The sequence below is a fragment of the Tyto alba genome, unplaced genomic scaffold, assembly GCF_018691265.1.
Source record: "Tyto alba isolate M040663 unplaced genomic scaffold, T.alba_DEE_v4.0 Super-Scaffold_40, whole genome shotgun sequence".
NCBI classification, from domain to species: domain Eukaryota; kingdom Metazoa; phylum Chordata; class Aves; order Strigiformes; family Tytonidae; genus Tyto; species Tyto alba.
Window position 1 is genome coordinate 22,046,571 of NW_024881316.1, and position 72,089 is coordinate 22,118,659.

Sequence of the window (72,089 nt, forward strand, 5' to 3'; positions counted from 1 at the left end):
TTCCATACATGCTAAAGCTTTGTGACGAATATACATTTCATCCCTCAAATTCACAAATCTGTAGAATTTAAAGATGGTATCTCAGAGATATCTGTGTTCCCAGCTCATCTCAGAAGAGCAGAGTATCTGCTGTACATCTCACATTCCTTGGCTGCTTCTCTTTAGAAAGAGCAGATACAGATTTCCCATTATTACAAGACACTGCCTTAGCCAGCATGCAGAGAGGACGTTGGGTAATGTTAGGTCAGATCCTAGGGCAATTAAGAAAAACATTTTTATTTTAAATTCAGTGCCAGGAATTCTTACTACTAGAAACTGCTTGATGGCAAAGAAATAAAGCAATAATTATGTGGGTTGAATTTTATACTGAGCTGAAACAGTATTCCAGAAATACTACTGGAGACAAACAGCCAAAGGGGATTTCTGATAATTGGGTGTGATTTCCAAATGAAGAATTAAACCAAAATGATGCAGATGCATTTTGCTGACTTTTGTTAACACACAGTATGACTTCCTTAGTCTTTCTTTTTCCATTTTTTTTCCTACTACTTATTATATTTATTGTAATGCCTTCAGCTAAGATTACTGTGGGCAGAAACTAACTTCTGTTGGGATAGAAACTGGTTTTCTATTTTAGACTTGTACAGTGCCCACAACATCGAGCTTAACAGAAACACCTACAAGGGATAAATAATAATAGTTTAATACATGGCAAGATAAGAAATTATGTTGGAATATGTCTAGTATTAAGATATATAATAGTGTTTTAGAAGGTTTTCAAGATAGATAAAAGAAACATAACATTAGATAAAACTTTCTACTGTCATACTTGTCCAAAATTTTTTTGATACCACTGATACTGGTATAGCCCTTGGACTGAATTTTTTTTTTCTTGTGGGAAAGCTGCAATAGTGAAGAACTTATAATATGCATTACAGCTGCTTCATGGTGAGAGGTATCAGGGCCCTGCGAGCACCAACTGGCCTTAATGACCTTGACCTGTCCCAGTGCTCCCTGTTCTTTGTTTCTGTCCTGAACCCTCAGTTGTGGTGTAGGTGTGCCTGGGTCCTAGATGGACCTCAAGACCTATGCTGTAGGTGGCTGGTCTTCTGGATGGACCTCTCAGATGTAGGTCTGAGCATGTCTCCAGCACTGTCTCCTTTGCTCCTGACCAGGCTCCCTAGATGGACTCTGGATCTGGTTCATCTTTTCCTGTGTCTGTGCCTGTTGAGGGATCCTGTTACCAACCCTGGTGGGACTGTGCCTTGTTGATGAGGTACTATCTATGCTGGGGTCACCCTTGGCTCCCGGTTCACCTTCCCATCATGTCTGCCTCTCACTGTGCCCAAGCATGAGTTTCATCTCTGCTTGTAGCTAGAACTAGTAACCTCAAGGGGAAATTTTTGCCAAAATTGCAAAACAAAAAAAGCAGCTTTGCAGAGAGATAATAGTCTTCTGTTGGTTAGGAAAAATTTAAAAAAAAAAAAAAAGTAAAAAAAAATAGGGTTAGAAAAAAAATAAAAGACCTTTTTTTACTCACAGAATGCTTAAGTGCAAATTTTTATTAACTAATTGTTTGCTTAGCATAACTTAATACTGCCATGTTGAAACATTAGACCAAAAATCCTACGTTTCCAGCTGAAAAGATAATAGAGATAGTAATAAAATGAGCTAAGAGCAGCGTTCACTGCAGTGTTCAGTATATGCTGTCCAAGGATGTGGCTATAACAGAAGCATTTATGAACAATTCAATATTTGGGTCTGGAAGATGAGGAAAGATCTTTCTAATGTAATTGCTTTGACCTCCAGAATCAGTGGTGTTTCTTTAGCATTTTGTTTTTATTTTTGCTAATCAGTGTCTGCACCAATAACACTGGCTGTTTTGTTCTATTATGAACCCTGGAGTTTTTGGAGTGCACTGTGTCTTTGTGCCTGGATGTGGGCATGTGTGTGAAGCGGACTTAGAAAATGATACCTCAGCTTTGCACCACTGTTTAATTCCTGGAAGGGAAGCTTCTTCTACCACATCCTGTCACAGTGCATGAATATAACCACATGTGCTCCTATTTGTCTTAATAAAACAGGGAAAAAAGTCTTTAGCAAGCTTACAGCAAAGAGAGATGATTGTTTAGCAAAAAAATATTTTCTTTACTGACCTCAGAAAGGTACTCAAACACATTCCAATACAAATCTTTTGCCTGCAGAAAACTGAGGCTCTTTGGATGAGGAATGTGAATTAAATAAAAGACATCAATCAGGCTATAGGCAAACATTCCTTCTGAATCTACCTGTCTCAGCTGAAGCCATTAATAGCCCTAAATGTACTGCCTGGTTGATTATAACTTGGCTGTCAAAAGGTTTGTGCATTTGTTTTCTAATCTACTTTCAGGCAAGATCTATTAGATAGTCAGTGATAGTGGTGATACAAGAGTGTGTACCAGCCCAGACACATTTTACCTGAAGTAAATTGGGGATTGCTCCCAGGATTCCTCCCACAGCAGGGCTGTGGGGTCAGCAACCTCCAACAGACAGATGGGAACAACCAACCTGGGATTGCCAATGTTTACAATCACCTAAATTAAAGTTCACCACTACTTACTTTGCTAGTTCTGTAATGCTACCTTTTCACTGTTGTGAGCTAAGCTATGTTATGTTTGTTTCAGATGCAGTGAAAATGTAGTGAAATACAAATGTACTTGATTGAGGGCATTAGCAAATTAGATGGTGATGAGTAATCTGTGCTTTCAGGTTCTCACTGAGAACAGTTCTGACACACTTACAGCTTAACAGATGTGTCAAGCAGAAAATAACCTATATCAAAGTGTAATATGCAACAATAATTATCTTGCAATTTGATTAAAATAAATTTCAACTGCCAATTGCTCCTCCTCCAGATTTCTCAATATTATCTCTGAGGTGAAATCTGTAAGCCTGTCTTCTAATTTAAGATGACTAGATTGGGAGAACGGAAATTTTTTTACCTTCTTTTTCCTTATGTGTATCTGAATATATATATATACACATAAATATACAGATCAGATACACACTTTTATACACAAAAGTAGACTGTTTGCTTGTCTCTTGTGTGCTACTCATGTTTATAGAGGATGAAATATCAGGACAGATATCAAATCTTCCATACATTTCACTGAAATACCAAAAAAATTTAATCTGTTTTATCATGTCTTAAATTTTTTTACTTCAGTTAAGTTGTGTTAACATTTTCTTTTCACAGAAGATATCATACAACAAGTTAGTGTGCGATTCTACAGATGTCAAAGATGTCATGTACTCCTATGGGTAGATAGTATTTATGATGATGCAGTTTTATTACTTTTAGTGACTTTAGAAGCTCCAAGAGAATTACACAAAGAATTTCAGATGTTACCTAAATGCAGTGAACTAGCAAAAATATCAAATGTAAGAGTCTATCTTTGACTCAGTTATTGGTTTTTCTTGACATTTCACATAGAAAGATCACATCAGAGCTAAGTAAGTCAGATGGCATTCTTACAAGATGCCATGTATTCCTGCCAAGGTCAGTAACGTACACAAACTAAGCCCTCAAAACAAGATACAAAACTCTAATCAATGTCAAATGAACCTAACAAAGTAGACAAATGTTTTTTAAGTTTTTTTTTTTTTTTTTTTTTTTTTTTTTTTTTCCTGTAGTCTAATTGAGGATTGATTTGTGTTATAGAATATTTTCCAATGGACAGAAAAGAACCCACTCCATTGATTTGTTACCACAACTTACTCTTTCTAAATATCTTAGATGGGTGGTTGTTACTTTGCCATTATAGAAGGCTTGTCACTGAGGAGCTGATCTCTGGCAATTTTCCACTGTGTTATGTGAGCTGGAGTTGGTTTTGACCTCTGAAGAAAAGGTAGAGGTTTTCAAAGATTTAGAAAAGTATTTTTAGCAAGATGGACACTAGGTACAGCCTGGTGACCAACAAGCAAGAACATCCCCTTGGGGTTTCCCAGTACTAAATTCCCTTTGAAGAAATATCTACCTTTGCTCAGCAGCCTGGAAATTAGAGCATTTGCCCAGGAAATGAAAGACCTTGGTCATCACCCTCGTTCTGGGAGATGCTGAAACCACACTTTCCTTGTCTCAGAGTCTGGGGAGCACCTGGCTGCTGGATAATCGACAGATGAAGCCTGACCACTGTGCAGAAAAGACTGCAAAAAAACCATGGAGCCAGAAAAAGAAAAACTCATGAGTAATAGGGAAATGTCTATTGCCAATGCTGTTTGTCCTTTTTATTCCACATCTCTCAAAGGGGTGTTGCACAGGCAGAGCTCAGAGCAGGAACCAGAAGAAGAAATACTGTCTCAGAAAGGCTGTAAACATATATGCCCTTTTGTTTGCTCCCTTGGGCTAGTGCATGATATAAGGCACCAAATGTAGACAAACTGGATATAGACAAGGGCCTGAGGGTGTTCCAGCCCAGCAAACAGTGGTTGCAGATGAGGGAATCTCAACAGCATGAGAAGTCACCTCTGGTCCAGGCACATTCAGCCCCAAAATCCAAACTATAGGTAGGTGGGATTGATTTAATCTACTGTGACTCTAGCCCACTTGAATTTGTCCATGAACTGTTGTATTTCACAAACTATGTGTAATATTGTTGGACTTCACTGATGCCCATGGGAAAAATGTGAAAAGAGATGTTAAAAATGCAGTTTATTACAGATATGTGCCTATTAAATTGAAGGACATTGAGTGGTGAAATAAATTAAAAAAAATCAAAACTAACAGACAATTGCAGACATTCTCTTGGGGAGAAATCTATTTTCTGTTCAACCACAAGCTCAGTAACGGTGAGATATGTTCCATTTGATTCAGTTTGAAATGTAAAAGTACTGGATCACATTATAGGAACTGTATGCTCTAACACTGCATTCAAAAATAAATATTGCAGTGTTGTACAAGAACCACATACACAAACTCTGGGAAAGTTCAGAGCCCCTTTGTATAAAGAACTGATTTTATTACCTCAGAAAATTCTTCTAAAGCTAGTCACAGTTGTCAGGATCTTGCAAAAATACTTATGTTGTGTTTGTCCTCATTAGCAAGCTAAGAGGTGCTCCTCCTTAGCATTCAGAACCAACTCTAACACTTCAGTGAATAGATTAATAATGAAGAGAAAATGGGAGAAAAAAGCTTTTTGTCCTTTAAGAGATTGTTTAGATATGAAGAGATTAATGGCAGTCACTGGGGGATCTGAACCAAAAACCTGTCTTCAAAAACTTCCCAGGTGATAGTGGCACAAAAAGGTCAAAGCCAGATTTAAATAAAAATGTTGTAGTGTCCTATGGGCAGCTCCAAGTCGTAAGATCCAAGAACCCTCACATTTTAAACTAGATCTGAATCTTTTACAGTGCAAACCCAGGCTAATGTAGCAACCTTCAGTTTAATGCAGTTAAACCAATCTTGGAATCCAAGATTTCAATTTTTTTTTTAGATTTTTTTGGTGTTTTTTTTTGTCAAACAGTAATGAGGTTTATACAACTGTATGTGCTGAGTTACTCTGTATATATGGTGATTTTCTTAATCCTCCCTGAAAAAAATGGAAAGTCCTGATTTCTATTACATTTGGCAAAAGAGTAGAGATCTCAAAAATAATTAAGGTCCAAGTTTTATGCAAATAGATGAACAATTAGAGGAGAAGAAGTCTTTTAATTAAAGTCTGCAGTAGAAATTTATACTCTGTTAGAATGTGCATGAGAAAGAAGCCTGGAGCCTGGAATGAGAAACTTCATTCGGACAACACAGTTTGTGAAAAGCAGTGCTTCAAATGCTCACATCTGGCCAAAGTCAATCGAGTCCAAGGCACAAATTTATATGAAAACAAGCTTTATTAGTTTAAATGTTCAGGAAGAGATTTGGTTTACTTAGTAAATAATTTATTCCTTCATTTTTTTGCAGTCTGATCTGCCTCTGCTTTTGGCTGGGTTTGGGAGCAGAAATGCAGTAACACTGTGAGAAAGGCCAAGGCATTTCTGAGCCAGTCTAAAGCAGAAAGTCTGGGCAGTCATGTGAAAATAAACTTGTTACGAGATTTGCAGCCCAGATTCTAAATCAAATAGGTATGATCATAAGCATCCATTATAGTATGTCTCGTTCCCATATTTCTTTGGGTTGTCTCTAGATGGCTGTCACCTTAGTCTGAGATATATTAATTCTAATTATCAGTCCAAGACTTCTCTCTTTCCATGATACACCATTTACAAAGAAACTCCTCACTGCTAGGGCTTAAACCACTTTGTGCCTTCTCCACATCTCTGATTGATAAAAAGCTTTTTCCTGATTGTTATATCAGAATCTCTGCTAACTGTGTAACTGTGTAAGAATGTCTGCAAGGAAACTGTATAGATGTGCATATACATTTAGGCTTCATGAAGCAAAATCTATAAAACTATGGAGCTCTTTCCAAATGCTTATGTGCAAGGAAGCCAACATCACTGAAGCTCAACCACAAGATTGATCAAGTGTAGTTTATGACTCTGTCAGTATTGCAAACATACAATTCAGACAATTTTTTTTCTCCTTTCTCCTCTGTTTTTCTGCAATGCACAGTAAATCAACTTTGTTTCTAGCATGCAAATGGTAACCTCAGTAGCTACCGTTTAAACTGAAGAATATTTGCAGTGGGATTTCCTAAAAGGCTTCATATTAGAAAAGGCTCATTGTTTGAAGCCCAATTCAACTTTTGGTTAAGACTGATCAAAATAGTTTATACAGATTTTCATAAGCTTTTTGCTCACACTGTGTATTATTTGGCTTAGTGATCACAGCTGAAATGCATGATTTTAATAAAGAAGTTGAATAAGTAGCTTAAATTAAGTTGCAGGAGATACCTCATTTCAATGGTAAACAAAGTAAACTAGTTTAATCAAAGCAAGATAGGTTATATATAACATGTGTATTATCATTACTTTGTTTGCTGATTGCTTAACATTCATATTTAAAGTAGCCAACATATCAGAGATTATAAGAAAGATTACAATTTAATTACCAGCTGAGGACCTTGATATGTTTTTACAATTTCTTCTGATGAAGTAAGGAGAGCTGTTGCTGTAAACTCTAAGTAGCATCCCCCAAACACCCAAGAATCAATAACTTGTTTACAAGCCCCTATAAGGAATGACTGAACTAATCACTTTGAGTAGACCCCTTGTGCAAGGACAAAACCATGCCTCTGCTAACTACAGACTGATTTTATTGACTCAACTCTTTAGCATTAGGTAAACAAAGTGATATGAAAGAGACAGGTAATACAAATATCTCAGGTGTTGTGTGCAACGAGACAGGTTGAAGGGGTTCCCAGGATTGAAATTGGGAGGGATTTTTCTTTGGGGGTGTAGTGGCCACAGACTGACAAGGATTTTGGATGTTTTCTGTCTTTGTTAAAATCATGCGGGTGCGTTCGACACAATCGCATTCCTGCAAGTGGTGGAGGGAAGTTTCTGGTGACCCTAGCTGCTCTTTGTCCCTGCTGCTGTGGCTTGATTCAGGCCTCTGGGATGCTGCGCTCTCTGAGCTGCCTTTGCTCCTTGGAAATCTCCAGCACATAAGATGACAAGTGTGAGAGCATTAATGTGGGCACATGATTACTGGCTGCTTTGATATTAATCAACAAACAATGATATGTACCAGCTGAACACCAATGTCATCTTTCTGGGGAAGGAACAGTCAATCTCACTGGGTAATTTATTATTTAAAGGAACTCTACTGCTTTTCCTGTAGCATTTAAAGCTTCTCCAGGGTATTTCCCTAATGAATAGTTTAAAAACTTTTGACCCCTGGCCAGAGATCTGGTGGTGTCACTAATGCTGCAGCCCCCAGTGTTTGAAAGTGAGAAACCTAGAGCTCTCTGAGTCTGAGGCAGAGCAAGCAAGTCCCAGTAAAGTAAGATTTATTTAATTGCCTCTCATCATTACAACAATATTTATGCAGAGACGGTGTTGTATTGTGATACATCCATTTCTTTTTTTTTTTTTTTGTAAGTGTTTTTCCAGATAAATGACTAATCTCGGAAACCCACGGGTTGCTTGGGATGCAGGTAACCATGGTTACTTTTGTTGCTAAGCAATACCTGCTTTAGACTGCTGAGCATGCTCCTGCTCATGCCACTTCTGCACAGCACAGCCCCATTCAGCTGCCACCCCTGACCACCTCCCTTGACATAGGACAAGTAGTTTTGGACTTATTCTGCAGTCCAGGAGATTAGAATGGAGTTTGTGTGTTTCTCTGAAAAAAAAAAAAAAAAAAAAGAGGAAGGGGGCCAAACTATATTGGGTTGCTAATATAGCAACATGAACCCACTTCCAGCTTAAGGCAAGATCTGATTCAGTGTGTTGATATAAATCCTCAGTTGTGCTGTAAGACACAAGTTTGCACAAAAGTTCATCTGGGGCAGGATTTAAGGGTACTGATTAATTTCTCAGCCCAGACACAGAATAAGTTCTAAAAAACTAAGGTCTGTCTCCTACTGGGTGAAATGCAACATTACTTTATTTAGAAACAAGTAATGCTCATTTTTGTAATTTCAGAAATAGGAAATGCATTTATTTTATAAATAAGATTTTAAAATGCACTTATAAAAATGTTACTAGTCAGATCCTCCCAATTATGTCAATTTAATCAAAGTTAATTGCAAATTAAAACCAATAAATTTTACTGGACTTGGTTATGAAGGGCTTTTCAAACGCTGCTGGTTTATGCATGCCATGACTCACCAGCATCTAGTCTTGGCATGCAGAGGTCTGTGGTTGATGTCACAGCCTTGGGCTCTTCATTTCAGAGTGTTTTCTCAGAACAACGACTTGCAACCACTTTTCACCTGAGCACTCAAGAAGGTATTTGTGGTTTAACTGGATTGCTTACACAAACAGGAGGACAAATTGCTTATGTAAGTCAGGTACTTTTGGTGCAATCTTGTTTCTCTGTAAATAGGGATGCCCTTGTCTTCCTCTTCAGCCTTCCCCTCTGCAGCACTCAACAAACCCATTGCCTTGCAGTAGGAACAAACAAAAACAAAGTTTCTATGCTTAGAGTCCTGAATTTGCCCTTCCAAGCAATGTTCTGCTGAACAATAGCTCCTTTAGGATCTTCCTTTCTGGAGTATTGATTTGTTTTCTGCCCCTGGTACATACAGACGTGCAGTCCAATTAATGTGCTTTTTTTCAGTAAGTTCTTGAAAGCACCATTGTTCTCTCTCGGTTAATTCTTGCTCGTGACTTTCTTGAAGTTATTGCCACAGGTGCTGTCTCTTATGCTAAATCTTCTGGAGAATTAAACTCAGTCATCTGTAGTGCTAGATCATTAAGCTGGTCCCTCATTTGGGCTGGATCAGCTCAGACTCTTCGCAGCAGTTCTTGGACACTATGTAGGAGTTAGTACAGAATAGAGGTTATTCTCTCTAGGCAGCTTGGAACAAGCTACCGTGCTTTGGGGAGAAAGAGTGGTCAGTAGTGCAGACATAGGACATTCTGGTCTGGTCAGTTTCAGTGTCAGAGAGAAGTTCTGGGTGTGTTTAATCTTCTGTAAAATACTGTAGTGTTTTAACTGGTTTATTCCAGGAAGTGTCTTGCCTGCCACCTCTTGAGCAGGTTCAGCCTGATCACTTTTTGCAGAGATAGACATAAGTATGGGACTCTCATTCTGCTACATTTCCTGAGATCAGTTCAGAAAATCAGAAACTTGCAAAAATTATTTCAGCAGTTAGGGTGCAGATGTTCTTCAACTGATGTCTCTTATGGTGAACAATGTTTCAGGGTGCTTTCCCATTTCTGTGGGGATACTAGACTAGAAAGGACCACCTAGATCCACTGAAAGATGTTCATCTGCATTTATCTGTTAATTCTTGTGTTGTAATTAGATTGTTAGCAGTAGGGAGCTGTACACAGTAAAGTGTATGGCAAATAGTTATAATTCAATACTGTGAATAATCTCTACAATTCAGTAAGTAAGGAAATACCAATGACCATACCGAAACAAGGGGCCCATGTTGCCCAGTGTGGTGCTGGTGTCCTTGTGCAGTGAGAAGAGAAGGGACTTCTTGCTTACTTCGAATCTTGTCCAGAATTTTTTGTAAGAAGTGGATTTCTCCTTTACTTCGGTGCCTTTTTAAGAGCCTATTGAAATTTTTTATAGTTTTACATTTTCTCCTTCTTTTCCATTGTAATTTCATGTCAGGACTATTCTCAAATTACACCCTTCCTCTCTGTCTGTATATCCTATGCTTAGTTGTATTTTTTTTTCTTCCTACATGCTGTTCCTTGTAAAAGGCTTCCTGGTTGAATATAATTTGTTTTTCTGTGTTAATTTAGGATAATAGTTCCTCTTGCCCCATTTGCAGCCCACATACAGATGCAACTTCCCCTTGTTTTGTTCCCAGATAAGTATTGCCACAGTATGTTAATAAAATGATGTAGGACTCTGTTTACAAAAGAGTGCTTCTGTGGTATCTTACTGCTTTCACAGGAAGCTTAACAGCTTGCAGAACAGTAAGTGGCAAATGTTTAGTGCAACATTATGCCAACTTGAGGACAAACTGTTCCTCTCAGGAATGTTTTTAAGCTTAAATGAGAGGAAAATCCCCCTTGCAGAATGTGAATTCTTGGAGGGGGCAGGGAGTGACTGCCACTTCTTTTCTTTGCCATCAGCTCCAGTTCTAAAGCACCTTCCAAGGCTTTTTTAGATCATCTGTAGTGTAAGCTCAGCAACAAGGAGTAATAAAGTTGTAACTGGCTTTTCCAGAACAAGGATTCCTCTTTTGTGGATGAAACAGTAAATCTTCCAGCCTTTCTCAGACCACAAATGTTGGCTTGTGCCCACAGATGCTGGGAGGGTACTGGTGAGGGAGACATGAGGCCATGGCAAAGCTATTAATATGAGTAAGCAAAGACTAGCAGCATAGCTGAAAATAATTGGAGACGGAACAGTTCTGAACTTAAACAGTGATGAGTCAGACTGAAACATGTGGCACTTCAGCCACAGATGGGAATTACCCATCAAGAAGATAAGTGGACATTAATGAATTTATGAATAGTTTGACTAAACAATGAAAGTAGTTGAATTTAATACCAGTCTCTGTTAAACCTTCTAAGTAGTAAAAAGTCTTTGGCAAGTGGGCTCTGCCCATCAGCAGTATTTTTCATTGCTGTACATCAATCACAGGTTAAAATATTCTGCTGACTTTCTGTGGCTGTTGGATCCTGGATTCATTAACGGGGAACTGCGTGGCCATTATCTGTAAGTGTCTCCAGCACTTCCAGATGAGTGGCTGAGTTATACAGTGTGTTGGAGCCTGAAGGCACAAGAAAACCCGTTGTGTGCTTTTTAGTTTATATCCAATCTTCAGGGCAAGGCAGCACTCGTGCTGACAGGGTTCTCAGCTGATGCTGTGAATTTTCCATAGGGAAAGTACAGTGAGCTGCAACTCATGGCTTTTGAAGTCTCAACAGTGTCAAGGCTTTTTAAAGTCTGGATGAATTTCAGTCTTGGATGCCCCAGTCCTCCACCTCAGGAATATGGTCTAATAAGGCTGGGGGGGGTGAGAGAGGAACAGAATGAAAAACTCAGATGAAACCTGTGCTATGATAAATAAATACCATTCTTTACTCTAGTAAGGGGTATCTCCAGTAAATCATGGGAAATATAGTCTGGACAGGAAGTTTCATAGGAGACAAAGGAGGTTAACAGCTTCTAGATCACAAGAAATCTGAAGCCATGGTTAGAGTTCAGTATGTAGCAAAGAACACTTTTATGTTCGTGATAAAACAAATTATCATATTTCAGTGTTTTTCATTAAAAAAAAAAATTCTGTGAAACATCCAGATTTTGCAGAAAATGTGTTTGCCATGGAAAGCTGTTTTAACAAAATTCCTCCTTTATACATAAGAATAGGCTTCAGCTATGTCTGATCAAGGGGGCAGGAATGTTCCCTGGGAGGACCCATGACCCAGTTTGGGGCACTGCTGGTGTGCACAGGGACAGTGTGCTGGCCCGGGTGCCCAGGTTGTTTTCAGGTGGAGGCTAGGGAGGAGCTGAGGCATTCCCGGGTTTCAGATGGGTAAGAATTTAGGTAGGGTCAGCATGTGCTTTCAGACCTGCTTGCTGGAAAGAGTCCCACAGCTTAAAAAGCCAGAAAGCACCACTTGGTGACTTGGCCGTGAATTGCAGACTTGGGAGGTAAATTACCTTTGTAAACCAGCAACAGCAGAAGATTTTCTAGAGAAGGTACATTGACCAGATATATGCTGAGAAGATTAATTTACATGACAATTAAAAAGTTCAGAAACAAACATTTCAGTGCTCCAAAATTTTTACCTTCATGTAGAACTAAATATGTTTATGTTTTTCCATGAAAAAGAGCCATTTTTCTGCAGAATACATTGGCCATTTTATCTTCTATGCTTCAAAACCGACAAGTAAAGTTGTTACGCAGGTAAATTTCAGAGGGTCAGTACATGAAGAAGTAGTAGGTTTATACAGAAAGGATTTTAATTTTTCAAGCATGGAGAAGCATTTTGGGGAAGGAAGAACTAACTAGAAATCCTCCTTTATACCTTTATACATCTGGAACTAGACTGTAGACATGGAGTTTGACAAGCTTTTGAGAGATTATTTGAAAAGTCCAAAAGATCCTTTAAATCATGTGGAAATCCTTCTTCAAATGGAAATCCTGATGTAGTAAAGAAAAAAAAAAGAGCATGGATGATGAAATGTTTGCTTTATATGTAAGAGGATGTACTGAGAAATGTAAAGAAAACATTACATTATGACGTATGACATATTTTTCATGTGGATTTCTGTCACCAATAACTGTTTAAATGGGTTTTTTGTTTGTTTTGTTTGTTTGTTTGTTTATTTGTTTGTTTTTTTCCAAGTGATTGATTAAATTATGCCTGTGTTGAGCGATAGGAAACTTCATAATGAGGTTATACAGTATGGCCTGTACTTTCCCCTTACATCCTTAGCAGCAGTTAGTCTGCATTCATTAGAAGACTGGACTTGAAAATTATGCCCCTGTAAATGACTGTTAAGCGTCTGAAGCTTCATTAGGCACAAAAATGTCAAAGATGGAGGCATTTTATAATGTTATTTTTCTCATTAAAAACTTATAATATTTATTCTCATAGAAGATTAATTTCTAACAATGCTTCTTTCTTTGTGGCAGTTTTGCAATGGCTGCACCAATTCATGTAATAAAATGAGAACAAGTATGTTAGTAAAATAAAATTTATTGGATTGTTTTTTTTCTTTATATCTTCTACAAGCAGTATCCATATTCCTGTGTCCTAGATTCACTGACACATGAAATTAAGTCTCCAAAGCAGGACTGCAGGAAGCAACAGTAGTCTGAAAGCAGCAAAGATTAGTAAGTTTTTATGCTGTGCTGTTTTTTCCTCATTTTTATTAGAAACAGTTGTGTGAAAGCTCTACTACTGGTAGTCATTTATCTCCCATGTAAAATTATCACAAACACATGTGTGATAATAATATTTTTCATAACAGTCTATGGCAATGTCACATATACCTTTATGAAGTTAATGGAAAAAGAATTCATGTATGCTGTAGTATTATAGTAGATAATAACCAGTTAGTAGCAAGTAAAAGTTGTTTTATTGCTCTTCAAAAATGAAAATCATTAAATGAATGCCAAAAAAGTGGTGATATTATGAATAATTCTCAAAGAATAAAAATCCTGTTTTCATGCAAATGTTTATTTTCATAATAATAAAAATGAGAGCCATAACAAAAAAAAACCCTTGTAACTATGCCATAAAAAAAGATTGCTTTACTCAAGAAATGTTTCCACAAAGCAACAGGGCTTCTCTGAAAGAACCATATTCAGTACACAGACGTGAATTTGATTTAGATAAGAGAACCCAATTACTAATTGTCATTTAGTGATAGGTTTAGTTAGAGGTGCCTTTTGTGTGCAGTGGATTCTCTGTCCCATAAACTAATACAGCAGTGAGATAGTATAGGCAATCCATCAAGCTGCTTCTGATAAAACTCCTGATTTTAGTGGGGTAAAGGCATTTCAGTTGCATGAAGAGTTTTTGGAAGAGAGGACTCCCATAGGAATCCACAGTATTGCTTTTTAAATTTGGATATTGCAGCTATTTATTAGCTCCAGGCACAGGATGTCTGGTGCAAGACATAAAAAAGTCTTGGGGCTGTACAGTGAAAAATCTGTTTTCTTAAATATTCATAGAAGAATTTAATACAACAGCCAAAAGTTTTTATCATAATAAAACTTTGTAAGTCTCAAATATTTCCCGTGTTGCATGGCAGCATCAAATCTCCTTGACTGATTAAATAGGTCCACAGGTTAACGACTTCTAAGAAAGCTTTGTTTTTCATCATGTTCCTGGAGTATTTGGTTTCTTTTATGTTCTCACTTTAGGCTTAGTTATGAGTCTGAAAAGAGAAGCTGAAATGAAGAACATCTGCCTGAAGGCAGCCAAGAACATACTGCAGGCAAACCCAGAAAAACAGGCTGAAGTAACGGACAGACCGGTGTTAGAAGCAACCATGACAGATGAGTCACCTGGTTCAATAAGGAGCAAACCTGAGATCAAGGCCATATTAGTTATCCACAGATTAAACCAGAATAAATAAATCCCTTCAGTGGTGTGTTGGAAAAGATGCTTTTAAACAGGATAAAGCATAAACAGAAAATATCAAGGCTTCTTAAATTGCCAAAAAGAAAACATAATGTTGTGTTTTCAATCCTTGGAGCAATTGACTGTCAGGGACAGAAACACAGTGTTCTTTGAAGGGGTACATCCTGCCCCTAGAACTTCATTATATCTATAAACAAAAGAGCTGAAACAGGCTAAGTAAACAAAACTAGAAACAGTCTCTTCTCTTAAAATCCAAATGCAAGTTAAAGTACATTGAGGAAAGAATTCTGTTTCATTTGTTCTCTGCTGTCCTGACATTGCCTAGTAACATTTTCAAACAGTGCTGGCTACCACTTGGAATCAGAATTAGTAGGAGGATTGACTTTCTTCCCTCAAAGGAAATATTGGCTTTTTGGTGAAAAATTGGATGCTGAATGTCTGAGCCTGACCTCATTAATTTTCAACCTCAAACTTTTATGTTTAAAACTATGGGGTTTTATGTGGAATGCTACTTTCATGCCTTGTGGGAACTGCAGCTCAATTGCTCGTATCCCATTTTCTGTCATGATTTTCAGTGAAAATGCAACATCTCATGTGAAAAATGATCACATTTTAGTGTTTAGAAGAAACAATTTTCTTCTAGAAACAAGTCAATCAAACACTGAAACTTTTCACAAGGCAATACATGTTGGGGTTCAAGCTTGTGATGCATGAAAAACAAAGACTATCTCTGCTAGCCACTTGTAGAGCTGTGGTAAAGGACACGCAATGCTCACCTGACTTTGCCAAAAATATAACTTAAGAAGAAGGGTCAACCTGCACAGAAGCTATGGATCACTACACCTATAGTTGCCTCTGAAACCTTAATTTAGCTACCATTTTCAGCATTAAATGTAAGAGGAAAAAAAGGGGAAGGATAAGATGTGATTACATAATTAAAGACTGTATCGAAACGTAATTGCATGAGGGAACAAAACAAAGGTTGCCAGGAAATCATTTATCTGATGTTTCCTAACTTCCAGTGTCAGACCTCAGTTCCTCAGCTTACATTCCCCACTGGATGGTCACACACCAGCTGTGGTCACACAGTTGTATGGCTGTGTTAAGGTAGTGTGGTGCCAAGCTAACATATTCAATCACACATCTGTGCTTTTTAAGTCAAACAGACTAAAGCGACTAAAGTGGCTGCTAGAGCGACTACTAAAGTGACTCTCCAGCATCTGGACTGAAGCTGCCCAGTGTCTTCTTAGGTAACAGCACAAGCAGGTCTTGCTTAGGAGGACCAGCACCTAAAAAAGTAAATGACAGCAAAAGAGCTTGCAACCTAAGCAATATTCTTTTTGCATATTACTTTTGAAGTTAATTCCTTAGCTGTTTGAAAAGCTGACTGAAACAACTTCTGTTATGTGACAGTGTAAGAATCTCCATCATCAGATTTGAACCCTCAGTTGTTTTCCACATCACTGATGTCAAAACTTGACAGATCTGACTTGTGGACAGTAAGAATCTGTTACTCTTTGTGGGTATATAAATCCATGTGCTAGTGCTTAGATGTTCTCATGAAGGAGAAACATACTGATTCTTTTGTGGCATTAATTTGTGCTCTACCTGGGACTTCTTGATTGAGGATGGGTAGCTGTGGCCTCTTTTGAAAGCATAGGGGAAAGGATCTTGCTCATTTTAGCATGTTTTCCATTTCTACTCCTCACCCAGATTTAGAAGTCCTCGAGGTTGCTGTGTGGTTGTGCTAGGAAGTGTGGGGTTTGTTGCATGCTGAAGGCAGTCTGTTCACTGAGTGAACTGTGATCTGCTTCTCACTCTTAGGCAAGAAAAATGCCCAAGCCTGTAAGATGTGGCTCAGCTCCTTTTCACCAGAACTTAGTGATGACTCCTACTTTACAATATTTGTGTGGTTATTTAACTTAGTATTGCCAAATATCAAAAATTTGGTGGAAAAGATGGTGTGATAAGAACTTCCCAGAGAAGGAGATGCAATACTGTTTTGTAAGAGTTGTGGAGCCACAACCAGCCCTGTGCAGCAGTATCTCATTGTTGAAACAATCACAGGAAGACTACCGCAATAATTAAAAAAGTTATAAAAAAAAATGAGGCCTTGAAAACTACTGTTAATTCTCCTAAATTCCTTTAAAGATGCTCCGGTGCATCTGTGCAAAGGACTTCTCGATTCTTTGTATGGATGCTGAGTCATTCTGATGTCAAATGCCGAAGCCTGCAGGAAATTGCAGGTTTGTTGTTGCTGAGTCATAGTGGCATGTACATTTTATTAAGTTTAGCTGGTGTACAGGAAAGACTGGTACACATCTCACTCCTCACATGACTCCTTGTTTCTCATGGACTGGGAGGACTGCGGTCTGCTTTGGAGATGTCTTAGAGAATAAAGCTAGGTATACCCTCAGGTGATGTTTATTTCCTGGTTTCTTCTTGAGCTCTTAATTAAAATGAAATGCTAGGTGGAGAATAAATGAATATTATACAGAATGGATCATTAATTTAACTTTTAAGCTATTCTGGTATTTCTTTTAAAAGATCCTTTTCCTTGCTGCAATAATGGAAAGAAAAGAAGCAGGGTCAGAACTCTGTGTCTGTTGCACATGGTGAAAGCAGTGCCACTTATTATGCACCACTGAAAACTCTGGTGAAGACAGCCTCCATTCCCATTATACAATACTGGTTTAAGTTGTTTTTATCTTTTTGAAGCACTGAGTTTAAGCCAAAACTTTTCATACCCTGCCTGTGCCCCTGGCTGAATTCCATAATATTTCAGCCAAATAATTCAGCTACTTCAGTGAATGAGCCTGGAAACAAAGTGCCACTTTGCTCATGTCAGTACTTCAAGATCTTTTCTGTAAAATTCTCCAGCACCACACTGCTTTGAAACAGGAATTTTAAGTTTGGCAGAGGGATAGCTCTCATGACAAAAATAAGCCTTCTATCACGCCTCTGAAAATCCTCCCAAATTTTTTTAAAGTCTTAGTAATTATGTCAATTATAATTCACACAGGATCAGGAAAGTTGTGTGAAAAAGCTGCTACTTTAGGCTTTGCAGATATGTCCTACAGAAACTAAGAATCACTTCAAACTTCAGTTTTACTTTAAGGTGTTACTTTACTGTTAGCTGCCTGGATATGTTATTTGTACTTTCCCCACAGAGTAAATATGCTTCGGTTGATGACTTTGGGGGAACTAAGAAAAATTTTTCATGTTCTGGGCCACCTCTAACTCTATACTGGCTTTTGGAAAAAGAAAGGGAAGCAACATAGAATAGTGCTTGGATGAGAAAAGAAAGAATTGCAGAAAAAAAGATTGGTGAGATGGAGTTTGTGAGGAAGAAAAGAGAAGAATAAGGCACAGTTGTGTAATGAAACCTAAAGATTTCCTGGAGACTGACTGTGGAAAGGGTAGGACCCTGTGTTTTAGGGTCAGAAATGAGCCTGGGAGAACAGGGATAACTGGATAAAGAAATTAGAACAAACATGCTGGGAATAGGAAAACAAGCAAAAGGAGTGTAGTACCTTGAATTATTAAAGGAGAGACAAATGATTGAAAGAGAGAGGTTACAGGAATAAAAGCTGAGAATTTTTAAAGAAGAAATAGCAGAAAGTTGTCAAACAATATTTGTCATTGGAGGTCTTGCACCTCTCCTTATTCATCTAAGTAGATAGGGAGTCTTTCCTCATACCTTCTCTAGATCCTATTTGGAAAGACAGTCAGGTACTTGCTAAAAATGCAAGCAGGTGTCTACAAAAAGCATTCATTATCAAAAGTAGCAGGGTAGAGGGAGTTATTTGTGTGTGGGAGTTTGAACCTCTGGAAAAAGAACCTATGGGAAAGAAGAGCTTGCCTATGATACTGTAACTAATCAGGTTGGAGAAGGCAGAAACATGATTGGTGTGAACTGGTCTGATAAGGCAGTGAGGAAGATCAGTCAAAAATCACATCTACACAATGCCTTTATTTACCAATCTATGCCAATGTTCAACTTGTTAAAAAAGTTTAGAGGCTCAAGATTTGCTAAATAATGACCTCTGGACTATGGCGCTGGGATGTGAGTCCCTCACCATTATTAGATGTGCAGGAAACAATCTGGCAACTTCATTCTTTCAAAGGCTCATGGCACAGATCATAGGTATTTCATACCTTAGAGGCTGAAGAGCCACAGGAGGCTAGCTTCCTATGTGCTATACCATCTCTACCTTCTATTCCCCCATTGTATTGTCAGCCTAAATGTAAACCAGTGTATGAATGTGGCCGAGAACAGCTCATGGATCCTGAAGTCAACTGAAATTGCATGACTCATGACCTTGTGTCTAATCTCTTGTGCCTTACAAAAATGGGTTTGGCATATCTAAGCCACTTATTAGGAATGGTCCCTGGCCTGTGCTAAGCCCTGAGCTGTGTCAAGGCATTGCTCAGTGGAATGTCACTTGGCATGTAGTCATGTACCAAACCCATGTCAGGCTCACCAGTGCAGGTAAGTGTTGTAATGGTCCACTGTTGGCAAGGAAGAATGATAGGCTCTGAGTATACTATTAGAGGGCTTCCCAAACTGATTTCATTATGTGCCTTCAGTCCATTTATCTGTTGTGCACATGAATGTTTCCATAACATTGTTTCGAGGTCTAACAGGGTATAAATCATCCTCATAGGCTTGATTAAAAGAACAGTAATCATAATATATAAATCTGTTTGTGTTGTCTTGACCCAGTGGTATTTCAGTGGATAGAGTAGAAAAGCTAAGTATGTGTGTTATAAGGCATCACAGGCAGCACACTTAACTTCACTCTGTCCAGTTCCTTTCCTATGATAGATAATGAGTATTTAATTCAGTGGTTCAGCCTCGAGGATATTTACTTCGAGTGTGAAAAATGATAAATTACATTTGTGGAATCCACTGATACTACCTGGATCAAGTAAATGTTCAAAATTGCAGCACAATGATGATAAACATTCACTATATTCTCTGCTGCAGTATGTGCTGCTGTAGAGTTTATCTACTTCTAAATCATATTGTTGTTTTTATAGCCAAATCTCTTTTCTACAGTTGCAGATACAGTCTCAGTAGCAGTACACTACAGAAAAAGTCTCTGATCCATTCCTCTTCCTTCTAGATATAGACAGAACTATTACCTCAGTGTGTGTCCTGGTTTGAACCCTGAGGGCAACTGAGCACCACACAGCCTCTCACTCACTGACCTCCCGCCCCCAGCACTGGGAAGGAGAGAATTAAGCAAAAGGCTCAGGAATTCAGATACAGACAGGGAGGGGTGCTCACCCTCAACCCTTTCCCAGGTCCCCCTTCTTAAATACATTATTGCAGAGGCACAGTCACCGTCATCGATTGGCTCGGCATTGGTGCAGAGGATGGTTTGACTTGGAGCCAAGGGAGCTTCGAGAAGCTTCTCACGGGGGACCACCACTATAGACCCCTCCCCCACTACCAAAAACTCTGTCACAAAAACCCAACACCGTGTGTAAGGTATGCACAGGTGTATGGGAGTAAATCTGCTTTCCAGGACTACTGTGGTTTGCTTTAATGAAAATTTATCCAGATTACTTGTAACTTTTATAAATGCTATATATTAAGCAGCTACATGTTTCCATTCTCCAACTGACTAATTAGGTGCTGCAAAACCCATGACATCTGCTCCATAAAGATGCTTACAGATGGTAGGAAGGAACTCAGAAAGACACTTTAGAGAGACCTGGTAAACCTCACTGTCTATTTTCAGCAAAGTTTTGCTTCAGTTCTTTGAAAACTCTTTAACATTGATACCAATGCAGTTTCCTTAAGAACAACAGAAAAAGTATATTTGGTTTCTTTGAAATACTTTCTAACTTTTGTTGCTGTTATCTGAGACAAGTTTTTTAAAATAAATAGATTGATCTTCCTTGATTTAGCTCTGAAGTAGCAATATGAACAAGACAATAGAGTGAATATGTTTTGTAATCAGTCCAGTCCTACCTGGGACTGAAAACCTTTGGTGCATTTAATAACAATAGCATGGCCATTGCTTGATGTCATCCCAAGACACAGTTAAGGCTAGGTATTTACCTTAACATGTTTTTTTACCTAAATCACCTACCGTGAATCATAACTTCCAGTTATCATAGCTTTTTTATTTAATTATAAATGGAGTGGAAGGACATTTAATATTACCAGATCAAATCTTAAAGCTTATGAAAAGTCATTCCACTAGAAACTGTTGTAATAGGATTCAGAGACTGACTTTACCTGGTATCTGAAATTGCATATTGGATCCTCAAGAGGTTTAAAAAAACCTTTATTATCTACCTTCCATTTGAGTCACAGGCTGTTTGGGTCACCTGTCTCTGTGAGCACTGATAAATGGTGTGAGCTTTCCATGAAGTGAAATTTGGTATCAGAGGATCATCAGTAATAAGAGCAATAAGACAGGTAAGTGAAAATTACAAAAAGCATTTATTTGTCTTTATGAATATGACCCTAACTCCTTATGCCATGAAAGAGAATTTACTTAAACTGATTGCATGAGCTCCTAGGGTGTTAAACTAGAGATGGGTTAATTAAATAGAAAGTCACATCCTTTATGATTTCCTGAAATAGTTAAACAGTTCCCATCCATTTGTTCCTATCTGTTTTGTTGGGTTGTTTTTTGTTTGCTTTTGTTTGTTTGTTTGTTTGTTTGTTTGTTTGTTTGTTTGTTTGTTTAATTTTGGCAAAACTCAACCCCACTCCTTCAAGTATAGCTCTTCCAAGAGTTTTCCTTGAGTCCAGGAACACTAGTGTTATGAATCTTGTGAGAATTTCTTTATAATATATATATAATATATATATAATATATATGATATATAATATATATATTATTTATAAATAATCTCTATAATAACAATTTCTTTATAATGAGATCTACAGCTGTGATGACAGACTAATGGCATGGAAATAGGAATATAGCCAGCTGTAGAATGATTGAAATACATCGGAGTGAAAATAATTTGCAGAAATCTGTTTAACAACATATGAACTTTTATTGTCTTCAGAGGTAGGGAACATTCTTACATAATACCATTGGTTTTGGGGTACCATCTAGAGACACTGGATATCCATGCCTAAGTCCATGCCTGACATGTACATGATTTGAGAAGAGGCTGATCTTAATTTAGATGTTGATCTCTGTCACCACTTACCCTCTCCTTCATTCCTTTTCTAAAAATGTTCAAAAAGTTCTGACTTCGTTTTAACTTGGGGAGGACCATACTCTGAAACAGTGACAAATGTTATAAAATGGAATTGGCAACCTCGTCAACTTTTTTGAGAAATTCCTCCATTAATAACTGAAGAATATAAGGGTCCTGGCAAATTATCACAACCCAGCTAAATAAGTTGAACTATAAGTGGGTTTTAGTTATCATTTTTCAGTTTATTATTTTAAAACCTGTTTAGAGATGGAGAGTGCATTGTGGGTTTAATAAGCCTATTACAGAGCAAGCTTTACTAGCAAATGCCTTGGCTTTTATACTTTCCTCCTTGCTATTTCTTGTAGTTTTTCTTCAGTAATGGAGATTTATTTAATGCTGAAATGAAGTACTATTTCTTGTCTAAATAATGTAAGATGTTCTTATTGGTTGCAAATCAAGTGCCTACTGTATCAAGGTGTTTCATACTCGATTTCAAAATGAATGTTTTACAGTTTTTTGACGGAAAACATAAATCTGTGAGGATGGTGCCACCTAATGTAGATAGAGAACATGACAACTACGTTCCATTTATTTGACATTATCAGTTGGGATTGAAAGGTTAAGAATTTAGTATTCTTTTATCCCTTCTCCCTAATTATCTGGAAAACTATTCTGACAGAAATTTCTGTAGGATGACTGAGAAGGTGTCATTCCTACAAGATTAATTTCTATTCTGGTCTTTTTTCATCAATATATTTTGAACTATATCAAGATTTAGAAACAAAAAATACAGAAAATGTTTGACAGTCTCTTAGGTTTAGGTACATGCAGCTCTTCTGGCTTCAGTCAGATTCATCTATCACTTGAGAATGTTTCAAACATCACTAGAGGAAGAGACAGCAGAATTTAATAGATACTCTGCCTGCCGAGGAGAAACAAAGGGAAATGACTCAGAGAAAGCCTAATAGAGTGGTAGCTCCCTTGTGTCCTCATTAACTATACTTGTTCTACCTGCATTGCTGCAGACTTAGCCATGATCATGCCCAATCAGTGGTGAACACCTTTCTGTGTGCTTTGTGCTGCTGTCATTTGTACCAATGGAGTCAACTCAGATTTTGAGAGTGTGTATTGTGGTTTGCAACATTTTACCTCTTCTGCATTGCTGTAACTCCATGTATTGAGTTTCAGCTCTGGCTGAACATGGTCAGAAATGTGTTTTAAAGAATCTTTTTTTGTAAAGGGAAAAACAATTTTAGAGTTGTATAAAGGCAAGGAGAGATCAATTACCTACCTTGAAAAAAGACATTATGGAGACCTACTTTCAGGTGTTCTATTTCTTAGGCCATATTTGGATAATTGGTATAGAAACTGTGAACCTCATATAAACTGAGGTGTTTGATATAGTGCTTTGCAAGACATAATGCCCTTGTCTTTTAACTTGTGTAAATGGGCTATATAATTCTTCACCTTTTTCCATATAATCAACCAAGATCATTCAGTCATAGCTGTTTGGGTGAGGTTGAGTGTCTATATCACTTAGGGTGTTTTTTGGAACTTGTTTCTAAAATTACTATAAGGATTACTGATTAAAAAACATCCCAAGCATAGTTATGAACAAGAAAAGGATAAACACTGTGACTGTGGATGCACATTTTAATTAACTGTAAAGTCACATCTTCTTTTAACTAATCCTCTTGCTCTTTCTCTCCCCAGGCTCATGTGTGGTGACTGTAGAGAGCCGAAAGTTTTAGTCACACAACTTTCATTAAAGCCATCAAAAACATGCAGTTGATTTCCTGAGCTCAACCTTGAAAACATAAAGGTTACTGTTTATCCCTGTACCTATGAGGATGAGCACTTTTAACCAGCTTATTGCTTCATGTGGTAAAATGCCTCTTTATATGAGTAAAATTATATTAAATGTTCAACATTACTGTGATATTTTGGGGGTCTTTTGAGAGCCTCTTTATGGAAATATGAAGACAGGTGAAAAAGCACAATATTTGGTTGATTGCAGACAGGACTTACAAGAATCAAAAATTCAGTCATTACACAGCTAGCAGATAAAAGGGGTACAGTCTCATCTATACATACAAGTCGTTAGATGAAAGGAGTTTTGAGTCAGCTATGACGTTTTTATTTTATCTTTTGCTAACCCCACTAATATGCACTGTAAGTAGCTTTTTCCTTCACACGGAAAGAATTAGTATTTTTATTACAAAACCAGCCAACTTGACTAAGGTTTATATTTCATTTAACATACTCATATCATTCTATAGTTTAGCTGACCATGGTACAGCAGAGATGGCTGTTGTGCCAGACTATAAAATCTAAGAGAAGGGTTTCTTTCCACATACAACACAGAGCATGTCTTCTCAGTCTCTGTCACATTGATTGGTTTGGGACAGAAAACCTCAGTTGCAGTTGAAGAGTGTAACACCCCATAGAGTCCCAATTCAGTATAGTTTTATTTTTCCCCTCTTCTGTGTAAATCTTCTTTTTAGATGGATTAATACTCCACCCTCCTTATCTATTCTTTAAGAGGCTAAAAGTGCTCCTTTTGGGGTATATCTAACTGTGGGAAAAGAATGTCTGGCAGACTGCTCATAGTCCTCATTCCTGGGTGTGTTCCTGGCTGTGTCCTGACTCCATGTCAGGACAAGAAGTGGGTGTATGTCATCCTCCATTTGACCTTGCTTCTTTTGAAGTGAAACTCAGGTGTGTGGGTAGCAAAAGAGTGAAAGCAATAGTGCATTAAGTAGTCAGGTCTGCACTGCCTAGGCCAGATCGGTGCCGATCAAGTCAGAGTGGACTAAAAAGTGTCTACTGAGCTACTGAAATCACTGAGACAGACCCATTAATATCAGTGGCAAGCTGCACACAGCAGTTGTTGGCCTGATTTAGACTAGACTAGACAAGGCTAGACTGGAATAGTTGGAAGGGACCTTCAACGATCATCTAGTCCAACTGCCTGACCACTTTAGTGCTGACCAAAAGCTGAAGAATGTTATTAAGGGCATTGACCAAATGCCTCTTAAACATGGACAGGTTTGGGGCATCAACCACCTCTCTAGGAAGCCTCTTCCAGTGTTTGACCACCCCCTCAAGATGTGTCAGGGGAGGTTCAGATCATTTGAGCATGATTTTTAAGAGAATAGGTATGAAGGGTAGAACTGCATATTTAAATTCATTCAGGCATAAGTTGAATCAAAACCAGATCTACTGTACCCTAGATGAGTATACTTTATTGAACAAATGAAAAGTCCATGCTCCTTTTGGTCTGAACAACACAATCTACTAGGGAAAATGGAATAAGTACATATGAATACAAGAAATAAACCAGAGTGTTCTGTGCATGAAAATAGTGCAAAAGAGAATTTTCATAGTGACAGATTTACTGAGGAGATAAAAAATAAAGAATACTGGAGTTACTATGCAATAGCACAAACATATCAAAAGATCTAGGTACTTAGGCTGATAAAGCTGGGGTCAAGTTTTAATCATCAGAACTACAGAAGTTTAAAGTAAGCATAATCACCCAGTACAGAATTTATTTTCATATATAAAACATTAAAAATTGTTCCAGAATTAATCTTGAAGGTTATTTCCCTCAGGTTTGTTTTAAGATCCAAGATGTTTTTTCCAGAGAAAGACCCTAAAGTCAGCAAGTATAAAGATTTTTTTAAAAAACAAGTGCATAACACGGACAAATATGTACTTTTTTTTTGTTTGATTTCTTTGACTTTTGCCAATTTATACAAATAGAAGTAGCAGACACAATTAATTTATCCCTAATGATCATATATATAAATGTACTCTTTGGACAGGAAATTAGAAAATTCAGAACTGGAGAGTGACTTGCATGAATATTGTTAATAATCTCAGACTACGTAGTAAATATCCTAATTTTCCTATGGTATACATAAATCAATGATTTGCATAATTGTGTACTATGAAACTGCTGCTGGTTCCTCAGCAAAAATACTTCACAAGCCATCTACCAGACAGGCTGAAATATTTGCACACTGCAAGGAGATTGGATCAGTCTGCTCCTGTTGTACTTGAAAGATGTTTCTCCTTTTACCACTGTATTGTCATGGAGCCCCTCTCATTGTAATGTTAATACATTTCAATGGCAGTTTGAAGTCTGCTGTTTGATTTAACCATGGAGAATTTAGAAACTGTGTCTAAACTCCCTTCCTAAATCTAAGTGAAAGGCCAAGGGTGTTTCCTCTTTCTCCAGCAGGCAGGGGTAACCCTGGAATAAATGGAATTATTGAGGCATGATGGGCAGTTTGCTGTGTTTACCTGGAGGGCATGGAAAACATGTGAACAAAGGCAAGGGCCAGAAGAGGTTGGAGGCCACAGAGGCCATAAGAGGACAATGAATTTTTTTCATCATTCTGCTAAAATAGGGTTGGTAGGCAACACGTGAAAAGACTTTTGAAGACTGACTGGATATGGAAAAGAAAAAACTATGGAAGGTGGTGGCAGGTAACAAGAGATAACAAGAATCAAATCATGATGCAATGGTCATGGTCCATGCTGACAGCCAAGGGTAACCATCTAGCCTTTTTCCAGCATGGGTTGGTTCATGGCCTCCTGGATTAGCATGGTTCTGGAATGAGTTATCAAGACTTTATGCAGGATGCAGAGATCTGTAGTTACAGCACCTCAGTCTGTGACACTGTTGTGTTGATGAGTCAAGTAAGATCTGTTACATCTGCCAGGAATTTGCATGGTAAATTAATGTGGGAAATCCCAGCTGCTGCAGAAGATGGTGTTGCTGCTTCTGTTGTGCATTTCTGTTGTGCAGCTTCTGTCAGTTCACCTCAGAGACTGCGTCATAGCTAGACAGCATTACAGAGAACACTCTAAAACTGGAATACTGGTACTAATACTTACATGACACATTTTGCAGGATTAGCAATTCAAGAATTATCTCAGTTTAATTTAATCCAGATGAATTGCTAATTATAGTCTGCAGGGCCAGGTGCAGCCTTAAGGTCCACTGGGAGGTGCCTTGCTTGTTGGTCTCCCTCCCCAGACCTCATCCCAGGTTATGCCTCAGCACGGGGTAGGTGTGATGAGCTGCACGCAGGGTCAGGCTGCGAGGCAGCCTTCACACCTGGTGCCATGCTGGGAGTGGCATAGGGAACCATGGACACAAATTTCTAGCTGCTGCACAGCTCTGCAGCTGCTCACCCACTCAGCACCTGCCTTGTGGCAGCGTGTGACTGCCAGGGTAGTCAGTGTTTATTGCCAACGTGGTGGCAAAGCAGGAGGAGAAGGGGGGAAGGTGTATTGGGCAGAGCTAGGGGCACAGGAACTCTTGTTCTAGATATGGTCTTATTTTGATTCAAATTTAATATTCTTTGTCTGCTGTCTAAAACCCTTAACATTATTCTGTAAATTGTTTTTTTAAATTCTATTACAGTGACAGCTGTATGCAGGAGCAAGTAAAGTAGCATATGTCTTGCACATAAAAGCTGGCCTATGGGGAAAGACTCTCGGTGCAAGGCTTTATTTAATATATGAAGAATGTACTGTCTTCCAGACTGGAAGAGAGATTCTATTTTTGGCAGACAATGAAAGCAAAAAATAAAGCATCAGACAGAAGAAACGGAATAATTTCCAGTCACTTAATAAGATAGAAGAAGCAATGGAAAGGATAAAAATCCATTTGATTCCTCTTATTAGGAATGATACAAACTCACAAGGGCTTGGCTATTTGTGTAAAAGTATCGCTTTGACTCATAGAATGACAGACTCTTCATGATCTCCTAATCAGTGGTTCCTTATAATTTGAAACATTCAATATAGAAAATGAATTAAATATGTTGTCAAGAGTAAAATAAATAAAAGATCTCTTCATTTTGTTTGCACATTTGATATATAAAAGACCAAGAACTGGTAAAGGTATAATAATATCTGTTATTTTAATGCTGAAATTATAGAGAGCATATACTAAGGCATCATCTGAAGCACAAATAGTGCTACAGTTTCCAACAACCTACATTTTTGACAACTGTAGTTCTTACAAGTACAAAATAATTGCCTATTACCTGTTGATAAGATTTCTTATACATGCCACTGACGTAAAACTTAACTTCATTAACTTCTAATACATCTGAGGCCAATTTTTCAGTCCTATCCTTGTCTGTGAGTACTATTTCTGCCTACCTTTCGGCACCTGCAAATAAAGGAGTGAGCAGCACTTTTCTGTGGCATGCCTAGCTACTTAACTGGAGTACAAATCAAGAAAGAAGCCCTGGGCAACAAATGGGGGATGCTGGATAAATGCAGTCATGCGTAGTGAAGGCATACGTGCAAGATTGCGGGAAGAGAAAACCCTGTGAAGAAATCATAAAAGAGCACCTAGAAGAGACATGGCTACAATGATTGAGTAATGATCAGTACAGCTCCAATCTCTAATAATTTTTCTGGTTTTATATTTTACTAGGTGTCAATGGAAACTGAGATTTAACTAGATAAAGTCTCTTGCAAATCTCGATACTGAATAATATTTTATGACAGCTGTGAAGAAATGGTGAAGAAAAAGACAATTTTTGCAAGACAAACTACAGTGTTGTTTAATAATGATGGCAAAGCACAGGGCTAGAGGTAAAACAATAAATATAACCTGTTGATGAAGGAACACATTAGGTTAGATTTTTCTGAAGGGATTTTGATGTTTGAATTTCTCCTTTGGCTTTGTAATGCTAGACTTTATGTATTGTTATAGAGTTTTATAGATTTATGGTGGTGAGGGAGAGACTTAGTGAATATCTCCTCTTGCTAGCCATGTAATTGCCAGCCTTGGAACTGGGGAGCTCAAGGATTTTTGTTCTCAAAAGCTTCTGAGATAGGTCTGTGCAAAATCCATCTTAGGTTATATATCTGTACAGTACTGAGTAGTGTGGATGTTAGTTAGCACTAGCCATTTAGCACCAGTTTGGAAATCTCCTCATGTTGTAAGAATACTATGAGTCTTTAAAAGGCCTTTTATTTTGAAGGGTTCTGAAATTAGAGGAAACAATTTTTGATTTTAACTGTTTTCTCTGTTAACCTTTAGTTGCGTACTTTAGCTGTCTTTAAGGAGAGGGTTACTTTTGAAGCCAGTCAGGATGGATAGGTGTCTTTGGCATGCCTGGCAGGATTAGAAATGGGAACGGCCACATCCCATAAAATTTAAGTGATAAAAAAATGATAAAATTATTCTGAGAAATTTTTCAGCCCCATGAGCAGATTAGAGAACATAATCCTCCCTCCCTCCAACCTGAGAAGTATTAGACACTATTCAAGACCTATCCCAGTTATAAAATCTATGTTCTCTAAAATTTCTTTTGAATAATTTAGGCATTTCAGGGAACCCACTGAAATTAACAGCTGAAGGTGATGTACACTAACAGGGAGGAAAAAAGTTTCCTGGTGGATACCTGGAGACTGGATTCTTTTCTACTTAAAATTATGTTAATTCAGAGTATAAAGAAATTTCCTGTTCTGGAAAACCAATCTGAATGGGAGGAGAGTAAAAGCAGTGATCATTTTAACCTGTTTTTTTTTGTTTGTTTGTTTGTTTTTTTTTTTTTTTTTTTTTTAATTTTTTTTTTGTTTTTTTTTTTTTTTGGAAAATACATGAAAGAATTCCTCTGACATTGGTAGCTGGAATCAGAAGTAGTTCTAAGCCACGGTGGTGGTGAAGTTGTATGTATGGAGGTTGCCAGCAGCTCACCAACAAGGAGCTCTCCTGAATTGGCAGTCATTTGCCGTGGTGGCTGTCATCAGAGAAGCTGTATCTCTTTTTTTTTAGCTGCTGAAGAGCTGTTAATGGGATAATGAGCAGTCTGCACTTTCTCATTACCACTTATTCATCATAGACAGTGCATACAAAGTATCTGGAGTTAGAATATTAAGTGATGACTTTTGTGATGTTTGGTCTGCGTTATATTTCTGAAGTGTCTAGGGTTTTAGATTAGTATTTGATAAACTGTGGTTGAAGCCCAGAATATTTGAATTAAATAATTATGCAAACTCATGATATCAGTTCTACATTCTAAAAGAGATCATTTTGTGCAAATCTCTGCTTCTCATCCAGAAAACACCCTTATGTTCTTTTCTTCCTTTCCAGTGATGCTACAAAGAACATATAGTCATCAAAATATTAGACTACATAATACACACTCTTGAGGAACCAGGTTTACTAATAATGATGTTAAATATGATTTTGCAGCCAGTATAAACTGGAAAAAAAAAATTTTAGCCCAGAGTTATGCTATATGTTATGATTGAAACCACCTTGAGGCTTCTTAGCAAGGAAGATGAACTAAATTTTGCTACACCTTCATACCTGAAGGGATTAAAAAATGGAAAAGATACTTCTGCAATCAAGTGGAAGAAGAGGCAGGGAGAGAAGATGGGACAAGCAGCTGAAAAAGGAAGAGCCTGAGAGGCAGATCTAATCCAGCCCATGTATCTGTCAGGAACCAAGGTCAGTGGGATTGGGTTGGTGCAGATGTTTCTTGCAGGTGTCTTCCTGACCAAGTAGCAGTCATTACTCCACTCCATACTCTTTGACCATTTCTCTGGTGGCCAACACCACAGTCTTCTGCCTGCCTTGATTTTCTAGGCCTGTTAACTTTGCATCTTAATGCTGGAAGCTGTTGCCTCCTTAACAATGGCCACTCACTCTGGACAGAGATAAGTATAATTATAAAAGACTTCTGTAGAATTATAAACTTATCTGTACTTCATAATACCCTGACATTTAACAGAATGCCTCTCACACGGAATTCAATGATAAATGTAAAATAAACATGGTCCCAATCATTTTATCGTCCTTTGTCTCTATGGGATACTAACAGAAGTCTTCTCCCTCTTAGGATGCCTTCCTCTCTGGAGTTTTTTTTTGGGGGGAAAGACTGTAAATAGGTTTGCTTTTATGAAGTGATATTCCCATACTTATGTGAAAGCATGTTTTTACAAAAGCTTACTGACAGAAAATGTTTCTGAAATCATATATAAAAGCCAGTTTATTTACAAAAACTTGGATATTCCCCGTGCAGGTGCACTAGATTTGGCCTGACTTATCTTATTGTCAAAGGTGGGAAGATGATGAGTATTACTGAACAAACTGTGCACAGACAGTTACAGAAATTACAAAGAGTCACAAAGTTAGGAGCTGTGGCCTTTCAGCCTCCAAGATGAGGAAAGATTTTCATAGTCACAGTTTGGGACTTGGGCACCTGTATTTGTGCATTTCACTGGAGATGACTAGGGTTTTTATGAACTATAGCTCTTAACTCATAGTCATTATTTTGATGGGGTAATTTTAACAAACTCAGTATTTTTTAGTTTTTATTTTTTGAAAGTATAATAAAATGCCAAACCTGCATTTTCACAGGTTAAATGCCAATCCTAACATCATGCTTACTTGTGTTTATTGAGTGATCAGTTGTCAGGAGGGGTTGCTGTAAGCACACTTGATATGGTCATCTTGTAATGTTACGTCAGCTAAAGGAACTTGAATGAATGAAATGTCAGTTAAACACAGTCCTTTGAATTCATGTTAAACCCGATAATTAAAAAAGCATAAGAAAAACAAGTTTAACTAAATAATCTATGAAATATTTTTAGAGATCTAATGCAAAAAAAATCTCCTATTCCCAATTCTAATATAACCAGATCCACCAATATTGATTAACAACATGCAAGCACCTAGAATAACAGGATAGTACTGCATGTTGTTCTTGCAGTGTGCTGTGCCTTTCAAAACCCTGTCTATGTGCCTCAGTAACATACTGTTGTTATAATGCCCAATGTAGGTTTAACTCTAAGGAGCCTAACAATGGCTTCTATTCCAGAAAAGCAATGGCTTATTACAGGACAAAAGCCTTTTGTGAGGAAGTTGAGCAAAACAGTTTTATATTCAGTTGTCTTTGTTTCCAGGCAGGCAGGCAGCTAATAATGTGCATTTGTCAGTTTACTACTTTAACATTGTTCCAGAAAGTGGTGCTATTGGCCATGACACATTGGGGTTGTTCTTTATGGTTCATCATCTCAATGGCCTTCTGGAAAAAGAACTTTACAGCAATTCTGTTTTAACTAACCTTTATTGTACCTATGCCTATAAATACAGGATGTCTTTCTACTAGATTTTTACTAGGCCGTTTCTAATGGTGACCTGAACTAGAATGAAGTGGACATGAACAAAAAGGAAGATCTTACTCAGCAGGTAAGAGATTGACTGTGAATGATTTTTGAGCACATACTCTGATATAAAATAATTTTTGCATCCACTTCAAGATTTCAGGTGAGTGAATATTTCATTGTGGATTGTGTGCAAGGCTCTTCATGCACGTATATTGAGCATGGTCTAATTCTGAAGCAAATGCAGGTCAAAGAAAATCTTGTTTCAGCCAAAAAAGACCCATTTGCTTTAGAAAGCAAATCTAGCACATTTTAACTTCCTATGTCTTTCATTTATAACTCTTATCAAAAGTAATAGAAATAGAGGTCTAAAATCTGATCCCATTAATATTTGTGGGAAAACAGATTGACTTCAGTAATGCAAATGAAAGCACTACAATTTGTGGACAAGAATATGAGCTGAATGAGAAAGTGACACTCTTGAGTCAGGCTACCAGCCTAAGTGGAGCTGCTCAGTTTCTATGAGTGCATTTTAAAACAGTTTCTGGTCTTGACGTTGTAATATATACTTCCAGTAAAGTAAAAATATAATAAAAAAATTGTACCTGTCATTTTGAGTAGTGTCCAGAAGATCTTATTGTGAAAACATGAAATTAAGATGTTTCATTAAAAATATTGAGAAAGAGGTAATTTGGCTTGGAAGTGATGGTTCAGGGAGACTTCCTGAGGCTACTAGACATTTTTATCAAAGTAACAAATGGATAATTTATATGCCAGAGATGCACCTATTCTGAATCACTGGCTGCCTCCTAGACCATCTTTGTATAGGCAATGAGTCATAGAAATTAGACATAAAAGTCTTGTACATCATTAATTCCGTTCCCTTGCAAATGTCTTCCTGAGGATTAGTCAACTGTTAAATGGAGCCTGGTTTTAGATCTCATTTACGCAGCTGCAAATTGGAGATGATACCACCAGTGTACTTTTGTGGCCCCTAGTCACTGTGAAGGCAGGAACGGCTTCTTCATTTTCAGTTACTATCTCACTTCAGGGAATTTTTTTTTTACATGGTGCAGGTGACATAGTCCAAGGGAAGGTATTTAGAAATAACCTTGCCACAAGGACAACTCTGCTGCTTTGAGGCAGCACGTGAATCAGTTGACCTTGCGGAGATCATCTAATAATTGCATATGTAGTATGAAGGTTTTGAATGGAAGTAGCAGATAAAGACAAATGTCAAATGTGAAAATAAGTGACACAATATTGAGAGCTAAATTAATTTCATTCATTTTCACATGAAGGACATTAATAATCTTGAGTATATTTAAAAGTTTCAAAGAAGGAAGGAGACTTTGCTTCTGCTCCTAACATCTTCCTGTGACCTATGGCAAGTTTGTGCTTCAGCTTGTCTAACTGCAAAATAATCACATGTACCTAGTATTTATGCCACTTTCAGGTCCTTCACTAGGAGGTTTTTGTAGCAGTAAATCACTCTCAAAGAGCTGCTTCATCAAACAAGGTCACTGAGGGAGAAATTAGTCACAGCAATATCTTGACAATGTGTGGTGATCTTCATGTCTCTAGCTTGCAAGACACCGGTGTCTGTTTATCAAAGCACACATTGTTTTAGCACTGTGCACAGGTGCCAAAAGCCCTCTCTGTGGCTGGAGCTACTCCCTGAAAATGTCTGTGTTGTCCTCTATATGACTGCATGTCCAGATTCCCTCCTGGTACAAATCAGTGTAGCTCCAGTGACTCCAGTGAAGCTGCATTAATTCCCAGCAGTAGATATTTTTTTTCCTGCATCCTTTGCTCCTTCGCTGCCTGGTTACTGGTGAAGCAGCTGGGAAAGGATTTCCATCTGTCAGGGGAAGGGGCAGGGAAAGCACTTGGATATGGGCATGCTTGCTTTATGGGTACTGTTGTGTAAGGTCTTCAGTATCATCTCCTTTTGACTTGACTTCTAGGTTTTGAAATTTGTTACTACACAAAAAGATTAATTAATCTTGACTATACCAGTCTGAGGAGCTGTAAAGGGTAACCTGGTAACAAACAACAAGAATGGGCCAGAAAAGTTCTTCAACATTTATGGTTTCATAACAATTGAAATACTTTCATAAACTGTGTTATTTTTGAAATAAAGCTAGAAAAAAAGTTCAAGCAATGTGAATAATAGCACGTCAGCATCACTTGAACAATATTTTTATTTTTTTTTAGATTGGAAACATTTTGTTTTGGTTTTCAATATTGCTTTATATGATAGGAAAAAAAAATTCAAACCTAAGTGAAACAGTTTAACTTTTCATAAATGAAAAATTCAGCCAGCCAAACCTTACATAATTTTGACTTATCTGTTTTAGTTTTTTATGTTTTTCTAGTTCTTAGTTATACCAGATTCTGAAATGTTGATGTTCTTTGCAAAATTAATCTTTTGTTCTTGATAAATTTTTAGCAACAACTCAGGAAGATCATCACAATTTGACCTCTTAACAATCAGTTAAAATAACGGCTAAAATTAGTTAATGATCTGAAAAAACAGAGAAAACAAGAGTGTGACTGAGACCTCAGTGCATTTTGCTGAGTGTTTACATCACTTTTTTGTGTAGCCAGTGGCAGGAAGATTGGGTTATCTTGTTGATTAAGTATACAAAAGGTCCTGCTAGAGTTGCACCTTGCCTCTTTCACCTTTTCTTCTGTGATAGAAATCCTTCCGCAGCTATTCATCTACAGTTACTTAGAGTACCTTTAAACTAACTCCTTTTCTCAAATTTATTTCCTTTCAAATGCTATAGTGTGAGCTTCTTTTTCTCATTTCCCTGTCTTTTTTTGTCAATACGTTTTTGAGAGAGGTTTATAACCCCCAATAGCATTTACAGTCTTGCCTGAGGTCATGACTCAAACAAAAAGTAGGAGAAAAATAGAAGGTCCCCTCTGCAGCCTCTGAATTTGCCTCACAAGACATTACAGATATATTTTCAGTCACCTATAAAATCCTTTTAAGGCAAAAGTTCAAGAGTTGTCTTGGATTTTCACCTGTTTCACACACCAAAAATCTCAGCACTTATTATTCCTCCCAAAGGCAACACTTTACATTTCCAAATGCTCTCAGCTTGCAGATTGGCAGGTTTACAGATGAATTACCTTTTGGCAGAGCTGTATTTCATGATATAGCTAATGTTCCACTTCAGAGCTTGTACAAAGCCTAAAAGTGAACACAAACTGATTGAGAAAAATTGCTTTAGATGTATGTTTCCTGTGTTGCCACAAGATATAAAATGTCTATCAGCTGTAGCAGCCTGATGGAATGCCAGAAGTGACATGTAATTGGATTAAGTAGAGCAGGCAATTTCACCTGCACAGTGCTAAAATGTTTACTTGCTGATACTGTCCTTTATTCTCTCTTCTTCCTACCTGCATGGTGCCCTAATATGCTGCTGTAATGCATGAGTGTAGCCCTTATACTCTGTTGATAGTCAGAGATGTCCAGACACTTGTGTACGCAAAGTGACACAGTAGGTATCTAGTAAAGACAATCAAAGCTGTTACTTGTATGAGTTGAGACTATACATAACGGGAGATGACGTCTTATCCACCCCTACCCTTCCAGCCTATTGTAGGACTTGCATTGGTCCACTTCTACTGCAACCTTATCAGGTACAAACTCCCAGTGCAGAGGGGATTGGTGTACCAACATGAGTTGAAGCACTGAGGGAATAAGTCCTAATGGAAATCAGAACTTGATGGATTACCAATACCTATTAATGACAATTAACATCAGATACATCTTTAGAAAGAAAAACCTAAATCTGAGATTTATTGCATAATGTGGCCTACGCTGTTTATATTTTGGACCTAATCCTTTTGCCAGGAATATTTGAATCACCACACGAGTGATCACTTGCTAAGAAAGGGAAGCAAATTTCAAAACTTTCAAGACTTCTGACTTAGTGTGCCAGTACATATTTGAAAGAAAGCAAACAAAAATTGAACGATGCTGAAATAATGTTGTCTAAAGGAACTTTCAAGTAACTTTAATATCTCCTGTTACTGTTACCACACAGCAACAAAAATGTAGGAACATTCAAGAGTGAGATAAAAAATAATCAGAACTTTTGCCATATTAATTCCATGACTGTTTTGCTTTCCTTTCAGCATAGCAGGACACATAGTTCCATGAAATTAAGTCATGATCTGTATCCAGCTCACTTGCAGAGTAACACTTTCAAGCTGCCATTTTACTTAGACATCCCTGTCTTCCATAGGAAAAACTCGCTAGAAATAAAAAGTTAAACAGATAATTCATAAATCTTGTTTCCTCAGTGCCCACGTACTAGGCCTTTTCTAATGGTAGACACCACATAAACTACTAGACAAGTAAGGCTGTGTCTTAACTCATGCATATGCCTGTCTTTAATATGAAGGGATGCTGTATTTGTACCTTGCAACACATCTAGCCCTTTTTAATTCACTGCAGAAAATACTGTGAATGATTTCTAAAAGAAAGTCCATAAATGTCTGAGCTTGTTCAGAAATAAAGAGTCATTCTCCTGCACAAAGTCACATTGTGCCTTGTGCTGAGGACCTTAAGTAATGCACAGGTTGTTCTCTCTATAAATGTAAGAGTTTTGTTTATTTGGAGGTACAAAAGATCACTGTTTTTGTTTAAGGGCCATGGGTGCAATATCTCTTTCAGGTCTATGATCAAAATGCAGTACCATAGTCTCAATTTCTTAATGGAAAATAAACCCTTTGCAGACTACCAGAGACACATTAGTTATTACAGTTCTACTGCAACTGAATGTATTAACACATTCATGCATTACAAATGAATGCATTAACAAATTTAGAAGTGATCAGCCCTTATCCTGCTCATCTCTATTCAGAAGGAATTTGTTTTGGCAAGGATTATAATGTGGGGATGGTACCCTGTGTTCATGAAACCATTTAGAATGACTAATTATGTGAACAGTCAGTTTCCTGACATTTTGCTTTTGATACATGAACTAGTCTTTATCTGACGTCAGTATACAAGTGTTGTAAAAAAGGATGTGCTCATCTTTCAGTCATTCTACTGAACACTTTTCAGAGATCTACAATAGGGACAACAGGTAAAATCTTAGTCTAACATTAAAATTTTCCACAGTTATCTCTGAGCATAGAGTGGGAATACATTATAAAGCAGAAATGCAGATTGTGTTATGATTATGTTACTGGTCTTAAGTTATTGAAAGGAAACAAAATAATTCTGAAAACTTAATAAAGTGGAAATCAGGACATTTTAATGATGGCAACCTCTTCTTTCTCTCAAAAAAATAATTTTATACATCTAGAAATTTAGATTCCTTTTTTATTTAAAAATTATCTAGGTTTTCCAGTTGGTAGACACTGTTTCCTACACCCTTACTCTTTGTCCCTCAGCTTCATTTACTTTCTTGTATTAATAATGGAGGTGTCAAAATTCTCCATTACAAGCAGTTTTTGTCTGCTTCATTATTTAGGAAAGTTCCCTCATTATATTTATATTCTATAATGATACAAAGCTGTAGGAATTAGGCCTATTCTACATGGATGAATGTGTAGAGGTATCAGCAATACACCCAGAAATATTTTATGGGATATTACAGGGTGTATTATGGGAATAAACCAGTACCTTCAGATGAAGAAATGAGTTCATTACGAGTGTTAAAGCTGGGGTAAGGAAGGATTTCTCTTGTGAATGAGCCAGTAACTGTGTTAGATTGCAAATGGAAATCACAAGCACGTCACTGTCAAGATATGTGCATGGAAGTCACAGGCACAGAGTGGTTTATCCTCCCTATAGAGCTGGTGGGCAGCCGCCCATCGCGCTCACTGCAATGCCCCAGCAAGCTCCCGAAGTGGCTGTAAATACAGCACGTCACAGAAATTCAGAGCAAAGGGGAGAGAGGAAGGGAATATTTCTGTGAGCTCTGTGTTAAGAGAGACGTCATAAGCCTTTTTTTGTCTAGATAATGATGGAAAATAGCATAATGAGAAAACAGGGAAAATAGGAAACAATAATATAGAAAAAGGGAGGTGTTAATGACCTTAATGGATGCCATGTAACTGTTTCCTTATATATGCACATCAGACTCTTCTGCCTTTTCTTCTACATGCTTTTATCTTCCAACAAGATTCTCTTTTGCATTATCCAGACTGGCATTCACTTTGCTTTTGTGCAGATCCCTACTTCTGGAAATTCAGAAATTGGAGAGAGTGCAGATTATTCCTTTGTGGAAAAGGTAAAGAATGGTTTCATTTAGAGGATATCCCTTGATTTCCCAGTGTTTTTACAGGTGTTAATTCCAGCCCAATCCAAGCAAACCAAGAACTGTTAGTTAAGCTACAAGTCTCAAATACATGTTTGAGTAGGTATTCATAAGCAATATAGCAGTGTGTGATTGGCTATGGAGTGATATATATATTGGTTAAACTGTATTAGAGTCTTTTTTAAGACACTGTGACATGGAGAATTCAATCCCTACCTTGATAGCCTGTGAAATAATTAATCACCCACAATATTAAAATCTCTGTTATTTTTTAATTTGAATGTATATGGTTTTGATTTCCTATCCCTTTCACTGTCACCATTAGATAAATCACACTTGTGGCGAGATTAGGATACTTAGGAGGGGTAATGATCCAGACACTTTGTGATATTCTTTGGGATAATGCAAACAGATTAATTTTTGTAGATCTTTTTGCACCTTCTTGACATGTTTACATCCATTTTAAAATATTCTCCTAGAACTACAACATAAATCATATCAATGACATATATAAAGGTAAACATCTTCATCTGTTTGTTTCCTGTTTACACATCCAAATATGGGTTTGTCTTTTTGACCACTGCCCTGGAAGTTCAACTATTTGGCCAGACTAGATCCTGAAATTCATTTAAAAGCTGTATATCAGGATTCACTCCCCATACTTATAAGGATTGCCAGTGTTTTGTTTTAGGATAATACATTTCCTTTATAAATACAAAAGTTTTTAATATGAGCAAGAATATACTTAAATGTAATTATTAAAATACATTTTTTTTCACAATTAAAGGGCTCATGTTTGACAAATGATGTCACACAGTGTACACTGTCTTATATTTTAATCTACTAAATCTGGCTAAAAACTATATTATGAAGACATTTTCACCAATTTTGTTCTAAAATATAAGAAAAAAAATTCTGTGTGAATTTTTTAAATCAAAATAGCAGAATTTGGAGGTCAGTAAGTGTCCATAGAGACCTCCATCAGCAAGAAATAATGGAAGTGCTACAAGGTAAATGCAACTGGTGGTAGTACTCCATTGCCATGTTCTGTTTCATTCATTCATGTTATTTGGTTGTATATTTTATTGCTGGTTACAGAACACATCTGAAAGTGACAATGATGAAGTTGATGGCAACAATATATGTGGTTTCAGAAAGAAAAAGGGAGTCAAAGGTCCTACAAAGTACATTCCTCCTTTAGAAAATGAGAAGATGGAGCTGTCCTGCACCTCAAAAATCCCAGATCCTTGTCCCCTTCAAGGAACCACTGGTTGCTTAGGACAACCATCAGACCAGTCTCTTCAAAACCCAACTAGCTTTCCTCCAGTACAAAAAGACAGAGAGAGTTGTGACAGTTCCCATACTGGCAGTGATGTGAAAGAAGACGTGTCTGGAGAAACACAAGAAATCCAGGAAAATGTTGACACTGGGAAAAGAGTAATAGGAAAAATGTACGAGGAGATAGATACAGCAGCTAAAATGGAGCAGCCCATAGGCGTGCAACCTGTGAGGAGCACCAGGAAATCGGGGTGCACAGAGGCAGCACGCAGAGGAGAGGGCAGTGAGAAGTCAGAGAGTAAGCAAAAAGAACAGGGTAGGATGGAAGAAAAAGATGTCAAGTTTCACATGACAAAGACAGGCTCCCTGGTCAGTACTGTAACCACACAAGGAAGCGGTACTGCAGAGTCCTTCACAGGGACACCCGACATTTCTAAACGAAGTCTGCGGGAGTTGAAAAACCTGCTGAGTGAATGCCCTCTGCCTGCTCATGGGCCCAATTACAGTCGCAAGGCAGGTGGCACTTTTTCTCAGAAAAATTCAAAGCCTCGGGAGAAAACAGCTGACAAGCAGGGCCGACCCTTTGAGACTTTTAGTCCCCATTTTGGAGAGGAGAATCGAAAATACCACAGCTTCCACAAGGAGGGAATGGGGCAGCAGAGCAAACCTCTCCTGGTCCTCAGCTCTGCTGGGTCTGATCAGCAGCAGCCAGCAGGAAACAACATAGATCAACTTATTCTGGGACTACCGGCAGCCTCTACACATGCAGCAAACACAGCTCCCGAGATTCAGTTTGACTCCTCTGCAGGCCATGATGGTAAGGATATTTAAACATCACCTGCTGTCTGTTAAATAAAATGCTCCTGTTGTTTTGTGGGCTTTTGTTAAGCTGCAAACTTTATCCAAAGCTAGTACATGAGAGAGTTGACACATGTGGTTTCTGTGTGATTGGGGTGCATCAGAAATTGGGCTCTATATCTATGATGGTTTTATGTTGTTTGTTTGTTTTTGTTTTGTTTTTTTTTTTTTTTTTTTTTTTCTTAAGTAAAGCATTTATAAAGCCCAGCTGCCTGCCAAAACCTGCCATGCACAAGTGGTCATGTCTTTTTCACTAAAACTGAAATATTTCCTCATTTAGACTGAGTGCAGGCAACATTTCCCAAAGGTCTGATAGACGCTGCAAAGCTCTGATGGCATCTGGGCTTCTTAAAATTTCCTTTTTGTTAACATTTCCAGCAGTGGAAATTGCTCCCATGTAGAGATGATGTTTTCAATTATCTGTCCTGTGAGAGGACTGGAATGCAAAAACATCTCATATAAACTATAGGGGAAAAAAAGTAAATGAGGCAGAAAACTTCCACTTATCTTCATGCTGTTCAATAAGTCCATTTTGGAAGTGTTTATAGAGCCAATTAATTGCTACTAATAGGCTAATAGGCTGTGATTTCCTTGAAACTGTAAAAGCTATACTTCTGGGCTAGCTGGATCAGCAGACTGAAAGCTATTATTAACTGTGATAATGTAATGGGCTTGAACAGTTTGCTGTTTTGTGTCTCTTGTTATCCTACTTTTTTAAAAGTCTCCTTTCAGATGAGTAGAAATATTGTTATACATATTCTGAAAACAGACAATTTGGATTTATCAAATGTTGTTAACTACATGAGGATTTCTCAGAAGACATGCTGTGTTTCCCAGTTTGAACAAGTCTGAACAAGATATCCATGAACATTATCAGTGCTAACTCAGAGCACTGCATGAAAAATATAAAGCTTTGAAAAGATATTTTGTGCTTAAACCATTTTCTATTCATGCCTATTAGAATAAAGAGGTTAGAGGATTATTTCTCTACACTTGCTGCTGTTTGCTTTTCAGATTACATTGTTTTTCACATTGCTGAAAGGTTAGCGAAGTACATTGCCAGGTTTAGATTACTACTGTTTTCTCATTGTCAGCAAAACCAGCAAATAGATTTTAAAATATAGGAATAATTATTCTTTATCATAATGCCATTTACAAGGTACAGGGAACTGATGAGATTAATTGTAGATTCCACAAGGAAATTTCAACCCAATTTTAGCCACTTAAAGTGAGTGGCTAATCCAAGATTATTACCTAGTCAGTAGAGAAAGACTGGCATTTTGTCTTCGAAGAGGCATTAGGGGTTGATGAGAAATTGACCTCTGGAGGTGGGCATCTCTTTCCACTCAGTGGGGAAGAAGTCCCATGATGATTAGTTTAGATTATTTGCCTAACTCTGAAATGCTTAAAGCTACCTGGAGTTAATCCTACTCTGTATCACTGGTGATAACGATTACTATAAGAGTACTATAGATGAAAACTGACTATGAAGGGAGGTGGAGGAAAACTGTTTTGTCTCATCAGAAACAAATCTAAATCCAAAAATTTTATAATCTCATGAGATTTGGATTCCATTTGGCTTTGACCAAACAAATTGTAGGGCTCAGTATGTGTTTCCACTAGTAAATGGAATACACAGAAATAGTTTCTACTTAATTAGAAATGTGTTTGAAATTTAATTTTCATTGAATACATTCAATAAGTTAACTGAAGAGAAGGAATATTTAGGTAAAATTCTGTACTCTTTAATAAGCCTTTGTATAAACAGCATTTCATTGCTGCTGGTGATTATTAAGATCGATACAGTAAAATCCTAAATATTTTATTTTTATGTCTAAAATATTGTCTTAAATATTTTAGTTACCAAAGTGCCCAAAATCTTGTATCTAAACATATCTCAACACTGAATTGATCTGAAATACAACCTCCTATATTTTGCAAGTATTCGAATATTTGAACTTGCTCAAATCAGAAATCTTAATCCAAAATGTTTGGAAAAATTACAAGAGGTTGTATTTCAGATCTACTCAGTGTCAAGACATGGCCCAAGCAGAAGTATACTTTATTGTTCTAAAAGTACACAGTTAAGGGACAATCTCTAGAGGTCAGTAATATAAAGGCTAAAACATGTAGCTGAGCTTTAGTGATTCAGTGTAATATAGAAGACTGAAATATAATCATGTTAGTTAAATGGTTAACACCTCTTGAAAATAGTAAATACATATATTTTTTCCAAAATTCTGATTGGAAATTGTGGAAATATTACTGCATGTGCATTTTGTCCATTGTTTGTCAGCTCTTTTGCAAAAGAAGTGTTTAGACATGGGAAAAAAACAATAGAAGAGAGATAGACGTGAAAGATATTTGAGTCTGTATGAAAAATATTATGTGGACAGTATCAGTGAAACTGGAGCTGAAGCTAAAGCTTTTTTAAACTAATTCATCACCATGGAAGGCTAAAAAAAACCCCTATGTAGCTAATTAGGCAAATATACTGACTGCATTAACATGAATTTAGGAATTTTATTTGCTTAAGTATATATGATAATGATGTGCACTTCTGAAAATTGGTATGTAGTCATTAATAATCAGGTCCTTCTTAAGCTGTTTAGCAGCTGCATTCTTGGGAGGCCAAGAGGGAGGCTTCCACACAGTAAAAATTCAGATGAAATTTCACATAATGTAGCATTATAAAACACTTCACAGTATGCAAATGAACACAGGTGAATGCATGAATGCACTATATGTATAGTGTATATAGCATATAATATAAGTATATATTGACCTCTCTGAACTCAGATCTTATCACATGCTGTTCTGCATGCTACTAAATTAAAGGATTTATATTACGGTAGCCAGAGAGGAGGCTAAAGAAAATAACTTTATTTGTGCAATGTGAAGTTCCTAAGGATCATGATACACCACACTGTTGGGGTTCTCTGTCACAGGAGGACATGGACTGCCAGAGACAGGGACTGCAGGTGGCTTCAGCAGCCACCTGCACTGCCTATGATCAGGGGGACCTGCAGACCCTGGTGCCACCACACAGGTTTAGGAGAAATCTCTCTTCTGGTCCTTGTGAGACAACAGCACCTTCAGGTAGTTGTAGGTGGGCAACACACTGGAATCAGGCCGTCACCTGAGGTTTCAAATTCCCCTTGTATGTCTTGGTCTGTAGCTGTGATAAAAAAGTTTGTTAAAGTCTGCTTGAGTGCAGACTGCAAAGTTGGGCCCCCAGAAACCTGAGCAGCTCCAGGAGCAGGTCCTCTCAACAGAGTTCATCTTCTTGAGTATATATCAAGTGAGGAGATGTAAATATGACCAGCATGGGAATAGGAACTGCTGGAGGGAGAGGGAAATTTCTGAAGAAAGAAAATATGTCTTTGCTATATCTGCAGGCATCAGTAGCTACCTAATGACTGTTAAAATTTCAAGTGCACAGAAAAAGAATATCTGAATGGTCCAAGAATCACATGAAATGTTATGTTGGTGCTGATCGCAAACACTAAGTTCCTCTGTTAAGTTGTTGTTTTAAAGAAAAGCATATTAAGTAGCTACTAACAGGCTATATTTTGTATTTAAGAGTGGATTTCATCAGTCCTACAATAAATTCCCTTTTTATTACAACGTATAACCTCATGTCATCACTCTTAACTTGTTTAAAGTTCTTATTTTTAGTAATAAGGCAGTCATAGATTTTGATACCTAGTATTTAGGGACAGAATTATGAAAAGAAGACTTCAACAAAAAAAATAGCCTAGGCTTTTTGCTCCACTGAAATTTAAAATTTTGCCCACAGACTTTTAATAAAATTTGAACTCTCCCTGTGGTTTCACTGTGCTCTGTGCTCACCTGGAAGAAGCATGATTGTCCCCACTGATTCTGCTCAGTAAGTCTAGTCAGTGGTGAGGAAATAGAGAATCTTCGGGAGCTATAAGTGGACAATCAGAAATTATAAGTGGACATAGGAGAGGTACATAAGCTCCTGCTCCAGGTACTTCATATTCACTGCCTTTGCAGTCATTCCTGCAGAATAATAGTGTCTTACTTTGGGTATTACTTAGGACTGTGTTTTTCACTTGCTACTCTTCCCTGCTTTCTGTTTTACATAACCTGCACTGTTCGTGTATCTCTGCTAAAGTGAAAATCCAAAGCCATACTGTTTCTTCATGGTCCTTCCTCATGCCTCATCTGTAGTTTAATAAATTTTTTGTAATATTTCTTTTTCTACATTTTGAACTCAACTTCACCATAGCAGGGCTGAAGCTCAGCTGCTTTCTAAACCTTCTTGATTGCCCTTATTTTCTGTTGAACAAACCATCATATTTTCCATTTCTTTCCTTTTCCCTCTGAACTGAGCTATATACAATTTGGTATCTTTTTTTTTTACCTCACAAGCTCTAAGAGCAGTGATTTTTCTTTAAAGCAAACCAAAACTCCTAAGTCCTTTATTTACCATACCGATAGCTGAAATCTTCCTGCTCTGTGAATCTCTATGATTTTCCATTTTTTCCCTCAATCTATGGAAAACAGAAGTACTCAGACAACACTTCCATCCTCTTTCTGATCTATTTTTTCCCCTTCCAGGTGAGATCCAACTCATCTGTCTCTGGTGCCTGTAGTAAGCTAGTCATCCTGTGACTCTGAAAGAGGTGTATTCAGACAGTAATTCTTCCCACCCATTGGACATGCTTTCTTTCTTTCTACTAATAGTGAAAGGTTGACAAAACAGACCTAATTAAGTGAAATACATTCTCTGCTTGATCTCTCTCCCAGCCACTTCTCCTCTACAAGATATACAAGAAGAGTTTAGTTCTTACTTTTAGTACTATGCAAAATCTTATCTTCCTCAAATAAACTTGCTTCCCATTTAACATGGTGGTATCACTCATTCTCACTTGATCTTTGTTAATTAGGTCATTTTTAGACCAGAAAGGGCTACCTGATTTGCAACAGTGTTTACTTCAGTTCGTGCAACTTTGCTCAGTGATTTCTTCCTTAAATCCAAATATTCTGTTTGAATTTGAAGAAAGACATGCCACTCTAGAACCATCATATTTAGGATTATTAGTTAGGTAGTTCCAGTGGGTATTACCTTCATTTTTTTTCAGACACCTACACATTTAATTTTCAAATCCTCTTACCTAGGTGGAATATTTTCTAACCTTTCTATAAAACTGTGGTAATTTTCTCTTTAAATCCAGAAGAACCATTTTTATAAAGCACCCTGGAAGATAGAAAAATATGGGTGATTTCTGTTTTCTTTCATCTATTGAGAAATAAAATCGTATTTTTTATTCTATTCTCGATGATGTAGCTCCTCTGAGAAGCTGTGTCATGTTGCTGTCATATGGTTTGGAAAGAATAATTCATGGATGATTGGAGCTGTTCTTTGGTCTATAAATTAGCTATAAAACTCACAAAAAAGAGCTCAGCTTATCCATGGTCATATCAGTAAAAAAGCTTGTTTCACAGTTAAGATTAAAAAAGGAAGAAGACTATCATGAGACAAAGAAATGGATGGAAAAAAACATTGAAAGTACCAATATCACACAGATCAAGGAAATATTTTTACTGTCTCCCATGCTTTGATAGGATTCTGGTATGCTTACATATTTATTCCCCTGTTAAGGGTTTTGTAGGGGAGCAAAAAAACGTGGTAGGAAACAACTTTTTATGTACTTTATTGTAGTTATCAAATACTTCACTGGCCTATCAGTAAACATTTCCGGTGAAACATTTTTTGCATTAAAAAGAAATGTAAATTACATATATCTTCAACTTAAAATGCTCTGATCACTATTCACATCAATAGTACTATTCAAATGTAACCCAGTACTCATGTCTATTTGCCATGTTAAAACCCAGATAGGAATATAAGACAGGCTTTAAATACTAGCAGTAAGAATGGTATCTAGCATAAGAAAAGCTGTCATATGAGATTTGAGAAATAGAGGCTGTTAATGTTTGAAGACAATCATAAGAACAGTCAGTAACATGCTGTACAAGCCAAATAGACTGGCTGTTCTTAAATACACAAACCGATGTCCTGTAAGGAGGAGCAGATGTATTTAAATTAGTACTGACAGGAATTTCCATAGTATTTAGAAGAGTATAGATGTGTGATTACACTGTGGGACTCGTTGCTGGTGGATGCCATCAGCACAAAGTATCTGTTTTTATAAATGAGATCAATATTCACATAGATCTTCAGACCACCACCAACGTTAGATTTCTAAGCATGAAGAAGAAATTAAGACAAATTTGGATATTAACTCTCCTGCTCCTAACCACAAACCCATCTTTTTAGTGAGGAACTGCAAACCCCATTCTCTTTAGACAGATTATTTTGCAAAGAACAACTTGCCTTTCCTGTTAATAGCCAGTGACAAAGAAAGCTCTAGAGTGAGGAAATGCTGCCTTGACTGGCATATCAATTCCTATGCTTGAAAAAGTTTTTATTTCCCTACTGTTCTGAGGCAGTAAGAGGTGCCACAATGTGCCACAGAGCACAGGGACATGTGCTGTGATGCTGCGAGGGACTCAGGTGTGCCCAGACCCCATCTCATAGGGCAGGAGGAGGGTGCGCGGCAGCTGCATGGCTGCAGCAGCCTGTATCAGGAGGGAGCACATCTGGCACAGCTGGTGCTGCTGGAGAGGCAGTGGGAGGAAGACACTGGGAGAGGACGGATGGAAACATGTCTCCTTCTCCACTGCATGATTTGTATCTGGAGTCTACCTGCTGATGTCTGCTGTTGTTGCCTGATGCTACATTGGCGGTCGCGTTTTGCAATGAAGAGTTTCCAATATTACTACATTTGTTAGGTCAGCCTGTTCCTGTCATTTCCACGTCCCCTGGCAACTTGCAGCATGTTCTTTTCATTTCATCAGTTTGACAGTCACCTCTTACAGAGCTGAGAAATTGTTTGCTTTAGATGTGGTGTGATTTAATAAGGGACCATGGGAAAGGATTTCTTTGAACCAGCAGATAATGACAGATTGATCTGAGACGTGCACTTTCTTCTGTTGTGGCACTTTTCTCTTGCTGAGAAGATAAAGCTGATGTTAACTGTTTGCTCTAGACTGATGTCATCTGCTCTCAGAAATCTGAATGATTTCAATATTAATAACCTAAGAATGGCACAACTCTTACGCTAGAAATAGCAATAATATAATTTTCATAATTTGTAGATTTTTTGGTAATATTTTTAGTTTTGTTATTAATATTTTTTAAATATGTAAAGATAATTTGTTTATATTTGTAAATGTTTTGCACTAATTATAAAAGAAACATGAGTAATACTATTTGTTTCTCAGTGGTAACTTAAAAGGGAAATACAGATAGAACCGTAGAAAAAAAACCACTAAGTGCTTTTCTGTGTACTACTGATTTGATACAGATATCTAAGGATCCACATGTACCGTTCTGCTTTAAGAAAGACAGCCAGTCTGGATTTATATTTAATTTTTTAAATGAAAATATGAATCACAATCTGAGCATTTTGTGACAAACACATACACGTTTTCATAAACAGATTTTCTGAAATGAAAATAAAGACATCACTATTTCTAGAGGCCCAGAGAGCTAAGGAAACAGTTATAATCAGAAACACAATCCTCCCTCACAAGAATGTAAGACTTTTAGACTAAGTATCTAAATGATCTAGACCTGTCTAGTATTTATTATCTACCTTATCTCCAGTAATTAATGCTCTGGATAATGACTATATGAACTGGGAAAAGACAGAGTACTCTGTTCCCTACTATACCTTTCCAGACTTCATGGACTTAGTTTGTCAGTGATTTATTTAGTGGCTACCAAGAAAATATATTTTGAGACTTGTGCTGGAGAAAAGTAAGTACTGTCAGTAGTTATTCGCTAAATATTATTTAAGAAACAAATCCCCTTTCATATATCTAAAATCAGTCACAGGTATTAAGTCATGATATTTTTTATCTATCATACAATTTACAGAAAGTTATTATTTCAGTGGGAAAAATCAGATGCAAATGATATAAAAGATAAACTCCCTCTAAAAACTATGTGAAAGCTGTGTGTTTCTATTAATTCTAGCAGATTTTGGATAAAGGATATTATAATTAATAAATAGCTGTCTTTTGACTAATGGGCTGCCTAGACTGGTATATAGCCTAATTTTAGACTAATACTAGACCAATATGTAAATTTTAGGCCCATCATTTAAAAAGATCTATCATCAGTCAAAAGAAGTCCAGCTGGAGAAGAGAAAGTCTTTCTTCTTCAGTTAATTATTTTTACTTGCTTAGTGTTCTTTAAAAACATTATTTTATAGGAAGTTTCTGTTAATTTATGTTATTTCCTATAATCTAATTATTTATGTTTTTATTTAAATAACTTTAGCTTGACAACAACAGATATCTATAAAATTTGGAAAATTACCTATCACTAGTAGAGTTTTAAATTAAATATATTTGTAGCTTTACGTTTTAACAAATTCATACATTGTTAATATGAATGCATATCACATTTGTAGTTTTCTTAGATATTGATTTTATATCATTTATATCTTTTAGGAATAATAATTTAAAGAATTACCTGGGTCAGAGTTAAAGTTGTTTTTTTTTCATGAATGATATATTTTTACCTGAAAAAATATTTGTTCTGTAAATGCAAATTTAGCAGAAAATATTTCAGGACACTCTAAGAAATACTTGCAAAATTTACATCAGAAGTTGACAAGATTCTGATGTCAAGGGTTACCAGTCAAACTTTACTTTGAATAGTATGAATACATAAAAATTTCCATGTGACTCTCTGAGACAAGGAATGTCTACCACCTTTGCACAGGGAATTAAACACGTGTAGAATAAGGGATTGAGCACCGCTTTTACAAAATTGGGTCTGGAGTTGAAGAAAACACTACTTGCTGTAACCTATAGGAATATTTTCAGAATCTTTTAAAATTCTATTAATCTAATAAATAGACACAGTTTATTAGCTGTTAATAAACTTCTAATTGATGGTCAGGTTCATAAAGACATCAGATCTGCTAAATGTCAGTAAACATTAATGTAACAAAACAGCATTACAGGATAACTGTAGTGGTATTCAAATAACTATTACTTGTGTGACATACACAAGACAAGGCCAGTTTACATATCCTCCCTGCTCTCGAATGTGTTTTGGCAACATCTGTGTTACACAAAATAATTAAACAGGACTTCCTTATTTAGTGTACATCTTTTAAAGGACATAGTGTCCTAATATTTACAGAAGACAGTGGAAAAAAGCTATTTCCATAAGCAGCTTACAACTGAAGCAGACCAAAGGGAAAGATGTCACAAGGAGAAATGCATGTGACAAAATTATTTTTTTCTTGCTTCTATCTTTTAATTTTTTACTCTCTTTACCTACAGACTCTTAGATTTACTTAAAATTGTGTCTAGTGGTTTCACCTGTCAGTCCTCAGGGAGCACTGTTATCACTTAACCTCTTCTTACTTTACTGACCTAAAGCATCCTTGTCACCTCCTTGACATATGAAGCTGGAGTATGCTCCAGTAATATTCAAACACTCCAAAAAGTTTATGGCTGTGGATAAGTTTGCCGCCTGCACAGGGAATAATCAGACATCCTTGTGCTGGGCTGGCTGGAGAGCCTTCTTACAGCCTTGCGGCTAGCAGTCCTACTTGCCTCAAAGGAGAGGTCATAAAGATGTGTTTGCACCTGCTAGCTACCTCTAAAGGGGTTCTACTCTAGTTTAGGTAGTTTGGTACAGGAGAGATTGAGAGTGCTCCCATCAGCCCTTGTAGTGCCTGAGCATGAAGCTTTTAACTTCCGCTTGAAGGGTGGTGGTGAATGGTTGCTATTGGTGATCTTCCACTGTGGATCTGAAAGATCTGCAAAAGTTCATCTGGTCATATCCTTAAGAAGAATGGAGGAGTTTCATCTCAGAAATGTAGAAATATTTTTTCACATCTTAATATCAATTTCGACCCTTGGTCTAGTTAATTTATTTTACTAAATGGAAATTAATACCTTATGTAGTTTAACTTGAGTAATAAAAATACCTAGATACTCAAAAGAAAAGCAAGTTGAGAGATTGAGAGGTTTGTGAAAGGAAGTTACTGTGCCCAGCTCTGCTCCATTACAGAAGTTATACTAAGATGTTACTGCTTTCATGTCAAGAAGTTTATACAGTCCTGTAACAGCTGCTGTAATACAGTTAAGAAGATAACACCATAACAGCAAATGCATAAATGTGTACTTTTCTTAAAAGTCTGCTCCCTGTGGTGAAGACTGCAGTCCTCCTCAGTACATCTTGAGAAAGGTTTAGTAGAACACAAGTGCCCTTCTTATCATGTTTCTGTATCCTTGCACTTTTCAAAGGCATTGAAGAAATATAGCATCTGAATTCTATTGGCTTTCAGTGGGAAATAGGTATCCAGCTATTTGTGCTCCTAGAAACACCCAACAAACCAGCTGAGGTATTTCTCAGAAATCCTTGGCTTTACTGCATGATTCCCCCATGTTCTCTTATAAACATGGAAAAAAATTTAAGTTATAGACTATTATAAAAAGAACGGGGTTTTATACAGGTTCTCGGGGAAAACGGTGTATTTATTTTAAAAAAAATGTTGTGTTCCAAATATTTTTCTTATTTTTTACACTCCATGTCACAGTTTCCCACTGTTGCACTTTTTAGAACAACCTGTATTCCAGCATTCATTATTTTGTTTAACGTGAACATTCCTCTTCACTTATAGAGTCCAACAGAGAGCCTGATGTAAACGGCCTTGGAAGTCCAACCCTCCACCTGTTCTCTCATATTGAATTTATTAAGCAGCAGATGGCCAGGGATAACGTACAGTTTGTCAGATTTGAATCAATAGACCTCCATGGTGTGTCAAGATCAAAGAATGTTCCTTCTCGCTTTTTTCATGTAAGTTCTTCAGTTCTTTGGTTTCTAGTGGTAACTTTATGTGTTTTCATGGCCCTGTCTTTATTTATTTATTTATTTGTTTATTTTTGCATAATGCAGGTAGAAAATCAAACTTAAAATAAATTATCTGTTACCTCCACAAATTAATGTTCCCAAAGGATCTGGACTTTTTCATCACTGTGGTCATCTATTCCTCTGTTCCCCCAAATAGTAGCCTAATTAATTAAGGCTAGTAATTCAGTTCTTTGAACTTCTAATAAGCCCTTTCCTCAAAATTACCTTTACAGGTTCAATGCATTATAAAGATTTTGTTTTACTGAACATCAGCAAATTGCAAAAAGAAAGGAGTAAACACTGAAAGAAAGAAAATGACTGAATGAAAATCATTTTAGCTATGAGAAATTTTATAGTCATCAGCCACATAAGAAAATACCATTGGGTTGCATGATGACTTAATAGCAATATTTGTCTTATTAACGATTCAGGAAATAAGAACCAAATTAGGAAGCAATCCTCATCATGTATATCCTTGACTGATCAGACTTTTCAGTATATTGCTTCTGTGATACTTCATGTGCATAACTACATTATACTTTCACTCACATATCACTATGAATATTTTAAGCTTTACTGATGATCACAAAAAAAGATATGAACATGAAAGTATGTAGAGCACTTTTAAGTTCCTTCTGAAGCCTAAGCCATGTTTTCATTATTCCCCTTTTAGATATTGCTAAACTGCAACTGTATCACCTAGATACAATTTGCTTTCTCTGATGTAATTTGTATTTTATAAAAATAAACTCTCTCTCTGTCATTTTAATTCTTGTGAGGGGTGGCAGGTTAATTACAACTTCTCTTTCAGTTGCAATGTCAAATTGCAAATGTCTTGATCAGCTTGTTCAAAGGCAGCTTTTGTGTTTACCTTACCACCTGAACAAATTGGAGCTTTACATGACAGTCTAAATTTATGGACACTAAAAGAATGTGTATGGGTACACACATGCACACACTTATGTATACATAGAGAGGAGCTGAGAGAAATTTCCTTTTTATGTTTTATTTTTTGGGTGGTGGGGTTGGAGAAGGGAGAGGTAGTACTATAGGGTAATCACCTTCAACATCTCTCCATTGTCAGACAGCACAGACATCTTGAAGCAGTATTTACCATAATGTGCAGTTGTGGTGGGTTGACCCTGGCTGGATGCCAGGTACCCACCAAAGCCACTCTATCACTCCCCTCCTCAGCTGGACAGGGAAGAGACAATATAACGAAAAACTCATGGGTGGAGATAAGGACAAAGAGAGATCAGTTACCAATTACGGTCACGGGCAAAACTGACTCAACTTGGGAAAAGTAATTTATTACCAATCAAATCAGAGTAGGATAATGAGAAATAAAACCAAGTCTTAAAACACCTTCCCTACACCCCTCCCTTCTGGGGCTCAACTTCACTCCTGATTTTCTCTACTTCCTCCCCTCCAGTGGCATAGGGGGATCAGGGGAGGGGGTTGTGGTCAGTTCATCACCAATTTTCTCTGCTGCTCCTTCCCCCTCAGATGAAGAGCTCCTCATGCTCTTCCCCTGCTCCAGCGTGGGGTCCCTCCCACAGGACACAGTACGCCATGAACTTCTCCAACATAGGTCCCTCCCATGGGCTGCAGCTCTTCACAAACTGTCCCAGCATGGGTCCCTTCCACAGGATGCAGTCCTTCAGGAACAGACTGCTCCAGCGTGGGTTCCCCACGGGGTCAAAAGTCCTGCCAGCAAAACAGGTCCAGAATGGGCTCCTCTCTCCATGGGGCCACAGCTCCTGCCAGGAGCCTGATCCAGCGTGGGCTTCCCACAGGGTCACAGCCTCCTTCAGGCACATCCACCTGCTCTGTTACGGGGTCCTCCATGGGCTTCAGGTGGATTTCTGCTCCACTGTGGGCCTCCATGGGCTGCAGGGGCACAGCCTGACTCACCGTGGTCTTCACCATGGGCTGCAGGAGAATCTCTGCTCCAGCACCTGGAGCTCCTCCTGCCCCTCCTTCTTCACTGACCTGGGTGTCTGTAGGACTGTTTCTCTAACATATTCTCACTTCTGTCTTCAGCTTCCTCATTCTTAAATATGTTAACCCTGAGGATCTACCACTGTTGTTGACGGGCTCAGCCTTGGCCAGCGACGGGTCTGTCTTGGAGCCGGCTAACATTGGCTCTGTCAGACATGGGAGCAGCTTCTCACAGAAGCCCCCCCTGCAGTCCCCCCACTATCAAAACCTTGTTACACAAACCCATTGCAGTAGTTCTGGTTACAGGTGTCACACAGAGAGAATTGTTACCACTGGACTGCCACCTACTTAAGAGAAGGCAGACTTTATTTATTTTAAAAGAAGCCAAGAGAGGCAGTTTGAATTATTTCAACAATTTTCCATCTGGATAGGCCAAATTTTGTTACTTTCAGCTCTGACTTTGCCCCTTTCTAGGTTTGCTCTGTCTCCTCTGTTCACTCAGATGGTAATAGTTTTGCTTCAAAGAATAAAGGTAAGATGTAAACATGAGACAAATCTCACTTGGTAGAACTTAACATGATTGGACTTTTCATCAGCTAAAAGTTTGAATGTAAGGAAGGTTGTAAAGGTGATTGTTTGAAGGTAGATGATCCTTCCTTGCAATCCTAGCTATATTTCATTTGCATAAGCTTAAGCTCTCTGTTCAAATGGAGAAGAAAGTATAATTATGAGTTTATCCTGTTTACTACCTAGAAGGGGAATATTGAAACTTTAGGCTAATTTCTCACTTGGAAGTGTTTCCCTGCTTGTTATCCCTAAACTTATTATGTCCAGAAAGTGAGAATTTTCAGTTAAACTTTGCATCTGAAAAACAGTGATGTATGTGTTATTGCATTTAAAGAAAAGTCACAGTCTGAATTCATGTTGCCATGAGTGTTGAGTGGTCACTTGGATCTATGTAAAGAAAATTCTCAGAGGATACGGAAGCCTAATAGAGTAAGTATAGATAGAAGTTTGACTTGCAAAGTTTGCACGTAACTGACGATACCCATAACTGTATAAAGACCATGCAAGGTAAGTGTTGAATATTTTTTTTATTACTTTATGCAAACTTTAAAAATTGTCACTGGGGTACTCGAGGACAGGGTTTTCATACCAGTTTTGTAGAAAGTTGGTTTTCATAATGACACAGTAACTGGCTGTTTCCCTTCACTCTAGTGATCACAGAATGTTAGTGTTCTTTTAAGAAAGAGACTATTGTCCTTATTGAGAATCTGAGTTTTACATATTTTACATACATAAAAATACTGTTATCATTTGGTAATCTGTCATTCTGCTCTGTGTTTAGGAGAAAGCAATTAATGGTGTTGCCATGCCCAGAAGTTATCTTGAGCTGACGCTGAATCCTAAAGATAATGAATTAGATTACATAAATGCAACAAATTTTAATTGTGACATAATTCTGAATCCTGATTTATCGACATTTCGAATACTACCCTGGACTGAGCAGACTGCAAGAGTGATATGTGATTCCTTCACTGTGCTGGGCAACCCGCTAATGACCTCACCAAGGCACATTGCCAAGAAACAGCTGAGCCAGCTTGAGGACAATGGCTTTTCTCTGCACTCTGCCTTCACTTATGAATTTTGTATTTATGGCATTACTGATGTTGTAAATTCAAAGACAATATCCTTTCCTGCAGCCACGATATTAAATAACCATGACCAGACTTTCATTCAGGAACTCATTGAAGGGATGTATTATGCTGGTGCCAACATTGAAAGCTTTTCTTCTTCCAGTGGGCCTGGGCAAATGGAGATCACTTTTCATCCAGCATTTGGCATAGATGCTGCTGACAGTGCCTTCACATTTAGAACAGGCATTAAGGAGGTGGCTAAGAAGTATAACTATGTGGCCAGCTTTTTCTCAGAATCAGGATTCTACAATTCAGGGGCTTTGTCACACAGCCTGTGGGATTTGAATGGCCAGAAGAATTTGTTTTCTGTTGGTTATGGAGTGGAGGAGCTCTCAGATATTGGGAAAAATTGGTTATCTGGTCTCTTGGCACACACAGCAGCTATCAGCTGCTTGATGGCTCCTACCACCAGCTGCCGTAAGCCTTATTCTAAGTATAGTAAAGAATCAAAGGAGACTGTAAATGCAAAATGGGCATATAACGATAACAGCTGTGCCTTTAATGTCAAGTGTCATGGTGCAAAAGGCACTCAGATAGAGAATAAATTAAGTTCTGCTACAGCAAACCCCTACCTGGTGATTGCTGCTACTATTGCTGCAGGTCTAGATGGAGTAAAGAGAGGACTTAGGTATGATGATATGCTCCAAGAAGAAAATCACACTGCTGATCTGAAACATTCAACAGTCCCTCTGAAACTAGAAGATGCTCTTGTGGCACTTGAGAAAGATTCGTGCATTAAGGAAGCATTAGGTGAGACTTTTATCCGATATTTTGTTGCTATGAAACATTATGAGTTAGAAACTGAAGAAATGGATAGTGAAAGGAATAAATGCCTAGGGTATTTTATTTAGAAGGAACACTATTTTGTAGTGATGCTGTGTAAATGCATACAGTGAATGGCTAAGAATCTTGAAATTAGTAAACATATTTTAAAATGTTTTTAATGCCTTGAGATTTTTTTTCCTCTTTTGTATAGTACATGGTGATGGCATTTTATTTTTTTGTGCACATTCAGGATGGTACAAATCTGATATTCATGAAATAACATTAACAGGCTTTTAAAAACAAGGTTTTTTTCAATTTAAGTGAACAGACCTACTGGTGAAAAGAAGGAAAGAGAAGTCGAAATGGAGAAGAGCAACTATACAACTGCAATAGGTCTGTATAATATGTAGAAAATTAGGAATAATGGGGGGTTGGGGAGTGGGTGGCAGAAGAACCTCGGAAGGAGGGAAATTTCTTGTTCATCATGGTTATGGGATTTCTCACAGCCTATCCAGTAGCTGAAGGGTTGTTAAACCAGGAGAAGCTGAGTTTGATTTAAAAGTTAGGCTAGAATGGTGAACACTGTAGAGAGAGGGGAAAAGGACTGAGGCTGTAGAATCCGAGAGTCAGGAATCAGTATCTTAATGGGCATAAATAAAAAACCTGGAGGGTTTATAAAATAATCTGTACTTCAGAAATTCTGCTGCCAAATGAGGTTTGCAAGAATTACAATAGTTAAAGATACTATAAGAAATCAAATAGTGTCTTGAAGATGGAATGATTCATAGAAAGCCAGGCATGTCAGGCCACTGTGCAGTAAAAGAGGAGCTGGTATTATGTCTGTTTTGATAGTTAATGGATTAATTCAGAGTTGAATGACAAATGAGGAAAAAAAGGACAAAGAAGCCAGAGATTTAAGAGCTTAAACTTGACTTCATTGGAAAACCTAATGTTATCAAGGATGAGGAAGATGACTGTGAAGAGAGGAACAGAAACAGTAGGTTAAAACTAGAAAGAATGGGTGAAGATGAGAATTCAGAGACTGGCAAATAGTGGTTAAAACAGAAGAAGAGAAGACTCATACTAAAATTAGAAATGGAAGATGGTGTAAAGAAAAATAAAGTTTTTGGAATTGAAGGAGGTTGGTTTTATATTTGTTCTCTGTTTTTCTTACTGTTGCCACTGTCATCCTTTATTATTAAAGATAACCCTCATTCTGTACCACACCTACACATTATCAGTGATTTCTGATGTTCTTTACCTTGTCACAATATTTTGATCTATGGGTAGGCATTTGTGAGTGAAAGTGTTTGGTCATCAATGGAGTTAAACCAAGATTCAGCTGATGTCTCTCTCAACTTGAAGAACTAGAAGGTGTGAACAGAAATATGCTAGCTGCCTACTGATGGATATTCCACCCTTCCCCTACAGAGCATTGTACTTGAAATGTAGCACCCAGTATGCTAAAACTTTTTGTGGGATTCCAAAGAATTTACTTTATACTCAGGTAGTGAAAGGAAATAAATAATCTAAGGAAACATGATAAATGCATTTCCTTGTCTCAGTCTGGTGTTGGTGGGTGGACTTGCTTCTCTCCCTCACTTACCTGACACATTTTTTTGGGTGCCCCAGATCATTGGACTATTTTTTTTGCTCCAGGTTGATTTCCATTGGCCAAGTTTAGGCTTGCATTTAAGAACTTCCCATTCTGAAAAAATGCTTCTCTTTTGCTGCCCTAATATTTCTTCAGGGGCTCTGGAAATCTGTCCTTCTGACCCGTCTTCTGTCTTCAATTTTTAATTATTTCCCACTTTCATCTTCATAAGGTCTTGGCAGAAGACAGTCATGAAAATTCTTTCCTTGTTCAGACATCTTACTTTACTTACCATACTCATTATTTAGTCCCAACAGTCAAATCAGTAACTACTCCTTGGTTCTTCATCTGACAAGGATGTACTAAAGCACAATACTGCATGTATGTTCTGTGTTAATCTGATAGGATTTTTCTATGGTAGTAAATATCATAGAAAGCTTTTGCAGGCATCATGATATTAAAGTTTATCTAGAAGCTGATCTTGAAATAGAAACATATTCCCACACCAGAGTTTCCAAAATCCAAATTCTGATCTTTATCTGCTTTTTACAAATTATTCTTTAAAAATAAAGCATACTAACCAAAACGAAGGTGAACTCAGCCTTTTCAATGAAATACCTTATAAAATTTAGTTACATTGCTCTTTTAGTTCTTTTGGGACTTGGAAAGCTACCCTGGCATAACACTGACCACATTTGGAACTTGAAATCTCAGAAGATATTTAGGCTCAGTTTCTATATTGTACTTTCGGATCTGGTTATAAGGATGGCAAAATGAATGAATCAGATAAAAATATATATTTTTCTTTTAATTTTATATATATATATTAGTAGGATATCATGCTACTTTATATGCCAATTAAAAATATTTTTTTTGTGGGTTTATAAGACCCTGTGGTTTATCATGGATTTAAAATTATTTGTCACTATACGGTCACTTTTTAAGTGATAATAGATAATGAACTTCTATAACTGAATTTAATGAACGTGAAGTTCATTATATATATGTACTATCCATATTGTTTTCTTATCACAACATTGAAGAAATAATATCAGACCTATACTTTTTGCCTCATATGTCCAAATATCTGATCAAATTCAGTTAGAGAAAGCCATTATTTAGAAACAAAACCCAATTGACTAGAATTTATGTTCTACAAATTACGTTATAGCAAAATAAGAGAAATCAATAAGATAAATCTACAAGTATTTTCTAAGTAGTCCTCAACGACATAGGCTCTGAAAAGCAGTGGCTACATGATTAAATAAAAACAAGTGTTTCTGGTAAATGAATGCCATTTTTTTTTCTTATAGAAGGTTCACAAATGCAGCTTGAAGCTGGCATGTCCTAAACTCTAGTCAACATTTAGTTCAATACTGTTTCCTAAATATGCTCTACATAAAAATAAAATAACTACAGTTCTGTGGGAAAACATAAAAAATGCTTATTTCAAAATAAACAGTTATGAATTTTTAAAGTCGTGTGCAACCCTAACCAAATTTTCATGCATATTCTTTAGAAAGGGAACAAGAATAACTACTTCATACTGCTCAATTTAAATTAATTACTATAGACTGCTGTATTGTTAACTTTTCATCCTGAAGTGTTGTCTGAAAATATTCTTCACTGTTCTACAGGCCCAAGATCAATGTCTTGAGCATCACAAGTTGGATAATTTAAACTTGTGCAGTGTTATAAATTAAAAAAAAAGAAAAAGACATTTGAAATCTGTAGTTTTGAATAAGGTCTTGATGATTTTCCAGGTTATTGCAGTCAGATGTTGCAAGTCTTTAGAAGAGAAGAAATCTTTAGATAAGAAATTTATTATATTAATTATGATATTATTAAAAAATCTTTGAATCTTTTCAGCTTTAAGCAGACTATATATTTATATCTTTGTTGACAAAGTGGCATTACTTTTGATATTGAATTATGTCACAACTGCTTTTTCTCCATGTTTATCCATGCTAGGCCTCGATTTCATAACATACACAATTACAAGGAGCATTGCTATAAAATCCTAAGCCTTTTAACATACCAGAAGGTGGTTTTGCAGTGCTGGTATGGTAAAGGCATTATGATAGTTTGATATTTAACATATGCAGGTAAACAGTTAAGCTACCTAACCTTTTTGATCAATACCATTAATAATAATTAAATAAACAATCCTTCAAAATAGTGAAAGGATTAATTTTTTTACCAGAAAAATTAGAAAAATTTTATAATTAACAGCTAGTGTATATAGACTTTTATAGAAGAATATCCATATTTCACAAGTTGTATAACCTATTTAGCATTTGCATCGTTACTATACATCAACAAATCTTTTCACTGAAAAGCAAACTTACAGTCTTGTAATGTGAAGTGGGAGTTTTTCCACAGAAATTGTGTCCCAGAGAGAGATATCATAAGTTTCGGTGATATTTTTCAAAAATAATTTATTAATAAGAACAGTTGATCTGAAACTAGTAGCAAAGATAACGAGAATTCGGTATATAATTTCAGTGGAACAGCAAATGAAGTAAATTTTACAGAAAAACCTAAAATTATAAATGTATAACTATTAAAGGTTTACCTGTCAAAATGGAAGAATGTATAGAATAGGAGTAGACAGGGGTCTGTCCTGGAGTCCAGTGTTCATTGTTTTCCCTATTCACCTGGTTAATGAAGCAGATAACAGGCTTACTGTCTTTGAAAACATCAAACTTGTTTTTTGTTTTTTTTTTTTTTTTCCCCCAGTTATGTCAGAGGACAAGATAAAGAATAAAATAGTGTTAATAAATTAGAGAAATGTTCTGGGAAAACAAGATGTGCTTGAACAAGGGTAAGTGCAAGCTATTACACTGAGACAAGGATGTGAACTGCCTTAGTACATATTTGTTCACAGCGTCTGGTTGTGCTCATTTCACTCGCACAGCAATTTCAAAGAAGAGGCTAATCAGGAAATATAAACAAGGGTATAGCTTGCAATAACCAGAAACTGACCCTTTTGCCCAGTTAAAGTCTTTTTAGGATTTGATAATACGGTAACACACTTTAAACACATGTAGATTAACTAGAGAAAATCCAGAGGGAACCAAAGCAATCTACCATAAATCTAGGTAGGTCTTATTTAGTAGGAAGAACTGAATGACTGTGTTTAGCTTAGAAAGAGGAGATAGGGTATAGGTGTTAATAATGGTTTTAGGCCATGTAAAAGTAAGTAGCATAATATTATCTTTTCTTCCTGCCCATTGCAGTTAGAAAAGAATAACAGACTTGTATAAAGGAAGATTTAGACTAGACAGTCTGGAAAACTACATAATGTTAAGGAGAATGAAGCTGGTATCACATAGATGTCTCTGGAAAGTGGCAGGGTTTTGATAAGAGACACTGGAGTGTAATTTATGATGTACCAAGATAGTACATCTTTAGGTGCATAACGTCCACAGTTACAATAAGCTGCCTCATTTTCTTGTTTGCTGGGGTCTCATGTTCCTGTGTAATGCTGGAACAGACTGCTGGACTGTGCTCATAGCTGAATTTATAAGGAAGGAAAATATTTTGTCAATTTTAGAAGATACAAATAATAGCTAAATCCTATTATATTTTAATGGGGAAATTCTGTTAATAATGTGTGTATGCAGGGAAGAAGTTAAGCCAGAAGATATACACTAGGAAAGCAGTCAGAAAAACTGTCTTACAGCTTACATTTAAATACATCATTTAATCAAACACTAGGAACACAGTGAAAATGTATTGAAACACTATGTTATCACTGCTCAAGTAAATTTTATGTTGTGCAATGAACAATGAAGGTACCTCACACTCCTTGTTACATATCATGTCTTCGTCTATTTTGTGATATACTATAAGAAAATAACATAAAATATACAGACTCCTCCATAGAGTAGCTTATTTTGAATTTGACAATGTCGTGCTTCTAACTAGGCTTCAAGTTTTGTGAGATATGAAAAAAGCATTTGATTTATTTAACATTTCTCCAGCATGTCAAGCCACTGACACTGTGCTCACAAGTGAATGTTCAGACTTCCTTCTTTCAAGCTCCAGCCAGAGGGCAGCAGTGTACTGTGGAACTTTCGTCTGGGATCTCATGCTCTCATGATGTGCTAAAAATTGCCCCGTTTAAGTATACTTATATATTTTATATACGTACTTAAGATATTTTTAAAAAAGGTATTATGACATCTGAAAACTAATACATATCTTTGTAATTTGTTTAGTTAAGCTTAGTTAACTGTTGAATTTGTATAGCCTTTTCAGTAGAAGATTTGCTATCAGACTCAAAATGTTATTTAAATTTTTGATAAAAATACATAAATCTTAATCTAGTAAAAAGCATATGTCTATATTCTTGTGTGTGTGTATATGTACCATCTTTATGTATTCTTTAACATCACAATAAAAATACAAATCATCTAGTGGCAATATTCAGTATTTGTAATTTAATGTAGGCCATCTCTGGAAGTTCTTTCATACTTCCATTTTATAAAAATACTTTGGGAAGTCCAACTGTTCCTAGGCAGTGCCATTATCTATACCGATTCCCATCCTTTCCAAATAATTTTTTCCTGTCTGCTGAAGGAAAACCATAAATACAGAGTGAACAACTGCACCTTAGATACACCTATTCCAACCACCTTTCTATTTCTGAGCAGAAACCTAACTCTACTCAGAATTCATTTATTGGAATATTGCCACACATTCTAGATATTAGTCAGTACATGGGATAGTCAATTTTAAGTGGTTCTGAATACATATATGTACATGGCTTTGTTCTGCAAGCTTGAGCCTGGTCAGCAGCTAAACGCCACGCAGCCGCTCACCCACCCTCCCCCCACTAGTGAATGGGGAGGGAATCGGAGGGGCAAAGGGAGACTCGTGGGTTGAGATAAAAACAGTTTAATAACAGTAACAGAATAACACGCTGACAGCAGTATCAACAGGTAATGTACCATACAGCTGCTCACCACCCACCAACCAACACTCACCTGCTCCCAGCCTGCAATCCCAAACACAAAGGCCCCACAGCAACACCCCCAGAAGTGGCAGCCCCTCCTGGCCCACTCCTGCCTTTATATAGTGAGCACAATGTCACATGACATGGACTATTGGCCAATCCGGGCCCAGCCCTTCAGCTGTGCTCCCCCCGCCCCCGCACACAGGTGAGGGCACTGGGACCTGGGGAGCCCCTGGGGTCTCAGGGTGCTGCAGCTCCTCCCGCTGCCAGACCAACGGGAACTCTATTCCAGCCCCAACCAGGACACAAGTCTACTTCCACAGCTCACCTTTTTCACATATTAAATCTCTTTACAAAGTTGCAGTATTGAAGTCTTAACAACCCATTTCCTCCAACCTTTTATTTGCAACATCTGCATGATTTTTTTTTTTTTTTTAACTAAAGAGCTGAACTATGTTCAAAATTCTTCAAATGTTTAAAATAGAAATTGATCCTGCAAGGTTGTTGCAGAGCATTAAATTAGCTGCTCTGAAACTCTGTTGATTTAAAACATTTTAATGCACCATCTGTGGAAAACAGACAAATGTGGTCTCAGGGTATGGCAGTAAAGGAAGTAAAGAAGAGAGGAACTATTTACAAGCAATTCAACTCAATAGATATGTTAGACTTGAGCAAGGGGAGAAAGATGTGAAGAGGACTGAGCAGGTGAGAGTGCTTTGTGAAAGCTCTGATTTATCACCTGAGAAAAACCCAGGAAGGCAGCGGTCAGGAGACCAGCTCCTGGATGAAGAATGATTGGTTGAAGGTGAGAAACCACTTGGATGAGTTTGCAACTGCAGAGCAATTTTCTTTGATTGAAGGTATGCAACAACAATCGTTCAATTTAGCCTGTAATTTAAGAGCGCCTTTTGATTTCTTTGCTGACACTATACTCTCATCATAACAACATCCACAAATAGTGCTTTCTGCCATCTCACACAGGCTATGATATTCTATACTGGTAAATGTTATGTCCTTAGGTTTGGGTGTTTTTTTTTGTTTGTTTGTTTTGTTTTGTTTTGTTTTTTTGGCTTATAAGGCTACAGTATTCCTGTGATAGAACCTGTCACCACTTACAGAATTACAGTTAGTACATGACATTGTTTCATGCCTCTTCCATACACACTCTACATGGTCTGCACAGACTAACCCCACCTAATTTTAGGCACTTAACTGGTACACTTCATTTAAGATCTTAGCTCCCACAGGACCCCTGGCTGCTCAGTGGCAAGAGATAGACATCTCCAAAGGGCAACTAAAATATTATATTGTTTTCTATACTGTATTGTTTAAGTTCTGTTGCAGTGACTTTAAAGTTAAGGTTAAGGACAACCTTACTGAAACCTGCTTTCTTAGGCATCATTGAACTGTGTAATGGGTTTGACTGGGATGGAGTTAATTTTCTTCATAGCAGCGTATACTCTACTGTGTTTTGGATAAGTGACTAAAACAGTGTTAGTAACACACCAGTATTTTAGCTACTGCTGAGCAGTGCTTACACAGCATCAAGGTTTTCTCTGTTTCTCACTCTGCCTCACCAGCAGAGTGGGATAGCTGACCCCAAATGACCAAAGAGATATCATGTAGAATATGATATTGTGCTCAGCAATAAATTAGGGAAGTAATCTTTCCAAAGTAGCCATTTCTTGGAGACTAGCCGTGCATTGATCTGCTTGTAGAAGGTGGTGAGTGATTGCCTTTACATCATGTGGGTTTTTTTCAACTTCACTTGTTAAACTGTCTTTATCTTGACTCATGACTTTTTCTTATGTTTTCTCTTCCAATTCTCTCCCCCATCCTGATGGAAGGGTGGGTGAGTGAGCGACTAGAGGGCTACTTAGTTGCTGGCCACAGCCAAATGAGCATGAACAGTTATTTGAATACTTGTGCCCCTGGACCCCGATGAAAGACAGTGCATTAGAGAAAAATCTTGAAGGTTTTGGAGAGGGAATAATGATGTGTAGCATTAGTAATACTAGGATTTTTGTGGAGAAGGTATAAAAGTCTGAGGAATTTGAAAATGGGGAGATATGAGGCACACACAGTATACTGTCTATGCCTGGACATTACAAATTTTTGGGAAAATTATCTTTTCTGTATGACACCATATTAGTGGACAGATTATCAGCAAATATGTTTTAATTCAGATTCTCTGCTCTGGAGTCTGATTTTTATATTTAGATATTTCATTGGCTGCAGATATTCTTTGCCACATGGCAGCATCAGTAGGTTGTTAAAGTCCAGTCTATTTTCCAGCAGGACTCAGTGAGCACATCAATAGAGGGTCACAACAGAGCTGCACAGTGAAATCTTCTGTGCCTCCTAGTAAATCAGAGCATTTCACACTGAAGCTACAGCTACAGCTGCATGATACTGGGAGTAAGAAGAGTCTCACAATGAAGCTACACCATAATGTTCTGTATATTGTACAGCAAATCAATATAAATTTACAACAGAATTACATGCTAAGATTCTCTGTATTATACATTAAATCAAGGAGATTCACAACAGAGTTCACCTTTAAGCTTCCACATAATATATGATAAATCATTAAGTTACAGCAAGGCCCATCAAGAATCTTGCTTTATTTGGGCTATTATTATTATTGCTGTAGTGATATGGTGGCATCTGTCACTGGCAGGTAAAGTTAAGGAAAAGGGCAAATCACTGACTTTGAGGATGTACATGGAATGTGACCACCTTTCTCTGATTCAGATTTGTTCTTCCTTCTGGATGCTCGCAGTGCTGCTTGAAAACACAGTAGCTTTGCAACACGCAGGGACATATTAACAAAAGAATTTTAAACATCCAAGGACAGTGAGATGGTCTCTTTAGCATAGATATTCTGAACATTCCTCCATCACTGCTGGCCTGCTGACCTCCCTTGACAGTGAGGATGAACTAAACCTGGGGCTCTGTAGATTGCCTTAGCAGCACATGCATTCATTAAGTAAAAAGTTGGAAGTAACTTTCAGATCTCTTTTGAGGATACTTTGCCATTCAGTGAAGTCTTCACTGGACACTGGCAAAACAGTATTTGCAAGAAACTCGGTGAAAACATCAGTTTAAAACTTACTTTAGTTTTGTTTTGATGAGTAGCTTCAGATCATAGAGAATAACATTCTCTTTTGCTAATATTTTCACTGAAAACTTAGGAGAACACTCTTAAGGATATATACTTACAGAAATGTTTGCACTGTAGGTCTGGTGTGCTAGGGGTTGGAGAGGGAAAGGGAAAATTCATGCAGGCATCGATAAAACAACAGAACAAGAAAGAAAAGCTGGTGTTAATCATGTGAAAGCAAAAGAAAAGAGAGATCATATGGCTGTCTCAGGCAAAAGAGTTCATCCTTCATCCAACTGAATACCTGGCATATGACTAACCAACAAAGAAGTGGGTGGGAAGGATACATTTAGAGGCAGTTTCCAAATGGAATTTATTTTGGAGATGGCTTACAAAGCTTTGGAAGTTCAGTATGTTGATGGAACTTCCCCACTCAGAGCATGTTTTTGACTTTGAAGTGCACATGACCAACAGCGTCAAATGATGTCATTGTGCTTAAGCTTCAAATATTAGTTACAGAAGCCACATAGAGACCAATGGTTACTTGGTCTAATCATTGGCTTTTCTGGAGTTCCCTTAAGTGTAAATGATGAAAATCTTTCATTTTCAAAAGGGTCTGACTCTGAGCCATGGAAGAGACACTGCATGCTATAGGACCAGTGTGTGATCTATCCTAACTCAACAAAGAGCCAATAAAGGCAGGCACTACAATGGCATCAGCAGGTTATCTGTCTGCTCAGCTGCTGCTTCAGCTGAGTTCTGCTGGATCTGAGAATCCCAAAGCTTCCTGCTCTGTCTGCCAGCTGTTGCCTTGCAGATGAAATGCTGCTTTCATCCCCTTACCTCTATACTTGACTCCAGGAATGACAGTGTAACCTGTTATTTGGGTCAGGCTCAGCCAAAGTCACTTGCAGTATCAACTAATTGACACATTATTTAGTTTCTTTCTTTCTTACGTAGGAGAAAAAGGTATTAATGTATTTTTAAAATCTAGAAGCCATACAGGTAATTTCTTGAAGCCTATGGATAGCCTTCAGTTTGCCAGGCATTTTGGATGCTAATAAAATCTCTGTGTTGTCATTTTTCTTGTTGTACCACTGTGGAGGTGCAATCCCCCAGCTCCTGGGCTGCTTGGTACTTGATGTGATTTCCCCCCTCCTGGGCCACATACCAACCCAAGATGGATTGCAAAAGGCAGCAGACCAGAGCACTAAGGCACCCTTAATGCACTTGTCTCTTGATTCCCCTATTGCTTGGGAACAACAATGACAAACAATCACTTCCTGACAGCCTAGTACATCTGTACCTGGGTCATAGCCCAAAGTGGGTGATAATGGAGCCTCAAAATCTAGTAAGTTCTGGTCCTGCACAACTGGTGGAAAGTACCAGAGTATTTCCTCATCTGAGTTGAGCTGAAATGGAAAATTACCTTACAAAAGTCAATTATCTTGGATCCTATAAATAGCGATTCTAAGCAAGACCCTTTGAGCTCTCCTGGATCACAGTGGGCTGTGACCAGCATCTCCCCTGAGTTGGGATGCCTCTCAGACTCAGAATTTTTGAAATTTGAAGATTGTCTGCCCACAAAGCTGATGGAAGGCCAGGGTGAAGTCAGACTTCTCAGCTCTCAGTTATCACCTGTTGAGAAATACCGGTACATTGTATTTGCCCCAGACTCGAGAAGAGGGAAATTTTAACCATAGGCTAGCCTCTTCTATCTACCTTTTTACAAATATATGTGTTTAACTATGCACATTTACCTTTATGAGTGTGGATGTTTATATATATTTCACTGGATATCCAAATATTTCCTTGCTGTTTGTGTGCTGTTTGGTGTGTATCGTGTTTTTTATATACACATTTGATTCAGAATAACTTGTAGTAATTTAGTGTGAATCTTGTCATTCTCTAATCTATTTTAATCATCACATATTTTACCAAATCACGTTGTTAATCTTTAAATCAGTCAAACATTAAGTGTTGCTAAAATTTAACCTTCGAGTTACCTCACACCATTAATAAAGCTTAATTTGCTATTAAATCATAACTGTGTGAGATACCTTCATCTGTGACAACCACTCAAACCAAATACTTAGCGCTGATTTCAGAAGCAGACGAATGGAATGACCAGGGAAATGCCAATGTCATCTTGCACCATTCTCATTAAGTCTTAAGATTCCACAAAGTATCAGATTGGTTTTGTGGATGTGGGTTACTTGTCTAGGGGGAAGTATATGATTGAAAAGTCTGCACTACCAACCTTGCTGCTTTCATGAACAGAAGTGGATGTTACCACCATCTGCTTCTCCTGATAGCAGAGGAACAGATTTTTCCATTGATTCTGTCAGTACAAACCATGCAGCTCATACTGCTTGTATAAGATATGCTGTGCATTTATGTACTGCACTGTGCATCTTCAAAAATAGTAGCATGCAAAGACAAATCTGTTTTGTTTTGCGGAAACCTGTTGAGCTATCACACAATATCTGCCTTACATTTTACCTGCTGTTTGAAGACACAAATCTTGGGAAAAGACAGAGGTCAACTATTGTTCTTCTGTGATAGAAGAGGGTGCTGTGTATCTGTGGGTGCACTGCGTGAGCTGGAAGCATGTTGCTTCATAAAATTATGAAGTTGTGGCAATTACATTGAAAGGCATATTTAAACATTGGTTTGTTTATTCCAGGGCTGCAGCTGGCAGACTCATGGCAGAGGTTTATTTAACCTATATCTAAAAACTTCTGGGAAAGATAATCCCAAAGGTAAACTCTTTTAAGGCTTTTTGTCCTTCCACATGTCTTCAGCATGGCACTTCCTGAGGCATATTAACTACTAGACACAAAATTAGTTTGTGTGAACACCAGCGTCTGTATGTTATGTGACAAAAGCTTGTCTGTACACCCATAAAGGAACACAGAGAATAAATGGTGCATGGAGGGGACCCCAAATAATATCCAGCTCTTGGTTCTCCCAGGACCATCCCAGGAGCCATCAGCTCACCGCAAGCCCATCTCCACAATCCCAAGAGGAACATAGAGCCCCTAGTCAGGTGGGAACCCAAATGAAGGATTCAGAGGAGGGGACACTCTGCCTGGGCCCCTCCCAGGGCTGTCCCAGGAGTCTATATGCGATATATATGTGTGCTCTGTGTGCATGTGCCTGCTGAGTATATATGCTCAGCCTTGCTACTGGTGGACCTGTGGCATGAAGCTGTGGTGGCCTCACCTCTCTTGGGATGCTCATTCCAGCACAATATAGTTTCCCCATATATCATACACATGATTTGTTTCAATAATGCGGTTAGACAGATTCTTCTTACAGAGCCACATACAGGATAAACACCCATAAACTCAGAATAAAATAAATAGAAGGAAAGTTCATACACTTTGCTCCTGTCACATCATATCTTAATTTAGGGACAAAAAAATATTTAGATAATTAAACTTAAATTTGACCAGGAAACTTCAAACAGCACACATACATGTTGACAGACAAATACTGTCACCATCTTAATTTTGTCTCATGCAGCAGATGACTATCCCAGCAGTTCTGTGAAACCTGCCACCATGTGAAGATGCTTGTCCAGCAAATTTCAGAGTACAGCGTACAATAACTGCAGCAACAAAATGTTTCTCAAAAGCTCCCACAAAATTTATTTCTTAGGTGTGAGATCTAATGGAATGATGATACAGTTTGGAATTTTGCTGGTTTTACTGGCCTGATTTCAGAGATTAAGGGAGAAGGCTCATACATTTGATGGCATTCACAATTCTATCAAGCTTAGTTTATCTGGTGACTGCAAGCATACCTCCAAGAGTCTTGAAAAGAGAAGAAACTTTTATTTTAAAGATTCTTGGGTAATAGAAGAAATTAGTCTGAGGTTTAACTTTACAGTGTCTCTTGCTGACTTGCAAAACTTAAAGTATGACTAATATTTATACAACTTTTTTTTTTTTTTTTTTAGTAAGGCCAAGTTATTCAAATGAGCCTGTTTGGAACAGAACTGTAAAAATATTTTTTCCTACAGAAATGTTACAAGTGGATATGGGAACATGAAGAAATGGATGATTAAGCAACATAGTACCAAGCCTAAAAAAATCATGATATGTAATTTCTACCTACTAAGACAGAAAAGAATTTCAATATCATTTTTATTCTTATTGATTTCTTTCTGTTTTGCTGGATCCTGGCCTTGGAAAGAAGAAAAATAAGAATAGTATTTTCTTAGTCTGAAGTCTGTGGATCACTGTGTCTTAAGCATGTGTTTTTTTACCATGCAAGAATATTACTTTTTAATATTTATGTATTCTTTTATACCAGTCAAAACCAGAGCTATTAATTATCATACTTATCATTAATCATAGTGTTAAAAGTTATGTAAAATGAAGAGGTTTTAAAATATCTTCATCATACTTGCTTGTCGTTTCTTCTTTTAAGAGCTGTTCTGCCAACTGAGTGCATAATAACTGACTACATTTTTCATCTTTGTTCAGGATTGAGTTAATGCTGAGCCATTCCTTGCTACAGCATGCAGACCAAGATATCTTATAGTTCTGTCTGACACAAATGCTCTTTTTTTTTGTTTAAAACGTTTCCTTCAGCTGTTATAGTGCAGACACCAACTATGTGTGTTTAATTCTAAAACCAGCTTGAACAGACACTATGATTAAGATTTTAAATATGGAGATTTCAGGAAAAAAAAAAAAAAAAAAGCAAGATTCTTACAGAAAGCAAATCTCACCTCCTGTGAGATATACGGAAACTTAATTATTTTAGTGCAATGATCCCAAAATAATCAGAGCATTCAGTTCCTTGATATCTTCTAACCTGTTTAAACTCTAGGCCATTGTCTTGCAAGATTTTACATTTTTAAAGATGGAAGTGGGAAAAAAAAAAAGTCCATTCTGCTTTTTCAAAATCATTTTGCTGAGTAAATAACAATGAAAGCAATTATTAGCTTTAAGAAGATTTATTCTAGTTCATCTGATGCTTTAAACACAGTTCCTGACACAGTAGGCTATGATTTCAGTTTTTGGTATATCAGAACTCATACTGTGAAAATCCTTTCTGACCTGTGTAAGGGTACTCTTTTTACAGACCCTTTAATTTCAAAATCCGCTCTCGAGTGCCTTCATTTTACATAATACTACCCAACAGTGGGAAGCCTCCTTAGTATTTGGAGACTCACCCCTTGTTTTACTTATCCTCATTTTACGCTAGTTTAAACCCACCCACTTGAGTAGAGCTGGTCTGTACTTACATCATGGTGGTAACAGAATTTCACCCCAAAATTCAGTTCTTAATTTCATCTTCATGGGAGGTCAACTTTGTTGTTTCCTTCTACAGAGCAAACTGAAGATACCCAATCAGACCTTCAGATGAGCCTACTGCAAGGAACAGCTCTCAGAACGGACAGGCTTTGGCATATTCACCCTTTATAGTGCAGACTCTTTTCTCTTACACCATTGCACAGTGGAGGGGTAGCTCTGGGTCTCCAGAAACAGCACTGAACAAATACCGTCTGTAGTCTTACAAAGCGTTACTGATAAAGTGATGTTGCCAGAGGTGTGATGAGTGGTTTTTGTGCTTACTGATAGAGTAGATTGCATTTTCCCTGCTAAAAGGTGAGTGAATGCAAGTCATGACTCTTACATAAATGTTTATGTTTACAGGAATTAACAGGACAAGAGTCGTTGTTCCCTGATTATCCACAATGGGGAAAGGTTAAAACATTTCTTGGTCCCTTTCTGGCAGGGGATGCCCAGGTTTCCATCCCACAGAAACTGAGATGAAGAAGTATGAGAGGAAGTTAGTGTACATCAATATACATCCCGGTAACATCCCACAGGTGTGGCCTAGGCACCAGTGCCTGGAAGATCTCTTGCAATTAGAAGTTTATACATAGCCCCGAAGACCATTTTTATGCCTGGGGCACATTTCTAGTTGTTTCTTCACTAACATAACTGTCCATCTTAAGAGAGAAGGTGGATTCAGATGTGCTGTTTTTTTCTGTATAAATTTCAACTCAGAACTCTGCCGATATCACAATATCACCTTTCACATGTGTACTGAGCCTGAAAAAGAGAGTCTCTTTCTTTTTCCCCCCCTTCTCACTGCTAAGCTGCTTCCTGCTCAGTGCAAAGGGTTCACTTCCTACCATGCTTTGGCTCCTCTCTTTCATCATATTTTAGAGACAGGACCCCTTGTCTGATCTCCTTTTGGCAGGCTGTTTTTGCTGATTCTTTGATACTGACCTCTTGGGGTAGCCTGGGCTCCCACAGAGAATTGCAACTTCCCTGGCTGAGGTCTGACTAGGTGAAAGAGAAAGGGCTTATATCCTCTGCTATGCCTTAGATATATGGCCACTGTCTAAAGTCTACATATTGCCTCACTAACTGCAGCACTCCTGAATGTGTAACTTATATCACCTTTTTGCCTAGGCACTTTATACTGCTCTGCATGACTCATTATTTGTATTGTGGGACTGTCTACAGCAGTAGTCTGCAAATCAGGAACTACAGCTGGAAGCAAAGTGATAGTAGGAGATATAAGGGAGCGTTACAAGAAATGCAGTTGTTTTTTACTGGATTTGCAGTTGTGTGTCTAGGTGCGAGCAAGAAGAGAAGCTGCAGTCATAAACAATTTGGGAATGAAGCC

The 72,089-nt window shown here is 37.5% G+C and overlaps 1 protein-coding gene across 2 annotated transcripts; it reads left to right on the forward strand.

Annotated features, from left to right (window-relative positions):
* The first annotated feature begins 30,243 nt into the window (after positions 1–30,243).
* Positions 30,244–55,928, forward strand: LGSN (lengsin, lens protein with glutamine synthetase domain). Of its 2 annotated transcripts, none has more exons than XM_033002808.2 (6): positions 30,244–30,316; positions 31,980–32,059; positions 38,175–38,234; positions 39,360–40,356; positions 51,143–51,318; positions 54,662–55,928. In XM_033002808.2, the coding sequence occupies exons 2-6, from the start codon at positions 32,030–32,032 to the stop codon at positions 55,859–55,861; spliced, it is 2,463 nt and encodes an 820-aa protein (XP_032858699.2). In that variant the 5' UTR covers positions 30,244–30,316; positions 31,980–32,029; the 3' UTR covers positions 55,862–55,928. The 2 variants fall into 2 exon arrangements, with proteins under 2 accessions (XP_032858699.2, XP_032858698.2); XM_033002807.2 differs by having other exon boundaries at positions 30,249–30,316; positions 31,964–32,059.
* Positions 55,929–72,089: the final 16,161 nt, after the last annotated feature.

What these genes read in the sequence shown, in the direction of transcription:
- LGSN (XM_033002808.2), top strand. Translation starts at nt 32,030, where the DNA reads ATGAACAAAAAGGAAGATCTTACTCAGCAG. An exon ending in AGGAAGATCTTACTCAGCAG is followed by an intron (nt 32,060 to 38,174) that starts GTAAGAGATTGA and finishes GCTTTTGTGCAG; the next exon opens with ATCCCTACTTCTGGAAATTC. An exon ending in TTCCTTCTCGCTTTTTTCAT is followed by an intron (nt 51,319 to 54,661) that starts GTAAGTTCTTCA and finishes CTCTGTGTTTAG; the next exon opens with GAGAAAGCAATTAATGGTGT.